The 72,089-nt window shown below is 36.9% G+C and overlaps 3 protein-coding genes across 3 annotated transcripts; 2 read left to right on the forward strand and 1 right to left on the reverse strand.

The window, feature by feature from the left end:
* Nucleotides 1-527: 527 nt before the first annotated feature.
* On the forward strand, nucleotides 528-17,111 carry LOC107813096 (uncharacterized). The gene is made up of 21 exons (XM_016638310.2): nucleotides 528-1,593; nucleotides 2,505-2,576; nucleotides 2,691-2,895; nucleotides 2,984-3,092; nucleotides 4,088-4,180; nucleotides 4,295-4,387; nucleotides 4,522-4,614; nucleotides 4,708-4,800; nucleotides 4,880-4,961; nucleotides 5,059-5,118; nucleotides 5,231-5,283; nucleotides 5,403-5,569; nucleotides 7,809-8,022; nucleotides 8,106-8,163; nucleotides 8,244-8,300; nucleotides 8,468-8,713; nucleotides 15,398-15,462; nucleotides 15,553-15,609; nucleotides 15,699-15,792; nucleotides 16,508-16,648; nucleotides 16,768-17,111. The coding sequence occupies exons 1-21, from the start codon at nucleotides 955-957 to the stop codon at nucleotides 16,894-16,896; spliced, it is 2,820 nt and encodes a 939-aa protein (XP_016493796.1). The 5' UTR covers nucleotides 528-954; the 3' UTR covers nucleotides 16,897-17,111.
* A 3,340-nt stretch (nucleotides 17,112-20,451) lies between these two features.
* On the forward strand, nucleotides 20,452-29,259 carry LOC107774271 (putative pectinesterase 15). Its single transcript, XM_075223585.1, has 5 exons — nucleotides 20,452-20,907; nucleotides 21,008-21,167; nucleotides 21,854-22,060; nucleotides 28,099-28,349; nucleotides 28,862-29,259. The coding sequence occupies exons 1-5, from the start codon at nucleotides 20,459-20,461 to the stop codon at nucleotides 29,013-29,015; spliced, it is 1,221 nt and encodes a 406-aa protein (XP_075079686.1). The 5' UTR covers nucleotides 20,452-20,458; the 3' UTR covers nucleotides 29,016-29,259.
* A 2,239-nt stretch (nucleotides 29,260-31,498) lies between these two features.
* On the reverse strand, nucleotides 31,499-32,879 carry LOC107774270 (UDP-glycosyltransferase 73C6-like). Its single transcript, XM_075223586.1, has 2 exons — nucleotides 32,299-32,879; nucleotides 31,499-32,201 (listed from the first exon to the last, which is right to left on the reverse strand). The coding sequence occupies exons 1-2, from the start codon at nucleotides 32,877-32,879 to the stop codon at nucleotides 31,499-31,501; spliced, it is 1,284 nt and encodes a 427-aa protein (XP_075079687.1).
* Between the last annotated feature and the right edge of the window lie 39,210 nt (nucleotides 32,880-72,089).

Genomic DNA, 72,089 nt, shown 5'->3' on the forward strand with positions numbered 1-72,089 from the left:
TTTCAACTTTCGCCAAATAGCGGCGAAACCTTCTAGGAATATCCAAATGCAAATCCGGGCATACGCCCAAGTCCAAAATCATCATGCGGACCTAACGGAACCATCAAAATTCCGATTCGGGGTCAAACATACAAAAGTCAAACTTGGTCAACTTTTCTAGTTTAAAGCTTCAACAATGAAATTTATTCTTCTAAACTAATTCCGAGTTACCCAAAAATCGGAATCGACGATACACACAAGTCGTAATACATCATACGAAGCTACTCACGCCCTCAAACCTCCTGGCAAAGTGCAAATGCTTAACCGATCGGGTCTTTACAAGAACGAATTAGGAACATTCAATTATGGTAAATGAAAATATTGAGTTATTGCAAAAATTTGGAAGAGGAGAGAGTACTAGGGGCTGGGAGGTGGCCAATTTTTGTTGAAAGTGGGACCAAAATCCACTTGGCAAAGATTTAAAGGAGCATCATATAAGTACTATATGCCACATAATAGTTGGGTCTCATATAAAATAAAATTTCTCAATCAAAAGAGTCCTAAATACAAAAATGACAGAAGTATCTTTTTTTTTTTTTTTTTTTTTGGCATTTTATTCACGTACATAAATGGCGAAAGTGCTTTTGCAAAGTTTCTCCAAACGGAAGTATTTTATTGCAATGTCAGTCAGTCTACACTCCTAGTTAGTTATGGGCGTTTTAAAATTAAAATAATTTTACATTAAATCTTTTAGTTTATTTTTTCAGCTTCATTAATATGGATTCTCATAATCTTCACACTCACACGCTCTCCCCTTAACCACCCCCCCCCCCCCCCCCGAAATAATCACCCTACCCAATGCCCTGAAGAGTTTTAGTTTCACTCTTCTTTTTCCCCAAATTCCGAACAAATCCAATTCATGTTAACAAATCCTCCCTTTTTTTACAAATCCATAGCTCAGTTTTAACGGCACCGATGATCAGTGAATTCGATTCGCCGTCGTTGCCCCGGTCAAAACTCGAACCCGGAACCGGAATTGATATCGAAACCGGTGATCCATGTAACGGTAAACCGGAATCGAACGGTTCGGTTCACGGTGTTCGGTTCGAGGAAGTTGTTCCGGTTAGGGCTCGTGATAGGAACGGTCTCGTCGTGTACAGGAGGAATAAGCGGTTAAAGAGAGCCGCTAATGTTGACGACAGCGGCGGCGGTGGCGGTGGCGGAGTAGAACCGAGTGATGCGTCCAAGTGTAATTCAGGCGGTGGTAAAATTGTACATAAGAATGAAACGGAGGGTATTTCCGGAATTCCGGAGATGGTGGAGATTGAAGTCAAAGAGGAGTCAACGTTGGCGGCAGCAAATCGTGATGTTAGTGTTACAGGTAGTAGTAGGAGGTTTACGAGGTCGGCTTTGAAGCTGAATGTGGAGCCTCTTGATGAGAATTTGGAAGTGTTGGAGGAGGGGGAATTGATCACATGTGGTGAAGTTCATGATAGTAATACTGGTGGATCAAAGAAGAGGATTTCGATTATAGGAAGGCCTACTACGGTTAAGGAGCTTTTCGAGACCGGTTTGCTCGAAGGCTATCCTGTTTTCTATAATGGTGGCAAGAGGGTAATTAATGCTTTCTTAGCTTAAAATGTGGATTATTTAAATTAATTATTCTCCTAGAATTGCCTTAATTGTGGCCTAAATGTGGATTATTTATTTATAGACCTATAGTTGAGAATATTTTTTTCGGAGTTGTTTTGCCTTTCTTAGATTTATACGATCTTTAAGTCTTTAAGAAAATATAAAGAACTTCCAGTATTTTTATTATTTTATTTATTTATTTTAGTTTGTATAATATTGGTTTGAGATGAGTTTATAGTAAGTAACATGGTCAATGAGGATTCATATAGAAGATCCTAACTTGATTGAGGCGTAGTTGTTGTCATTTTCTTATGCATTAACTCTTGCATGAAAATGCCAATACATGATCATTAACTATGTTGTACTCGTATTTGGAATGATTTGAGTCGGGATAGAGCAGAATGGTTACAGATGATTTGGGATAGAGGCTTAGTAGTAGTTGTTATTTGTTACAGACACATACAAGAGACATGCATATTTATTGGCAGAAGAAAGGATGGGAAACACCACATGTGTAGAAATTTTGGTGTTGCCCCAGTGGTCAACCTTGTTTCTTGCTGGGTAGTTACGGGAGAAAAGAATTGGACCCAGTTTATATTATCCAATATGAATATAGAATAAAATATATGTTTAGAATTTTCTGCTTATTATAGCTTGAACATGAATGGGAGACAAATGAGTTGAAAACATTAAAGCAGCATTAGCATTCAACGTGTTACATGGATTTATTACTGCACTACGATACATCATTTAGCTTGTTGTGCAGTTTCTCTTACCAAAAAGCTTATCTAGCTTTTCCTGATCGATTGTTCTTCATCTAGTTTGAACTGAAAGCTCCAATATGGTCTCAGTAGTTTTATCTTATTCTGAAGGCTAAAGTTGTCTTAATTTAGGGAATTCGACTGAGGGGAACAATCAAAGATAATGGAATTCTATGCTCTTGTGATCTGTGCAAGGGAGCCAGGGTGAGTACTTGTTATTTCTATTTCTCTGTTTTGCTCTTTGTTGACGTTGTACTTGTTTGGGTCTTAACATTTCCATTATGAATTTAAGTTCTATACCAATTTTGGCTCCTTTAGGTTGTTCCTCCTGGCAAATTTGAGATCCATGCATGTAAAGCATATAGACGTGCATCACAGTATATCTGCCTGGAAAACGGGAAGAGTCTCCTTGATGTGGTCAAAGAATGTAGGAAAGGTTCTTTGAAGAAATTGGAAGCAACAATTCGGAGCTTCATTGGTCCGATTCCTGTGAAGGAAATTATCATTTGTCGGAATTGCAATGGTGAGCTTTCTTATGTGAAGTTGAACATTGTAACATGTTCTTGAAGTGCAAGTAAATGATCTTTTTCTTGATTTCTTGTGGTGGCCAGGGTCTTTTTCTGCAACTTCAGCTGGAAAAGTTGACCAAATTTGTGATTCATGCATAATCTCTTCAAGATCCGAAGCCACTCCAACTCGGTCAATAATAGTTGAAGCTGGGTATGTTTTGAATGAAAATAAGCGTATGATTGCTTTGATACTTTTGTGTGCTTCACTAGACTCTAATTTTCTTATACACCTTCCGTATCATTTTATGTGTCTTAGTTTGACTAACACGAAGTTTAATATATTGTAAAGAGGATTCAGAATCTTGTGACCTTAAACTAAATTTTGTATAACATACCAAAAATACCCTTTCAATTTTGTTTTCCTGAACATGCCACACCATTCCTATAAGGGAGCGTCCTTAGAGTAATGGGGATGTTGGAACTAAAAACTTAAAACATAAAAAAAGTCATACTTTTGAAACAGATTGAAAAAGAAAGTAAATAGCATAAAATGAATCAGAGAGAGTACTTATTTAGTGCAATTTAGGTTCTCATTCTCAATGGTCCAAGCAAGGCTAGATTTTGTAGGAAGATGATCTATTAAACCTACTTGGTGTGAGGCAGGTACTTCTATTTCCTCATCTGGTTTTCAGGATTTATTTTTATGATGAGTGGAATCAAACCCGTTTTCGCTTTTGGTTATTAAGATCATATATTCCCAGAAAGAGAATGCTTATCATGAACTTAAAATAATGTTATTATTTTGGACGAGTGGCATGGATTTAAGAATATTAATCACACTAACCTAAGGACTCTGTTGTCATCTCATGTTTCTTTACTATTGAGATCTTTTTGATAGTTGACTTTATGATTTTTCTTCATGTAAGCAATAATTGATGTCCTTTGACGAATTGTTATGTGGCAATTTATATTGCTTTTTGGTTTGTATAGTTGTGTATTAGAAACAACCTCTCTACCTCGCAATGTAGGGGTAAAGCTCGTACACACTGCCCTCCCCAGACCCCACTTGTGACATTACACTGATTTTTTGTTGTTGTTTTTATTGGTTTGTATATTGTGTATGTATAGTCAGAAGCTTTCTCAGTAGTCTCTGACTCTCTGTTTTTGCTGTTATGACATTGCTAATCTTGTCTTTTGCAAACTTAGGATTTTTGATCCTCTTCCGAACTCAAATTCCTCCGAAACTTCAACTATGTCAGATACTTCACTAAAAAGAAGTAGAGGAAGAAAAAAGAGAAAGTTGGTATCTTTTCCTGTTGACTAATTCTGCTTTATTTTGCACCCTGCGAACTTTTCAATGCGACGAAATGGTTTAGCAAATATGTAATAATGCTGTTATATTATTGCTGTAAGGGCTGTGGAAATATATTCAAGGAAAAGGTCCATTAGAATATCTTCGGCACATATAATCTCCGGAAGGAAGGATCAGTTGAAGACACCAAACAAGTGTGTTGTATTACTCAATGTTTCTCTATTTGATATTTTCACTTTGTTTTTGGTCTGGAAAATCAATTTTACTTGGTAAATGCATTTGTTTTCCATCTCTCTCTTCTTATGCACTTCTATTCGGAACCATCAAGGTTATCCACTCCAGCTTTTGCTCCACAGTCAAATGGAGCTGCCACGATGTGCAATTCATTCAGAGATAATATGCAGGGCAAGATCTCGAAAAAGTTGGTGAATATTTGTCTAATTAATTGCCACTTTTTTTCTTTCATCTGATATATAACATCTCACTTGTATGGTGCCTGTATTCTTTAATTCAGATTGTCGAAATCCATTGCAGCTTCAAATTCCTCGAAAGTTGGTCCTCTTGGTGTTCCAATGCACTCTAGGACCCAATGGAAAATTACAAAAAAGTTGGTACCATTCCTTTGACATTTGCTTACTCTGAATTTCTGTCAGCACATTTCTTATACTCGACATCATTGCATTTAGGGATCAAAAGATGCATTGGTTGGTTTTTGAGGAAGGTGGACTGCCCGATGGGACTGAAGTAGCTTATTATTCTCGTGGAAAGGTACCGAGCCTTCTCTTTTTTACCCTTTTCCTTAGTAGTTGAGATATAAATATTATACGTGTTTTATAATTGTGATTTTCTCATTTGTCATTGGTAGAAATTGCTCGTTGGTTATAAGCAGGGATCTGGTATATTTTGTTCTTGCTGCAATTGTGAGGTACATTTCTTGTAGCTTGCATAATTTTTCAAAAAAAAAAAAAAAAGGTTCTTCTCATAGAGTTTCATAAACGTCATGTAAGACATACTGATTGGCTTCCTCTCATGGTTAGGTTAGTCCATCACAATTTGAAGCTCATGCAGGTTGGGCGTCTCGCAAAAAACCGTCAGTATCATTCTTCTGTTTAATTTTCTTTCAAGGAATATTTATCTTCTTTAGCTCTTAACCTAGTTTTTCTGATGCATTCCAGTTTAGATATTTGACATTGTACCATGTCTCTGCAGCTATGGATACATATATACTTCCAATGGGGTGTCTCTACATGAATTTGCTTTATCCCTATTGAGAGGTCGTAAGTCTTCTGTCACAGACAGCGATGACTTGTGCACCATATGCGCAGATGGTGGAAAACTGGTGCTTTGTGATGGATGTCCAAGGGCCTTCCATAAAGGTTAAAGTTGTAGGGCCTTAATATTTCCACAAGATACTTTCTTTTGTGCATGTGGTTTTTTTGTCCTTTCTAATTGATGATTAAAACCATCAAGTTCTATTTCATCATCCATGCATTGTCTAGCTCTTTTTTTTTTTTTTTTTTTTTTGTTTTTTAATCTTTTACATTTTGGGTGTGTGGGGTCAGGTTATGACAAGTGCTCATAAATTTGTTGTTGGGCATTAGAGCACCAAGCCCCATCCTCACCCCACATTACACTCCCCCAAAAGAGGGAAAAAAACTTGAGGCATGAGCAAGATAAGCAAAAAGAGATAAAGAAAAGAAACCATATATCTCTAATTGTGGAAGTTACTGTCTAACTTCCAGGATTGTTTAGATTGTAGTAGGCCCACAACTCCTTAGTTTTTGTTCAAGCTTAGCGTACTCATCACATTTTAGGAGGACAGAATGGTAGTAGAGAGGAAATAGTATAAACATATGGTAGAGCAAGATAATATGCCCGAAACAATTTCAACTTTGATCAGGGTTCACATTCTGTGATGCTCTGCACCGGTTCTCATCTGAACTATCTCCTTCAGTTGTGTAGAAGATTTTAGAAGAGTCTGATGACGAATAAGGATTTCTCAAGTGGACCAAAGCCTCGTTTGTTTTTATTAAGAGTAGGATGTTTGAGTTTGAATACATTATCTGATTATTACTGTATTGTTTCTAAATCTGACCATTGGAAAATCATGTTTCCTCGGCATCGAACATATACTCACTCTGCCCTAATTTATGTGATGATGTTTGATTGGGCACGGAGTTTAAGAAATTAGCGAAGACTTGACCAAATATATGTAAAGTACCAAAAGTATCCTTTTAAACAAGTGGTGGTAAGAGTTCCACATAAACGAGTGGCAGTGAGTTCCAAGAAGTCATGTCATTGGGTAAAATCGAGATACTAAGGTTAAGTAGTTTCCAAAAGAGAACAATGTCATTTCTTTTTGGACAATCTAAAATGAAAAGTGTTGCACAAAATGGGAGAGGGATTACTAATATATTTTTATTTAAAGCTAATAAATAAGAAATTCAAATAAACTAATAATTAAATATATATATCCACAAAATATTAGAGAAAATATTAATTTACATGGTGTTGTAAAAACTGTTTGTTTTATAAAGTACACTTTAAAAGCTAACAGGGATGGTGGTGGTCGACGGTCATGGTTTTGAGGTGGTTGTCGTGATGGTGGTGAAGGTTGCTTGTGGTGGTTGTGCGTGGTTGGTGGTTATTGTGTGATGGTGGCCAAAGCTGGCGGTGCATGGCTGATGGTTGTGGCTACCGGTGGAGGTAGTTATGCGAAGCAGGTGGGCTTGAGGTTGGTGGTGGAGGTGGTTGGCCATTCATTATTGCTGGTCGTGGTGGTTGGGGCAGTGGTTGAGGTAGATGGTTGGCTGCTGTGTGGTGAAGGCTGGTAGTGATTATGCAGTGATAATGGATAAAGTAGTGGTAAAAGGTCACATCACATGAATCTTTAAGCGAATAACATTTAATGATTTTAAGTGTACAGAAATAGTTGTAAAAAGAGAAAAAATAAGACACTTAATAGGCTATCTATGGATGATTGAGATTCAGACTATCTTTAAATAAACAAATGAGCCTAAGTATACAGCAGTGAGCCTTTAAGTAGTATGAATTGATTGAAGTGGACCTTTTAGTTTTAGATGAGAGCCGCTTTATGTCTAATGATTCCCAACACATTAAATTTGAAACATTGATGTAATTCAGTACAAACACTTGGGAAGATTATCCTAACGCCTAGTTGATTAACTTGATCTTGAAAATTATTTTTACTTGCCTTGTGTGTTTCTGGTCAAATTTTTTCTCCCAGTTTGCAATGTGGACTGCTTCTGTAAGTTCTTGTTGGTCCTTTTATAAGGAAGAAACAACCATTAAGTCAAAAGCAACTATTACTTCACCTATAAAAATAGAAAAAAATAAAAATAAGGCTCTGCTAGTTGTCCTCTTAATCCTATAGATTTACTTATAATGAGAAATAAGCTGTGCTTTTGCACAATTGGTTCCATGTCTCTATTTACATGAGCAGCACATAACTATGGATTAGTTTTGAGAAAATTCAGATTTGCCTCTATTTTATTTCTTTTTCTTTCACCACTTAGTAATTATGGTTGCTTTGTTGGTAAGTTTCAATATTCCATTTAAGTGGTATTAATATGTGTTTTCAATTGTCTATTGCAGGGTGTGCATCATTGTCAGCTGTTCCCCGTGGTAAATGGTACTGTAAATATTGTGAAAACAAGTTTCAGAGGGAGAAGTTTGTGGAGCACAATGCAAACGCGGTTGCTGCTGGGAGGATTTCTGGTATTGATCCCATAGAGCAAATAACTGAACGTTGCATTCGTACTGTCAAGAACCCAGAAGAGGCAGAAGTTATAGCATGTGTTTTATGCAGGTGTTTGTCTGCTTTGTAAAGTTGTTCAAAGCCTAATGTCTTAGCTTTTGTAGTCTGATTAAGTGTATATTTTTTGTACACAGATGTTATGATTTTAGCAAGTCTGGATTTGGTCCACGCACGGTTATCCTCTGTGACCAGGTATTTCCTCTACATTCTTTGTAACTGCCTTATTCAACCAAGTAAATGGTTAAAATGGTTTACTCACATTTCATATCCAGTGTGAGAAGGAATATCATGTTGGCTGCTTGAAGAAACGCAAGATAGCAGATTTAAAGGTTAGTCCACTTGCGTTTTAGGATTATTTCATGGAAGTCTCTTTTCTTTGTCCAGGAGGCCTGCTCCTTTTTATTCTGTTTCATTACCTTTTTTTCCCTCTCTTTTCCTTTTAAAAAGTATATTATTTGGATTCTCGTGTTAAGATATGGTGCAAATTGCATCGCAGGAGTTGCCTAAAGGAAAATGGTTCTGTTGTGTGGATTGCAAGAGGATCTATTCTGCACTGCAAAAGTTGCTGAACTCGGGAGATGAGAAGCTGTCAGAATCTTGCCTGGGTGCTGTAAGAATGAAGCTAAAGGAAAAAAGTTTGAATTCAGTTGGTGATCTTGATGTGAGATGGAGACTTTTAAGTGGCAAAATTACTTCCCGTGAAACCAGAGTGCTACTAGCAGAAGCTGTTTCAATCTTCCATGTAAGCACTAGCCCTGAATTTTGTTTGTTCAAACTTTCAGTGAGCAGACTTTGGCTATGATGACCATGTCCACTGTGTGGTGTTACTTATTAGTCTCCAACTTATCTGAGACGGGATGGATTGCTGTGTAGAGTTCAGTTGTCTGCTCTTCATTTTGTAACTTTGTTTTTGTGATTTTTACGTGACCAAATTTAAGATTATTTTTGAGAAATGAAAATTGGTGCTTCAAGAAATCTATAATCCTGAGAAACAAACAAACTTGTCATAGTAATATTTCATGGTAAACTTTCATTCTTGGAATTTTACTTGCCGTTTTTGTAGTCCAAGATGATTTAATATTCTCTCGATGTTACTTCGTCGTTTTTTTTGTATGCTCATAGAGGTTTATGATATTTAGTTTTGCAATTATTTGTGGTTAGTTTATTTCAGATTTGCTCTGTTTCCTAAAAAGTGTTTTTCAACTATTTGTAGATTGTTATAAGAAAATTAAATTATGGTGGATGTCTACTCTTCTCCATTATTTCCATAACTCCCAATACTCTAATAATTATGGAGTTATGATTGTAACTCCATAACCTCCTCCATGATGTTCCTCTCAAATGCTTAATGACATATTCAATGACATATTTTTCTTCACTTTTCATGCCTATATAAAGGCCTTGTAATAGATAGGAAAATACACACAATTGAAGAAGAAATAAAAATCTCTTCTCTTTCTATATATACCTCTTAGCTTGTTTTTCCTTGTTCCATATTGTTACTTTGAGTTATATTTCATAAAACGTTATCAGCACGAGACTCCTACCGTCTTAAGAAGATCTTTGAGAAGACTAAGGTATAATTTTTTTCAACTTTGTTTTTCTTTAATTATGACTGATATTATGAAAAGAAAGTTCGTTGCCTTTGAAATTTCGGGTAAGAACTATATGGCATGGGTGTTGGATGCTGAAATCCATTTAGATGCAATGGGTCTTGGAGACGCCATTAAAGATAAAAATAAAGCATCTACCCAAGACTGTGCTAATGCCTTGATTTTCTTGCGCCATCACCTTGATGAAGGGTTGAAAATAGAATATCTCACAGTCAAAGATCCACTTGTTTTGTGGAATGACTTAAAGGAAAGATATGACAACTTAAAGTTGGTCACTCTTCCACAAGCACGATATGATAGAGCTCATTTGAGGCTCCAAGACTTTAAGTTACACTAATTAATATCTACTTCACTAAGACTAGGACACTAATTAATTAGATATTACTTCTTGTTTGTGAAATTTGTGAAACATTGACTTTTTAGTTTTTTTTCTTTTCGGAAATACATATATTTTTAAGAACTACATAAGCAGTATTATTAAGCGCAATAAAAATTACATGATGTTTATTCATTAGATACTACGAATAGGAAAATATAAAAATCAAACTGCTCAATCATCTTTAACCATAGATCCATCACTGATTAAGTTGTTTATTTTTCCATCAGGGTGCTAAAAAAAATCTGCCATTTCCAAGTGGGTGATGTCAAATTCATTATCATAGACAAAATTAGCTTCAGGGCCTTTATTCTTTAGAGATGCTTGATAAAGCTCAACCAAATATTTTGGTATGCGACAAATATTTGCCCAATGCCCTTTTCCACGCAATGATAGCATTTCAGTTTCTGAACCCTTTGCGTTTGGCTTCTCATCTTTCCCTTTCCACTTTTGGAAGTTATTTTTCTTCAGGGAATGATTAACACTAGGAAAATTTCTTCTTGGCCACGACCACGACCACGAACATGGCCACGACCTTTTCCACGCTTAGCATAATGGGAATACACCTCATCCACTTTAGGCAATGGTGTAGACCCAATGGGTCGATTTTCGTGATTTCTCATAAGCAATTCGTTGTTTCGTTCAGCCACAAGTAGAAGAGAAATCAACTAAGAGTACTTCTTGAAACCTTTCTCTCGGTACTGCTGTTGCAAGGCCATATTGGAGGCATGAAATGTTGTGAACGTTTTTCAAGCATATCATAGTCACAAATATTATCTCCACAGAGTTTCAATTTAGAAGTAATTCTGAACATCGCATAATTATGTTCAGAAACAGACTTAAAGTCTTGGAGCCTCAGATGAGCCCAATCATATCGTGCTTGTGTAAGAGTGACCAACTTTAAGTTGTCATATCTTTCCTTTAAGCCATTCCAGAAAACAAGTGGATCTTTGACTTTGAGATATTCTATTTTCAACCCTTCATCAAGGTGATGACGCAAGAAAATCAAGGCCTTAGCACAGTCTGGGGTAGATGCTTTATTTTTGTCTTTAATGGCGTCACCAAGATCCATTGCATCTAAATGGATTTCAGCATCCAATACCCATGCCATATAGTTCTTGCCCGCAATTTCAAGGACAACGAACTTTTTTTTCATAATATCAGTCATAATTAAAAAAAACAAATTTGAGAAAAATTATACCTTAGTCTTCTCAAAGATCTTCTTGAGACGATAGAGTCTCGTGCTGATAACGTTTTATGAAATATAACTCAAAGTAATAATATGGAACAGGGAAAAACAAGCTAAAAGATATAGAGAGAAGAGATTTTTATTTCTTCTTCAATTGTGTGTATTTTCCTATCTATTACAAGGTCTTTGTATAGGCATGAAAATTGAAGGAAAATATGTCATTGAATATGTTATTAAGCATTTGAGAGGAAGATCATAGAGGAGGCTACAGAGTTACAATCATAACTCCATAATTATTAGAGTATTGAGAGTTGTGGAAATAATGAAGAAGAGTAGACATCCACCATAATTTAATTTTCTTATATCATATTGAGACAATAGATGAGAATAATCTCGAATATCTCATCGTTACCAAGAATGTCTCTGGCCAGATGGGTTATTGAGAAGTTCCTATCTTTATCTTGTGGTCTGTATTGGATAAGAATTAGTGCAATTGAAACACATTCTATCGTAAACCAAAAGGTTACTAATTCCAATACTTTTGTACTTTGGCATGATCGATTGGGACATCCCGGATCAATTATGATGAGACGAATTATAGAGAACTCAAATGGGCATCCATTAAAGAATTTAAAGATTATTTTAAATAATAAATTTTCTTGCACTTCTTGTTATCAAGGCAAGTTAATTATTAAACCATCACCAACAAAGGTTGGGATTGAGTCCCCTACATTTTTGGAACGTATACAAGGGGATATTTGTGGACCTATTCACCCACCTAGTGGGTCGTTTAGTTGTTTTATGGTCTTAATAGATCTATCTTCTAGATGGTCTCATGTATGCCTATTGTCATCTCGCAACTTGGCATTTGCAAAATTAATGGCATAAATAATTCGATTACGGGCACAATTTCCTGATAATCCAATTATATCTATTAGACTTGATAATGCCACTGAGTTTTCATCCCAAGTATTTAATAATTATTGCTTATCAATTGAGATAAAAGTGTAACATTCTGTAGCTCATGTTAACACTCAAAATGGCCTTGCAAAAATCTTTGATTAAACGTCTACAATTGATAGCAAAACCGTTACTCATGAAAATGAGGTTACCCACTTCAGTTTGGGATCATGCCGTTTTGCATGCATCAATGCTAATTCGTCTTAGATGGACAATTTATCATAAATATTCTCCGTTGCAATTAGTTTTAGGTCATGAACCTAATATATCCCATTTAAGAATTTTTGGATGCGCAGTATATGTGCGTGTAGCATCGCCATATCGCACCAAGATGTGTCCCCAAAGAAGGTTAGAAGTATATGTTGGGTTTGAATCGCCCTCCATTATTCGCTACCTTGAAACATTAACGGGAGATTTGTTCACTGCTCAATTTGCAGATTGTCGATTCGATGAAGCATTTTTCCCAAAATTAGGGGGAGAAATTAGTGAAACCAAACGGGAAATTTGGTGAAACCAAACGGGAAATTTGGTGAAACCAAACGGGAAATTTGGTGAAAAATACATCATTGTCTCATCTTGTCCTCTATTTGTGAAAAAGAGGTACAAAAGATTATCCATTTGCAAAAAATAGCAAATCAAATGCAGATGCATTTACGGATCTGAAAAGGATAACAAAATCACATATCTCTGCAGAGAATATTCCAATTCGTATTGATGTCCCTGTTGGACAATCTTCTAGTGTCATAGCTAATGAGTCAAAAGCATGCCCAAAACGTGACAGACCATTGGGTTCTAAGGGTAGAAATCCTAGAAAAAGGAAAATAAATGATCAAGATGACACTACGAAAGAGTCTCATAAAGAAACCCATGATTTAATCAATCTTGAGATTCATGAGGAAATCAATGAGCCTGAGACTCAAGAAAATAAGCACCTGAGACTCAAGAAAATAAGGAACTATCAATAAATCTAATCAATATTGAGAGAATTTGAATCGATTGAATATAGCGGTGGATTATGTCTTTGCATACAATGTTGCATCTAGCATTATGCAAGATAATGAGGATTTTGAACCTCAATCTGTTGGAGAATGTCGACAAAGACGTGATTGGCCAAAATGGCAAGAAGCAATCCAATCTGAGTTGGATTCACTTGCGAAACGTGAAGTTTTTGGGCCTGTAGTCCAAAAAACCTAATGGTGTTAAGCCTGTTGGCTATAAATGAGTCTTTGTACCTAAAAGGAATGAGAAAAATGAGGTACAAAGATATAAGGCATGCCTTATTGCACAAGGATTTTCACAAAAGCCTGGTGTCGATTACGAAGAGACGTATTCTCATTAGGTTTGCTGTCCATGAAAAGTTTGACATGCATTTAATGGATGTGGTTACAGCCTATCTTTATGACTTACTTGATGATGAGATATACATGAATATTCCCGAGGAATTTAAAATGCATGACGCACATAATTCAAAGTCCTGAAAAATCCTGATTAAAAAAAATTTGGGAGGGGTTAAAAAAAAAAAAGTCCTGAAAAATATTTTCAATCAAATTGCAAAGATCTTTGTATAGTCTAAAGCAATCAGGAAGAATGTGGTATAACCGCATTAGTGAGTATTTATTAAAGGAAGGTTATATAAATGATGCCATTTGTCCATATGTTTTTTAAGGAAAACAACATCGGAGTTTGTTATACTTGCCGTATATGTTGATGACATAAACCTTATTGGAACTCCTATAGAACTCCAAAAGGCAATTGATTATTTAAAGAAGGAATTTGAGATGAAAGATCTCGGAAAGACAAAATTATGTCTTGGTTTGCAAATTGAACATTTGGAAATGAAATATTTATTCATCAATCTGCCTACATAGAAAAGGTATTGAAATGTTTTTACATGGATGAAGCACATCCATCAAGTACTCCGATGGTTGTTCGATCACTTGATGTGAATAAGGACTCGTTCCGACCTCAAGAAAAGAATGAAGAGCTTCTTGGTGCTGAAGTACCATATCTTAGTGCAATTGGTGCACTAATGTATCTTGCTAACACTACAAGGCCTGACATAACTTTTTCAGTTAATGTCTTAGCAAGATATAGCTTTGCTCCTACAAGGAGACATTGGAATGGAATCAAACATATATTGCGGTATCTAAGAGGGACTACCAATATGAGCTTATTTTATGGCAATGATTGCAATCCCGATCTTGTTGGTTATGCCGATGCTGGGTATTTATCTGACCCGCACAAGGTTCGATCTCAAACAGGCTATATGTTTACATGTGGAGGCACTGCCATATCTTGGTGATCGACTAAGCAATCATTCGTGGCTACTTCTTCTAATCATGCTGAGATAATTGCTATTCATGAAGCAAGTCGAGAATGTGTTTGGTTTAGGTCTATAATACATTTTATTCGAGACAAATGTGGTTTGAAGTGTGACAAACTACCCACAATTTTGTATGAAGACAATGCAGCATGCATATCCCAATTGAAGGGAGGACATAAAAGGAGATAAGACAAAGTACATTTCAGAAGTTATTTTCCACACATGACCTTCAAAAGAATGGTGATATCAATGTGCAACAGATTCGTTCAAGTGATAATATGGCTGATTTGTTCACCAAATCTCTATCGACGTCAACCTTCAAGAAACTAGTGTACAAGATTGGGATGCAAAGGCTCAAGGATGTGAATTGATGCTCTCAGCAGGGGGAGTTAATTCGCGTTGTACTCTTTTTCCCTTACAAAGTTTTGTCCTACTGGGTTTTCCTTGCAAGGTTTTTAACGAGACAACCAAAAGACTTATTTCTAAACATGTGTTATCTTTTTCCTTCACTAGGATTTTTTTTTCCATAGGATTTTTTCCTAATAAGGTTTTAACAAGGCACATCATCTATGGACATCCAAGGGGGAGTGTTATAAGAAATTAAATTATGGTGGATGTCTACTCTTCTCCATCATTTCCATAACTCCCAATACTCTAACAATTATGGAGTTATGATTGTAACTCCATAACCTCCTCCATGATTTTCCTCTCAAATGCTTAATGACATATTCAATGACATATTTTTCTTCACTTTTCATGCCTATATAAAGGCCTTGTAATAGATAGGAAAATACACACAATTTAAGAAGAAATAAAAATCTCTTCTCTCTTTCTCTCTATATCTCTAGTTTTTCCTTGTTCCATATTGTTACTTTGAGTTATATTTCATAAAATAGATTGTATTTTTTTTAATGAGAAATGAGCGGAAAAAGTTTGCATCAATAGCATAACCATTGACTTTTCAGGATTGCTTCGATCCTATTGTTGATTCGGCAACTGGACGTGATTTCATTCCATCTATGGTCTATGGGTAAGCTTTTTTTGGTTGTTATGCAGGGTGAAGTGGATTTTCATTTATTTCGCCATTGCTGTTATCTAAGATATTTGTTCTTCTTTGCAGAAGGAATATTAGGGGCCAAGACTTTGGGGGCATGTACTGTGCTATATTGACTGTAAAGTAAGAAGTGTTGCTGTTTGTTTCATTTGAAACTTGTTTAAGCACATTTTGATTACACAACTTAACATGCTATTTGGTTATTGTTGCAGCTCAATAGTAGTATCAGCTGGGATCCTCCGTATTTTTGGTCCGGATATTGCAGAGCTTCCTCTAGTGGCAACACGTATTGATAGCCAAGGGAAGGTAAAGGCTTTGAAACTGTTCGCCAAAAAAGGCCCCACTTATTTTCTATCAAATTGACTTTCTCTCAACTTTCACTGCTTTAACATTTGTCAAATACTCCTTAAAGTCCATTCAGTATTTGATTGGGTTACATATAGTTGCATTACCGGAAGGCCCAAATTTGAATGTATTGCCTTATTTATACAGATTTAGGCTTTCAAGATCAGTAGTTGCTTAATGTATCAAAAATGGTTGGTTGACTGATTGGGTCATTTCTTTTAGACAATTTTCCTGCTTGATCTTAATACTCCTAGTGGATTGGAAGATGCTCAGCAGCCTCTAAAATTTACTGGCCACAGGGTGGTCGGCAGCATTTTAGTTTTATATTAGTCTTCACTGATCAGGTCTTTTCTCTTCAAGAGGGTCGTGATGGAGTCTAATTTGGTAAACTAAGATTCATTTAGACCCAAACTTGGTGTCACTTAACACCCACTCTACCCCAATCCATATTTTTGCCACGGTGGAGAACATTGATTGGGAACATAATGATCTAGCATCTTCATGTTGACTAGTTTGTGAATTTTGATGATGCTTCTTATGATACTTGCTTATTCCGTGTTTAGGGCCTGCCAAGTAATTAGAGATAGTAAATAGTAAATACATCTTATGAGTGATGTCTTCTGCTATTGTTCTCGAAATGTCTGAGTTTTAGAACATATGCTTTGAATGTTTACAGGGTTACTTTCAGTTGCTGCTCTCGTGCATAGAAAAATTGCTTGCATTTTTAAATGTAAGAAGATTTGTACTACCTTCTGCTGTGGAAGCAATGTCAATATGGACGACGAAATTCGGATTCAAAGAGATACCACCAGACCAGGTATATTTTGCATGTGACCCAGCCTCTGCTGCATCTGTTATTGGTCGTCTTTTTTTTTTGTTTTTTAAATTTTTTTTTGGGAGTTCTAAGTGGTTCGGGTTCCCTTTTTCTTTCTGTAGCTTGTCATCTACAAAAAGACCTGTTGGCAGATGATTACCTTCAAAGGAACATCTATGCTGGAAAAAATGGTTCCTAAATGTCGAATCATTCGGCAGGGGGGAACTGAAACTGATGCACCAGATGAGTAGGTCGCCAAAGAGGATTTTCCATTTATTAACCCATTTTGTAGAGCGATTTCTGATCACATTTTGTAGAGCGATTTCTGATCACATGTATATTAGAATTTTATTTGATCAAACAAGATGAATTTAAATTTACAAATTATGAACTTTAGAGGGTAAAATATTGTGTAAAGAAGGTTCTTATTGCTTAAAGTCAAAGCTGGTTACATGTTTTAAAGTTAGATTCATGTTATTTGGCCGCCACCATTTTAATTCTTTGCATTTGAAAATGTTCAAGTACAGAATATCAACGTGCCATGTTCTTTTTTTTTCTCCACACGGTATCCGGTACCCGCATTGGAGCCTGATTATATCCGAATTTGCATCGGGTGGAGCCCCATTTGGGATAGCGCTCCCTATAAAGGATTTTTTCATATCCAGGGTTCGAACTCGAGACCTCTGGGTAAGGGAAGAGCAGCCACATCCTTTGGTGGTAATATGTCATGTTGTACTTCTACCAATTTTCATGTCAGCAGCACCACGGCCGCCCATTTGAAAATGTTTAAGTTTATCTACATGCAACAAAAATTCACTATTTTCTCAGATGATATAGAAGGAACTAAAGACCTTATATTAAGATATTTATAAAGCTCTAATACAAAGTAAGAGATACCAGTGTGATGTAAAAGTTCTAAAATTCATTTTTACTTGAGATAATGATCAACTGTAATATTGTATTGGTATTGATCGAGCCTACTGCAAGAGAATCAAGAAAGAGGGAAATGCGTACCATTTAAATATATGTATGACAATTGGGGTCAAAATATTCGTCGTTTAGATATAATATTCCCCCTTTTTTACTTAATTACGAGCAAGTTTTACTTTGGTCATTTTCTTTTACAACAACCCAGTATAATCCCACTAGTGGGGTATGGGGTAGAGAGACTGTTTTCAAATAGACCCTCGGCATCCTTCCCTCCAAGAACTCCCCACCTTGCTCTTGGGGTAACTGGAATTCACAACCCCTTGGTTGGAAGTGGAGGTTGTTTACCATCAGAGCAATCCTTCTTATATATTTTCTTTTATATTTTTAAAATTCCTTCTTAAGAAGGAAGAGTGAAGTGAGTTGATGTTTCAATCGGTAGATTTTAGATCATATTACCAGGGTCATTCGGCTACATTAGGTGGAAGAACCAAAAATCATCACTAACGGACAAACGTAGTTACCAAAAATCCATCTCTCAAGTTACATAAACAAAATGGTGGTGGTCACGGTGGAAGTGGTGGTGGACGGTAAGGAGGGATGGTTAAAATGGGTCGGGATGGTGAGGTGGCATGCCACGTACTGTTGCCTCATCAAAGTATTAGTGTCATGTGAATTGAGTTTTCATTTTTGACAGTCCTAATGGAAGAAGAGTATATTTTTGCAAACTTGGCTAATATCGAGGATTTTTGTACAAAAAATATAGCGAATGGTAAAATTGATCATTTTCGTATAATAGGGGTAATTTGACCCTTTCCCCTCTCTGAAAACTAAGAGTGCATTTGGTATTTTGTTATCGGAAAAGGGCAAAAAATACCCCTATCGTTTAACAAATGGTTTAAATTCATGCTCCGTCCATGTTTTGGTTCAAAAATAACATTGTGTGCATTTTTGGACCAAAAGGTGGACGGAGCGTGAATTTAAATCATTTACTATTAAATAATAGAGGTATTTTTAGCCCTTTTTCATTTTTCTATTTTACATCATTAATGAAACTTAGTGTTATTTTGCGTATCCGGGCTCATTTCTTGGTATATATATATATATATATATATATATACCAAGAAATGAGCCCGGATACGCAAAATAACACTAAGTTTCATTAATGATGCACGGAAATTAATTGAATTCAGGTGAATTTTGGTTAATTTTGAAAAAAATGGAAAAAGGAAGAATGGGTCTCTTTTTCAACTTAAATGAGGCTTTTTGGCACATTCTTCCATAATGGAGGTTATCAAGTGAAGCTAGATGTGTTAAAAATATGATGTTAGTTGCGGAACCAGAATTTTCATGAAGGGGTGTCAAAATATAAATAATTAAATACATTAAAAAGTCAAGGGGGTCCACGTATAGTAAATATACATAAAATAAAAAAATTATATAGCAATATAGTGTAATTTTCCGGCGAAGGAGTGTCGCTTGACACCCCTTGGTTCAATGTGGCTCCGCAACTGTGCCTTAATTTCAATTTTTACAATAGGAAATATTTGGTTGAAGAAACGTTCTCTTTTGATGCCATATTAACACAGCCATTATTCCACCGGCCAAATCCAACTTCTACCTTTGAAAAGTTTACTTACCAACAAAAGTTATAGTGAAGTAGTAAATACTCTTTCTTTCTTAACTAAAAATCTTGGGTTCGAGCATGAAGTTGCTTTTGTTAGAAAATATTTTACCCTTTGACATTTTTTGGTGCGAATCCGGATTCGGGCCCTATTATGGGTACCAGACAACAACAACAACAACAACGACCCAGTATAATCCCGCTAGTGGGGTCTGGGGAGGGTAATATGTACGCAGACCTTACCCCTACCCCGAAGGGTAGAGAGGCTGTTTCCAGGAGACCCTCGGCTCAAAAAAGCAATAGGAGATGATATATTAGTACCATAAAAATGCATAATAAAAATAACAACCATATATAAGAGATATGAAATACAGAAATACGAAATACGAAAATACGAAATAGATGGCTGGTATAAGTATAACTAGAAGGTAAAGCCCTGCATCAATAGACGATCAATGACATTCCTAGTCTAACTCCTAACTGGATAGTCTCACTCTATTGTGCTATAGAAATATTCACACTCTCCCCTAACCTACAACCTTAATGCTCGACCTCCATAATTCTCTATCAAGGGCCATGTCCTCAGTAATCCTAAGTCGCGCTATGTCCTGTCTGATCACCTCTCCCCAATACTTCTTAGGTCATTATGGGTACCAGACACCGGATGAGAAATCCAAAGAGAAGAATTCATTTTTTTCCAAATAAACAACATATATAAGTGACACTTTGCATTACACATTCATCATTAACTCACACCAAAATGGGCAATTAAAATGTCATTTCTGATTTCTCCTTTGTACAATTCTTGGCGTGTCAATCATCCAATCTCCACATTTTTCCTTCTTTTGCATCACAAAATGTATGTCACTAGAGACCCTTTCTCCACACTTCTCTTACCTCCTACACACACACACACACACACACACACACACACACACACACACACACACACACACACACACACACACACACATATATATATATATATATATATATATATATATATATATATATATATATATATATATATATATATATATATTTATATTCAACGAGTTTAACTGTATCTCTTATCAAAGTTTCCACAAATATATTAGACTATGTTATCTGAATTCATAATTTCAAATGAACAATATATTTAGCGAGAAGAACTTTAAAATTCAACTCATCAAGTTTAAATAGAGAATTCGTCTCTGACTATATTAACTCTTCAAATCCACCATAGAAAAAAAGCAAAAACATCAACCAAAACAAATCTTACTATGAGTAACACTAGAAGGACCATTCTCTTTTGGTTTATCACCTTAGTCATTGCACTCTTTTCCATCATATTTTCCCTCTATTTCAACCACTCTTCCACAAATAGTTCCATTGAAAACACAAGTGTGGAAAGTAGCCTTGGACTAGCTATTCTACCAAGGGTTTTCATGCAAAGTGTCCTAGAGGATTTCTTTAATATTTTCAAAGAGATTATTATTACTCGTCGCCACCACCACCATCACCATCACCACCACAGAAGGAGGAGGCATAAACCTAAATGTGACAATTCTAAATGGAACTCCAAGCTTGTATCTATATATGGCGTTTCCCGTGTTATTAGCGTTGATTTATATGGTTGTGCAAATTTTAGCAACGTACAAAAGGCCATTGATGCTGCTCCTGATTTTAGCTCTACTAGATCACTTATAATACTCGATTCGGGAACATACAAGTAATCATCTTTAATTTTTCCCTCGATGTTATCTTATGATGTTTCATCTTTCCTTGAGTTGAAAGTCTATTGGAAACAACATCCTACCTTATCAAAGTAGGGGTAAAGTCTACGATACAAATTTGATAATACAAGGCCAAGGTTACCTTAATACTATTATCTCATGGAATGATACTGCTAATTCTACTGGTGGAACTGCCAATAGCTTTACTGTTGCTATTTATGCTTCAAATTTCATAGCATACAATATCAGCTTCCAGGTACAATATTTTTTTAAAGTAAAATAATCAATTTTTAAGTTTTTTTTTTTTTTTTTTTTTTTTTTTTTTGGTGTTATGTAAATTTTATAGAGTTTGAATTATCTATGGTTCGATGTTGTCGATTGGATCTATGTTCTTATTTTTTTTTTGTTTTTTTTATAATGGTGGTATCTGGGCTAGTGGTGCACTGCACCATGACGACTCCAATTGATACAGACAAACCTCACTATAACAGTCACGTCTGTTCTAATATTTTTTGGCTGTTATATATAGTGAAGTGCTGTTATAAAGAATATATATTATATACTCCCTTCATTCCAATTTATGTGAACCTGTTTGACTGGGCATGGAGTTTAAGAAAAAATGAAGACTTTTGAAATTTGTGGTCCTAAACAAGTCAAAAAGAGGCCCAGAGTATTTAATTTGTGTGGTTATAAAAGCTTCTCATTAAGGGTAGAATTGTAAATTTAAGCTAAATTATTACCAAATTTAGAAAGGGGTCATTCTTTTTGGAACGGATCAAAAAGGAAATAGGTTCACATAAATATAACATAACATAAATAGTTGGTTCCAAAAAAAGAACTTGACTGTTATAGTGATGTGCTATTATAAAGGATGACAGTTGTAGAGAGATTTAACCTTGCTAACTCCTATCAGTGTTCTTATTTTTTTTTTTTTTTATTAAGAATACAGCACCTACTCCTTTGCCTGGTGATGTTGGAGCACAGGCATTGGCTATAAGAGTAGGAGGAGATCAAGCTGCATTTTATGGTTGTGGATTTTATGGAGCACAAGATACTCTTAATGATGATAGAGGAAGACATTATTTTAAAGAATGCTTTATTCAAGGATCCATTGATTTTATCTTTGGAAATGGTAGATCACTCTATGAGGTATAATTTTTTTAATTTTGATTATTTAAATCATAGTGTTGTTTTGTTTTATTTTGACCAAAGATTTTTCAATCAAATTATTGATAAAGTAGTCAAGTCCAGAAATACATAAAACTCGCTTATGTTCATGCTCAACTGTCGTATTAATGTAAGATTAATTCTTTTATCCTTAATTAAAGATTTCATATTTAAATCGCGAAAATGAAAAAACTCCTAATAATTAAGGGACCTTTCTCCTTTACTAGGTTGCCAGTGGGTTTCAAATACATAAATGAAACAAAAACAAAAACAAGATTATTGTGGTCCGCTATGAAGGTGATGCTGCGTACAATAAATCCTTTGTAATTCGACTTTTTTCCGAACTCTGTGTATAACGGGAGTTTAGTGCACCGGGCTGCCTTTTGTATCACAACTCACAAGATTATTGTGGTCCTTCGTGAAGGTGAAAATTTTCAGGCTAAACGAAATTTCTAAATAGAATAACACTTGCCTGTGATTTGCTAATATGTTACATACCAAATAAAGTAAAAATTTGATGTTTGTTGCTCGTAATCTCTTTATAAAATCAGACTATGCTGCAACCACAGAGCATACTTAGACAGTACCTTGGCTCTGATACCAATTGTTGCGGAAGCCAAATGTATATAGTGTGAATGAGTCACAACTACTATACCAAAAATTATGACAACCACCAAATAATAAATAAGACAATAAAGCAACAATAAAGAGAACACCAGAATTTACGAGGTTCGGCCAATTTTGCCTACTTCCTCGGACACAACTAATATTTTATTCCACTCCAAAAATACAAGTGAAATAATACTAAAGAGAGAAGATACAAATGCCTTAAGAAGATAAGAAGGCAAATGAGATGTGTATTTAAATCCTAAACATTATGCCTCCTTTTATAGGGTGAAATTCCCACCCACTTCACTCCTCAACCGATGTGGGACAATTTTGACACTCAACAAATCTCCACCTTGGCAAAATTCTACATCTTCAATTTTTTCTCAGTAACAAATTTTGGTTGTGTCTTCATCTTCAATCTTCAGTGTTCAACAATGTTGATCAAATCCAAACAATATTGAAACTTGACCGCAGTCACCACTTTTGTCAGCATATCAGCAGGATTCTATGTAGTATGAATTTTCTTCACCGTGACTCCACCTTCTTCTATGATTTCTCGTATGAAATGATATCGAACATCAATGTGCTTCGTCCTTGCATGATAAACTTGGTTCTTCGTTAATTGAATAGCACTTTGACTATCACAAAAAATTGTGATACTTTTTTGTCCAATACTCCTTTAGCAACCCCTGAAGCCAAATTGCCTCCTTCACAACCTCTGTAATAGCCATGTACTCTGCATCTGTTGTAGACAAAGCAACTGTTGACTGCAAAGTAGACTTCCAACTAACTGGTGCCTTCGCAAAAGTAAACACATAACCAGTAGTTGATCTTCGTTTGTCCAGATCACCCGCAAAATTTGAGTCACAATATCCAACTACAGATTGATTGCATTCTTGCTCAAAAACTAACCTAACATCTACAATATTATGAATATACCGTAGAATCCACTTCACGGCTTGCCAATGCTCCTTTCTTGGATTATGCATATATCTGCTAATAACTCCAACAACTTGTGAAATGTCAGGTTTCGTACAGACCATTGCATACATCAAGCTACCAACAGCATTTGCGTATGGTACCCTGGACATATACTCCTGTTTAGCTTTATCTTTTGGAGACATAGTAGTACTTAGCTTAAAATGGGGAGCAAGTAGAGTACTAACTGGATTAGCCTTCATCTATGCTAAAACGTTGTAGTACTCTCTTCAAATATTCCTTTTGAGATAAACAAAGTTTCTTTGAACGTCTATCTTATTATCTCCATGCCAAGAATTTTCTTTGCCTCACTCAGATCCTTCATCTTGAACTCCTTCTTCAGTTGAATCTTCAACTTATCAATTTCTTCCGAATTCTTGGAAGCTATCAACATATCATCAACATATATGAGAAGATATACAAAGGAACCATCTTCAAGCTTGCACAAATACACACAATGATCGAATTTGCTTCTCTTGTACCTTTGCCGCAACATAAACTTGTCAAATCGCTTGTACCATTGTCTAGAAGATTGTTTCAATCCGTACAACGATTTTTCAAGTTTGCACACCATATTTTCTTTTCTAGCAACTTTGAATCCTTCTGGCTGAGTCATGTAGATTTTCTCCTCCAAGTTTTCATGTAAAAACGCAGTTTTTACATCCATCTGAACTAGTTCCAAATCCAACTGTGCTACCAAAGCCAACATAATTCTAATGGAGGAATGTTTTACAACTGGAGAAAACATTTCATTGTAATCAATTCCCTTCTTTTGAACATATCCTTTGGCCACCAATCTTGCTTTGTAGCGAACATATTCTTGGTTAGGAAATCCTTCTTTCTTTGCAAATACCCATTTGCACCCAATTGCTTTCTTTCCAATCGGGAGATTGGCCAATCTCCATGGATGATTCTGATGAAGGGACTGTATTTCATCATTCATGAAAATCTTCCACTTATCTTCTTCTGAACTTTGGACTGCATTTTTATAAGTGGTAGGAACGTCATCAGCTATAATTGAGGCGGCACAAGCAACCGTCTCTATAAGACGAATAGGTTTTGTTATTGTCCTTTTTGGCCTGCTAGTTGCAATTGATTCAAGTTGTTGTTGAGGTTCCTGAGTTGGAATCTCCCTCTCTACTGGCTCTTCTCCCAGAGGATAATCTTCATTTGTTTCCTCCTCTGCTTCTTGTACAGGAAAAATAAATTTTCCCTCAAACTCCACCTGCTTAGAAGAACCCTCATTTTGTTACCAATCTTCTGTTAACTTATTTACCATAGCAGATTCATCAAATGTAACATCCTTGTTGAATATTACTTTCTTTGTCATAGGACACCATAAGCGATATCCTTTGACTCCAGAAGTAATCCCTATAAAAATAGCCTTCTTTGCCCTTGGATCCAATTTTGACTCTGTCACATGATAATATGCAGTTGAGCCAAATACGTGCAAAGAGTCATAATCTACAACAGGCTTTCCATACCATTTTTCAAATGGTGTCTTGCCATCAATAACAGCAGATAGTAAGCGATTAATGAGGTGAAATGCATATGTAACTGCCTCAGCCCAAAATTCTTTGCCCAAGCCAGCATTGGACAACATACACCGGACCTTTTCCAGCAAGGTCCGGTTAATACGTTCTGCCACTCCATTCTGTTGTGGTGTATGTCTGACAGTGAAGTGTCAGATGATGCCATCATTTTCACAGACCTTATTAAAATGATCATTTTTGTATTCACCTCCATTGTTTGTGCGAATACACTTGGTCCTCCTGCCTATTTGATTCTCCACCGTCATTTTTCATTTGAGAAAAATTCCCAACACTTCATCTTTGCTCTTCATTGTATACACCCACACTCTTCGGGAAAAATCATCAACAAAGGTTACAAAATAGTGCTTCCCACCCAATGAAGGTATTTTGGAAGGACCCCAAACATCAGAGTGTACATAATCCAATATGCCTTTAGTATTATGGATCGCTGTACCAAATTTAACCCTTCTTTGTTTCCCTGTGACACAATGCTCGCAAAACTCCAAGTTTCAAGCCTTTACTCCTTTTAACAATCCTTGATCTGATAGGTTTTTCAAGGATTTTCCTCCAGCATGTCCCAAGCGCATGTGCCATAGCCTGGTTGCTTCTGCCTCTTTTTCGTCACTGGATGTTACTGTCCCTGTCCCAATAACTATACTACCGCAATAACGGTACATGTTATTGTTCTTCCGATTGGCCTTCATTACCACTAGTGCACCGGAGCATACTCTCATCACTCCATTTTCTGCAATGGTTTTGAACCCTTTTGATTCTATGGCTCCCACAGAGATGAGATTTTTCTTCAAACCCGGTACATATCGAACATCTATTAATGTTTTGATCATTCCATCATGGTTCCTTAATCGTATTGAACCAATTCCATATGAGGTAAGAGGGCTGTTATCCGTTGTGTGGACGACTCCATATTCTCCTTCTTGAAAATCCACGAACCAGTCCCTGTTGGGACACATATGATAGCTACAATCCGAGTCCATCAACCATATGTCTGATGATATTGATGGCTCTGTTGTAACTAATGAGAAGTATGAATCATCACCATCAACTACATTTGAATCCATAATGGCATTTTCATTGTTATGTTTGGCCTTATTCTTCAACTTTGGACAATCTTTCTTCTAGTGCCCCTTTTCTCGACAAAAGGCACATTCATCTTTGCTGGGTTTAGATCTTGACTTGGATCTTCCTTTCTTTGTCCTTGTTTGATTTTGAGGACGATCCCTCACAACCAGTGCTTCTCCTTCTCCGCCCTTCTGTTTTTCTCCCTTTCTTTGTTCATAGCTGTACAAAGCCGAATAAACTTCTCTGAGAGAAATTTCGTCATTTCCATGGAGTAGTGTAGTTTCAAGGTGCTCGTACTTATCAGGAAGTGACCCCAACAACATCAAGGCCAAGTCACCATCATCAAAAGTTGCATCCATATTTTGCAAATCTGTGACCAACTTATTAAAACTGGTGATATGTTCATTCATCGTGGTACCAGGAACATAGGTGAAGCGAAACAGTCTCTTCTTCATGTACAATTTATTTTGACTATTTTTCTTCAAAAATTTATCCTTTGCTTTCCATAATTTACTTGCAGAAGTTTCCTTTGTGTATGAATATTTTTGCTCTCTAGAAAGGTAGGATTGAATAGTACCGCAAGCAACACGGTTGATAATTCTCCAATCTTCTTCTCCAATATCATCTGGTCTTTTTTCTTCAATGGCAAGATCTAGCCCTTGTTGAAAAAGGACATCTAGAACCTCGCCTTGCCACATCCCAAAATGTCCTGACCCGTCAACAATTTCTATCGCAGATTTTGCATTTGACACAATTCTTGTCATAAGCGAAGATGCCAATGATGACGTATTGTTGACACTTGATGTAGATTCTTCTTGTTTATTATCTCCCATCTTTGATACAAATATTATTTAATAGCTGACGACACAAATCAAGATATTTCCTTTCTGGCGTGGAAAATCAGACTAAGCTGCAACCACAGAGCATACTCAGACAGAACCTTGACTTAGTTACCAAGATAAATCTTTTCTGATGTGAAAGATCAGACTATACTGCAACCACAGAGCATACTTAGACAGTACCTTGGCTCTGATACTAATTGTTGCGGAAGCCAAATGTATATAGTGTGAATGAGTCACAACTATTATACTAAAAATTATGACAACCACCAAATAATAAATAAGACAATAAAACAACAATAAAAGGAACACCAGAATTTACGAGGTTCGACCAATTTTGCCTACTTCCTCGGACACAACCAATATTTTATTCCACTCCAAAAATACAAGTGAAATAATACTAAAGAGAGAAGATACAAATGCTTTAAGAAGATAAGAAGGCAAATGAGAGGTGTATTTAAATCCTAAACATTAGGCCTCCTTTTATAGGGTGAAATTCCCACCCAATTCACTCCCCAACCGATGTGGGATAATTTTGACACTCAACAAAAACAACATAAGCTAACTAGTTTTTGGACTAGTAATTGAAAAATAGTTGTCTTTGCAGAGTCATTGAAAAATAGTCACTATTTTACGCGGAGATAAACTCTGGACAAAAATAATCTAGCTGAAACACGAAAAGTTCCAGCGTAATATGTTAGATTATGGAGCTCATGCTTATAAACCTACAACATATTATGTTGGAACTCCAACACATTGTGAAATTCAGCATATTATGCTGAAATCTCATATGTAAAAAATTCGAACTCCAGCATATTATGCTGGAATTTTTCCAAAATTTTAAGTTTGTTTTTGTTCAGATTTTATTTTTACATGAAAAAGGGACTAACTTTCAATTATTTTTGAAATTACAGCTAATTTTCAATTAAAATTAGCAATTATAAATCAGGCTATTTCTAATTTTTCCGCAATTCTTTTTTAGGATTGCACAATAAGTTCAATAGCAAAAGAAGGAACACGTGGAGTTGGAGGATCAATCACAGCACAAGGAAAGAATTCAGAGACAGAGAAATCTGGATTTTCATTTGTGAATTGCAGTATTATTGGCACTGGAAAAGTGTGGCTTGGCCGAGCTTGGGGCGCTTTTGCTACTGTTGTCTTCTCCAACACTTATATGTCTGATGTGGTTTCCTCTGATGGCTGGAATGATTGGAGAGATCCTACTAAAGACCAGTAAGTGGAGACTTTAACTTTTCCAATTCTAATTTCACGCTCACTCGGGTTCAGGAAAGGGCCGCACCCGCGAGGGATATGATATAGACAACCTACCCTAATGTAAGTATTAGTAGTTGCTTTCACGATTCGAACCCGTGATTTATAGTCACACGATAACTTTACTGTTTCCCCGAATATACAAAAAATTGATTTAGGATTTATGAAATTATGGTGTGTTTGGTACGATAGTAGTCATTTTCTAGAATTTTTTTGAAAATACTTTTCATTTAGAGATCCAATTGAAATTTCTGATATAACAGTAAATACAAGACTTGAATTATATGAGCCAGACGTTTTGCTTTTACTGTTATTTTCTATAATTTATTTGATGAGTGGATATATAACTTCCGATATAACAGTAAAAGCAAGACTATTAGGTGAATCGACTCATTAATTCCCGTCGAAATAGGATGGATTAATGCAAAATCTTCAATTATCTCTTAATCCTCGTCAATGTATACGTTTTGCAGGACAGTATTCTTTGGGGAGTACGAGTGTTATGGGGCAGGAGCCAACTACACATTTAGGGTACCCTACTCAAAGCAGTTGAAGCAGAATGAGGCAGCACTTTACATGGATGTTTCATTTATAGATGGACAGGAATGGCTTCTTAATATGAAGTAAACACTATATTCACTAACATAGGCTCAAAAATTAAGAGTTTAAAGAAAATTTACTGATTAATGTATTTTAATTTGCTAGTCGGTCCTGATTTGTTTGGAATTGAGGTGTAGCTGTTGTTGTAAATATGTTGCTAGTATATTAAGGGCAACACAATGCACAAAACATCTCGCATTCACGTAGGATCCGGGGAAGGGCCGCACCCCAAAAGATATGATATAGATAGCCTACCCTAATCTTATGAATATATACGAATGCATTTTCTCTTATGTTAGAAATCATAATATATTTGTCCTACATCAGTTGTGTTAAAAATTTCAATATGCAAATCCTTCTGAAATACATCTATCTAGTCTAATTATCCTTCTCACCTATTCGTTAACTTAATTAAAAAAAACTATAATTAATGGGATCTTACCATCTATTCATTGTACTTTGAAATTAGATTAAAATTTTTATAAGTGCCTAACCATTTTATACTATATAACAAATGTAGACATTAACTATAACAACAATTTAAAGCTAGCCCATGCTTAATTCTCCACCTTCCAAAATTCAACATATGCCACCTCTTTACATCAAACACACACTGTAAAATTATTGATAATAATTTCCTTTGGTAAAACATTTGTTATAGAAAGTACTTAGCTTTTATGGAAAAAGAATTTGGGGTATTATCACTTTTAGTCCGCGCCAAAAACTATTTATATTTAGTAGCCGAAAAAGTATATAAAACCTGTATAATTTTTGTATATAACATACAGAATGTGTATATATATAAAAAATATACATATTTTATACATTTGCTATTATTTTTACAGCGGCTATACAACGTCATTTTTTCAAAGAATTTTCCGTCCAAAAAAACACAAACCCGATAAAAATTCGGGGCATTTGCATCTATACCCGCTTTTTGGGTCACGTTTTAACTTGTGCCTGCTTTGCAAAAAAAACTGCAAGCATACCCACGTTTTTGCGTAACTTCAGCATACGAGGTTGAAGTAACAAAGACAATCACGCAAAACTTCAGCATTCTTGTAGACGGGACTGAAGTAGCAAGTGTGCTGAACCAAGTGTGTTGAAGTTTTTGTTTTGTAACTGGCGAACTTCAGCTCTAGAGCTGAAGTTTTTGTTTTTGTAATTGGGGAACTTCAGTTCTAGAGCTGAAGTTTTTGTTTTGTAACTGACGAACTCCAGCTCTAGAGCTAAAGTTTTTGTTTTGTAACTGGGGAACTTCAGCTCTAGAGCTGAAGTTTTGGTTTGTAACTGACGAACTTCAGCTCTCTAGAGCTGAAGTTTTTGTTTGTAACTGGCGAATTTCAGCTTTCTTAGAATTGAACTTCAGCCTACTACATTGTGAATGCTCCATATATCTTCTCAGCTTGTTGGAAGGTTTGTCTCTTATTTAGCTAATTTTAAAGCAAAGATAGATTGTCTTTGTTGGAATATCTGGAGCAACCAAAGAGAAACTGATCTTCAAGAGTGAGGACTAAAACGATGAGGATAGCCCCATCTCCGAGGTGTCAACCTCAAGTAATTTTCTACGGTACTGTTTTTTGTCCATCGACAAGGACATGCATGTACTTTGCTAGATGTTAACCATCACATACCCCTTTTGCAGGATCACTTTCTAATGTTTGCCACAAGAAGTAACAGTACCAAAAAAACTAAATTCTTTAATCTATTGTAACATATGAATTCATTAGGTTGTCAAGCCTCTGCTGGAGGAGAAGACAAGAAAAAAGATGAAAAGCTTTGAATTTTTTTTAATGGAACTATCGGATTGAGGGCGAATATAACTTTGAGGAGGAGAAAGGGGGCTGAAGTTATTTAAAAAGTGGATACAAGTTAAAACTTTTTAAAAAAATGGGTATAGGTTAAATGAGGGCGACCAAATAAGGCGCCCCATGCAATTTTTACTAAAAATTCAAGACTTAGACAAGACAAGTCACACTGAATAAGCCCAATAAAAGGCTCAAATTTGAAAAACAAGGTTTAGCCCAATGCTTCTGTACCCAAAGAAATGTAAATGTAGAAAAATGAACCTAAAAAACCGCCACGCTTAAACAAAAAATACTATACAGATGTATAATATATGTATAATTAGTGTAAATCTATGTGTACCAACTAGAAAAATTAAACAGTAAACCCGTCGAGTCCGAATGTAAGAGAATGACTTATCAACGTTGGGCCCAAGTGTGTTGCTCTGCGCTATATTTCAAACCGATACTCTTTCAAAGAATCCGCTCAAGAAAAATGACACAAATATAAAATTATTTTTGCTTAATAATAGTATCGATATTCATATACTTAAAGGGTCATTTAATTTAAGGTATATGGTAAATAATTCTGGTATAAAATTCAATACATATTAAGTTTGCAACATATAACTCGGGTCTCGTCATTAATAATATAATCTCTGCATAACTAATAGTACATAGTTTCTGATATAAAACTCGGAATAACTAATGTAATGCTATGACCCCCTAATTGTTCACTAGCTGCATGACATCTTGAATCAATAACTTGATATTCAAATAAGAAGATCCCCTTTCTTTCATTGCCTCCTTTGACATTATTGCTAATTCCTTTGCTCTTTTTCTTCTTTCTTCACTTTCTAATCCTTCATTCATTAGTTGATTTATTGCTTTCTTGACTTCCTCTTTCTTAACCAAAACCTTATTCTTCTCTTCAATCCCAACTCGAATTCCAATCTGTAAAACATTCACAATTAACTTCTCATTGTAAAATTGATCAGCGAACATTGGAAAAGTAATCATCGGTATGCCATAAGTAATTCCTTCTAAAGTCGAATTCCATCCACAATGCGTTAAGAATCCTCCGATCGACGGATGAGATAAGATCATAAGTTGTGGTGCCCAACCTTTAATAATTATGCCTCTTCCTTTTACCTTCTCTTCAAAATTTTCATCACTTAGCCATTTCTCAACTTCTGATGAAACATTTAATCCTCTAATTATCCATATAAAAGGCACATTTGATGATTCCAACCCTAATCCAATTTCTTTTATTTGCAAGAATGACATGTGACAAAGGCTACCAAATGAAACATAAACCACAGATTTTGGCTTCATTGAATTAAGCCAAGTCAAATAACTATGCTCCTTATTGATAGAACTCTCGTTACTTCTGTGCATTATCTCATCCATTTTTTGTTGCATAATGATACTGGACCAATACAAAAAACATTTTTCATGATTTTCTTGTATTCATCAATGTACAAGGGCTCCAATTCGTCGAATGTATTAATCAACGTACCTCGTACCTCGTAGCTCCAATACTGGACCATTTAATTTGGTGTACAACACTTTGCACATCATCAGATTGCTTTGTTGTAGTCTCATTAGGTAACTCAGAATTTCTAGTTCCAGTTTCTTGAGAACAAAGGAGAGCAAAACAAGAAATTGTTTGAAAAACATACCTTGGTATCTTGAATTTGTCAGCTATTTCTTGAGTCCAATAAAGACCACCAGTTGAAATGATACAACTTGGTTTTGTTTCCATTTTTTGAATTATTTCTTCTAGTGGTTGTTTTAATGTCTCACAAGCTAAAAAAAATTCTTTGTATAAATTTGTAGAAGGAAGTGAATCCATATTTTCACATCCCTTAGGTAAACCAAGTTCTTCACATGGAAATTGAAGGGAAATGAGTTGGATTTTGAGGTTAAAATTTAAAGATTGAGTGATTAATGATTTGTACCTTTGAGCATTGAGGGGTGTGGTGATAATTGAGACATTAATTCCATATTGGGCTAATAATTTTGCAAAATCAGTTAAAGGTATTATATGGCTTTGGGACATTAGAGGAATCAATAGGAAATGGAGTTGTTTATCTTTGGAAATCATTGTGAATAATAAAGCTTAATTTGCATATAATGGTCTAAGTAATGTTTACTTTAGTAACTCTCATGGGTGACATTTATAGAAAAATGAATTGGATTCTGAATTAGAATGGTTTAATTACTTACCAAAAATTCACGAGATTTATAGAATATGAAATCGAATTCTGATTATAGTAGTATGATCTGTACTATCAATTGAGAAAGGTTATAATTAGCTTACCAAAATCTGATGTTTTAGTTTTTAGATATGTTAATTAGTTACACAAAAGAATGATTTCCAAGGTAAGTACTTAAAGACTTACTAAATTTAATGGGTTTCCACACGAAACCAACTTTCTATTGTGATAAATTAAATGAAGCCTAAGCGGTCACCACATTTTGTTGATGTTGGTTGAGGAGTTTGATGTATTGAGAAGAGTGTCAAGCTAATAGAAGGAAAAAATATTTAAAAAAGAAAAGCAATAAATTATTAGACAAGATTTATATGATTTGACAATTTTTGTCTACTCCACGGCCACATAAAGGATAACTATTTATTAATTGAAGAGAAAAGAGAAGTTGAGAGATGATCTGCAAATGAAAATGCAGACCCTTTTTATAGGCATTTGGATGCCCTGCCGATTTAAGCACTTACGCTATAGGAAAAGAATTCAATCTGCCGACGTAAGCACTTACGTCATAAGAAAAAAAATTCAAAGATGAATTCTTCCGCCTATTATTTTTCTTCTCTCTTTGACTTTTCTTTCTTTTGTTTTGTCTACTTTTCTTTCTTTCACGTGCAACAATAGGTTTTCTCCTATCAATCTCCCCCTCAAACCTATGTTACATCAAGAAAGAAATTTAAAAAGGATTTGCTATTCTCTGTTGGCGCCTTCACGCTATCAGTTTTGAGGGCTAATTGAGGCAGTGCACATCCTCAATTTGTCAACACCTATAACTTTGGTCAACATGTCTGACGGGTTCTTTGATCCTGGTATCTTCTGCAGGGAAAGAGTTCCTTCACTTATCAGCTCTCGGATATGATGATATCTCAATGGGATGTGCTTTGATCTTGCATAAAATACTGGATTCTTTGCAAGATGAGTTGCACTCTGGCTATCGCTGAAAAGCTCACAATTGTCCTGCTCTTTAAGAAAATTCTTGAGCCAAAAAATCTCTTTTTCAGCTTCTGAGATTGCCATGTACTCTACTTCAGTGGTAGATAGAGCAATACTTTTCTGAAGTCTGGACATCTAGCTAATAACAGTACCACCCAAGGTGAACACGTAGCATGTGATACTTTTTCGATTATCCAGATCGCCGCCTAAATTTGCATCAGCAAAATCTTGTAAGATAATATTGTTCTTTTTAAAACAAAGTACCATACCTGAGGTGCCTTTCAAATATCGTAATATCTATTTTATAGCTTTCCAATGCTCCTTTCCTGGATATTACATGTATCTACTGACAACTCCAACTGCATGGGCTATGTCAGGTCTAATACAAACCATATCATACATCAAACTTCCTATTGCTGAGGCATATGAAACTTTGGTCATGTACTTCCTTTCTTCATCTGTCTTTGGTGATTGGTTCTTTGACAGATTAAGATGGCTTCCGAGTGGAGTGTTTCTGGTCTTTGCATCATGAAGACTAAACTTATGTAGTACCTTCTAAATGTATTTTTCTTGAGGCAACTTTAAACTTACGACCTGTTTCTGCTAATCCCCATCCCAAGAATTTGCTTAGTTGGTCCTAAGTCTTTCATTTCAAACTCATCCGCTAGTTTATCACGACCCAAAATTCAACTAGTCGTGATGGAACCTAACCCCAACCCGCTAGGTAGACTAATTAAAAATATCCAATTCCAATGAAATTAAATAAATAATTAAATAGAAAAGATTATATGAATCTTATACTTTCCCCAAGGATTGGTAGTACAAATCATAAGCTTCTAAGAATAGAGTTTACAAAGCTGGTGTGAAATAAATACATCATCCCGTCTGAAAAGTACATAAACAGAGTTTTATGATTCTAAGGCTACCATGAACAAGAGACAGCTACAACCGAAACACAGGTACATCTTCAAATCTAGCTCCCATCGGACACAACAACATCATCAGTCAACATATACACGCAAGGTACAGAAGTGTAGTATGAGTACAACTAACCCCATGTACTCAATAAGTAACAAACCTAACCTTAGATTGAAAGTAGTGACGAGCTGGAATAAAGGTCGGGTCCAACACCAATAACCAACAACAGTTCATAACCACGCAAAGCAAGTAATGAAAGAAGAAACTCAGAGATAAAATGCTCAACTTTCTCATAGTTTTCCGAAAAATAGTTCTGCTTTTCAAGTATATCAGTGAAAAATCCAAATCATTTATCAAAATCATCGAAAATACAAGTACGTTCGAAAATTGTGATTTTTCCCCAAAAATCCTTTCAACAATGAATGAGATATTTCATTTTTCTTTCCGGATAGCAAGTGTAAAATACCTCTCTATGCCCATATATCAATACGTGTGAGAAGTCATGAATGACGTGATACCATACAACATGAGAAAAATACATCTTTATACCTGTACGTCACGTGTGCATGTTAATGCCATGTATCTCAGAGATAAATCATGTTCTCACACTCTCAGAGTACCCAATCTCACTATCTCACACTTTCTCTCATCATGCTCAATCACTCAGTACTGTATATGGCCAATCCGGCCCAGGGAAGATCTATCCCGAAATATATATATCAACTGACCAATAATCACTCAGTATTGAGTAGGGCCCAATCCAGCTCGTGGGGAAGATCCATCCCCAGGTATTTAAATGGTTCGAACAAAATCCATGTCCAGGGAAGATCCATCCCTCAATATAATCTACCGCGCTCACTAGGGGTGTGTGCAGACTCTGGAGGGGTTCCTTCAGCCCAAGCGCTATCATAAATCAGTATAACCGCTGCGGCGCACAACCCAATCCCATATATATAATCAATATAACATGCTGCGACGTGAAGCCCGATCCCATAATATCACTTACACTCAGGCCATCGGCCTCACTCAGTTATCAATATCTCCAGTCTCTCGGGCTCACAATGCCATGAAACTAGCCCAAAATGATGATATGATATGCCAATAAATGATAACAGAGACTGAGATATGATATTCATATGAATGCGTATGACTGAGTATATAAAGCAATGAAAGCAGATAACTCAACAGCAGAAATGACCTTAATGGGCCCCAACAGGATAAGTATGTAGCCTAGACATAGTTTCTAACATGGATCACAGCTCAATAGCTCAAATACGTAGAACTTTTATGGTTACAGATAAGATCAGGTAATTACACAATATCATAGAAATAATGGAGTCTCAATTCATACGGTGCACGCCCATATGCCTGTCACCTAGCATGTGCGTCACCTCAACACCAATCACATAACATGTAATTCAGGATTTTATACCTTAAACACTAAGTTTAGAAGTGTTACTTACCTTGAACAAGCCAATTCCAATACCGAGCAAGCCAAGGGATGCTCCAAAAATGGCATCATGCGCGTACCGACCTCCGAATGGCTCAAAACTAGCCAAAAACAACTCAAATTCATCAAATAAAGCCCAAGAAAACAATTCCAAATGATAAAGATTGAATCCTTAATCAAAACCCAAAACCGTCCAAAAGTCACACCCAAGCCTCGGAACCAGATAAAACTCACAAAATTCGAAAACCCATTCAATTAGGAGTCCAACCATACTAGTTTCACTCAAATCCGACTCAAAATCATTGTTCACAACTCAAAAATTCACATTATGAAACTTTAGCCCCCCCCCCCAATTTCCTCTTTAAATTCATCAACCAATTGCTAAAAATGAAGATGGATTCATAAAATGTAATCAAAACCGAGTGTGGAATACTTACCCCAATCCTTATGATGAAAATTGCTCCAAAAATTGCTCCATTCCGAAGTCCATATTTCAATATGTGATAAAAATGACCAACCGTCGAACTTATAACATTCTGCCCAATGATTCCGCATTAGCGGTCAAGTAGCTGTATCTGCGACCTTCGCTTTTGCGAGAAAACTTAGCTTCTGCAAAATTGGCCTTGCCCAGCAACCACCGCATATGCGGTATCAAATTCCGCTTGTACGAAGACTTTCGCACCTGCACTTCCAATTCCTTACACCTGCTCATCCGCACCTGCGCTCTTTTCTCTGCTTCTATGACCTTCCTCACCGAGCCTCTTCTCACTTCTACGATTTCTCTAACACTTCTGCGACTATCGCACCTACGCAAACCAGCCGCATGTGTGATTACACCAGATCTGCCACCGATAACTTGGCAAAAAATGATCCAAACAAATCTGAACCTCATCCGAAACTCACTCGAGACACTTAGGACCCCGTCCAAGTATACCGACAAGTCCCATAACATAACATGGACCTACTCGAGGCCTCATTATCATACCTAATAACATCAAAATGACGAATCGCACCTCAATTCGAACCTGGAGATCTTTGAACTTCAAACTTCCACAACCGATGCCGAAACCTAACAAATCACGTCCGATTGACCTCAAATTTTACAGAAGTCACATTTGACATTATGGACCTGGTCCAACTTTCAGAATCGGAATCTGACCCCGATATCAAAAAGTCCACTCCCTGTCAAACTTTTCAAAATTTTAACTTTCGCCATTTCTAGCCAAATTCTACTACGGACATCCAAATCATAATCCGGATGTGCTTCTAAGTCCAAAATCACCCAACGGAGCTAACGAGACCATCAAAACTCCAATCCGAGGTCAAATATTAAAAAGTGAAACTTGGTTAACTCTTCCAATTTAAAGCTTCCTAGCTGAGAACCATTCTTCCAAATTGATTCTAAAAAATCCTGAAAGCCAAAACCGACGATTCACATTAGTCATAATACATAGAATAATGTCAAATAGCTTAACGGGATGGAAATGTTCAAAACGACCGGTCGGGTCGTTACATAGTTGTAGCTTAACCATGTTGATCTCATTTATGCTAGATTTCTGCAATTATCATATCATCAACGTACAACAGTAAAATGATATAAGATTCATCAAGATTTTTGACATAACAACAATGGTCCATCTCACATCGTGTGAAACCATTTTTATGCATGAATCCATCAAATTTCTTGTACCATTGTTGGGGAGCTTGTTTCGAACCATACAAACTCTACTTTAACTTACACACAAGGTTTTGCTTTAACAGAAACTTGAAAACCTTCAGGTTGCTTCATGTAGATGTCTTTTTCAAGGTCACCATGCAAGAAAGCAGTTTTTACATCTAGCTACTCCAAATGCAAATTTTCTGCAGCTACGATACTTAGCCCTAACCTGATAGTAGTTAATTTGACTACAGGAGAGAACATCTCGATGTAGTAAATTCCTTCTTTCTACTGAAAGCCTTTTACTACTAATCGTGCTTTGTATCTCTTCTTACCATCATGATCTTCCTTGAATCTGTACACCCACTTGTTCTGCAATGCTTTCTTTCCTTTTAGTAACTCTGTAAGTATCCATGTTTTATTCTTTGGAAGAGAATTCATCTCTTCTCTTATGGCTAGCTTCCACTTATAAGAGTTTATCACCTGCATTTCTTCAACAAAATGCTCTGGTTCTCCAACATCAGTTAGAAGTAAATAGTGAAGAGAGAGAGTTAGCCTATTTGGAGCATTCGTGACTCTTTTAGATCTCCTTAATGTAGATTCAAGAGTAACTGATTCCGAATTTGATTCAAGTCCTGAGTCCAAATTTGGTTTTGCATTTGATTCTATCTCTGGTTCCAGTTCTTGTTCTGATCCAGATTTGGCTTCTGAGTCTTCATCTTCAATTTCAGAATCAGTTGTCATTCCTCTAACCACTTTATTTTCTAAGATTTCATCTAACTCAACTGTTTCAGATGTTTGTTTGCTGGTGCTGGTTGGTTATACTTCAAGTTTGTCCTTGTACATCACATTTTCATTAAATGTGACATTTCTGTGTCTTAGGATCTGTCTATTCTGATCATCCCAAAATCGATAACCAAAATTATAATCACCATAGCCAATAAAGAAACATTTTTGGATTTAGGATCAAGCTTATCTCTATCATTAGAGTTTACATGCACATAAGCAACACAACAAAATTTTTTCAGATGTGAGAGAGTTACCTCATTTCATGTCCCTACCTCCTCAGGAATTTCAAAATTTAGCGGTATAGAGGGTCCCCTATCTATGAGGTAAGCTATCGTGGTAACAGCCTCGACCCAAAAATACTTCAGCAATCCAGAATGTATTCTCATACTTCTGGCTTGTTCATTCTGCATTCTATTCATCCTCTCAGCAATGCCATTTTGTTTAGGTGTTCCAATAACTGTCTTGATCATTCTGATCCCATTCTCATAGCAGAATGCTTTAAACTCTTGACTGTCATACTCTTCTCCATTGTCAGACTTTAGATATTTTAACTTTAGACCAGTCTGATTTTCAACTTTAGCTTTCTATCTTTTAAAGGCAATAAACAATGAAGGTGACGTAATAGCGTGAGCCTCCTAGAGAAGTTACAGGAGCTGGTCCCCACACATTCGTATGCACTAGTTCCAGCTTCTCTTTTGTCTTCCGTAAGTGCATTCTTCGCACAAACCTAATTCAACCATTTTTAGGTTTGACAGCTTTTTTGGATGCCAACAACTTCATTCCCTTCTCACTCATATGCTCGAGCCTCTAGTGCCACAATGGTGCATCACGACCATGATCAACTGTTGCTATAGTATCTCTCTGTCTTGCAGTTGCATACAATGTTCCCTTCATGAAGCCTCGTGACAACCAAATTTCCCTTGGTTATCTTCCATGGTCCGTTACCAAATGTTGTTGTATATCCTTCACTATCAATCTGACCCATAGATATCAGATTTTTCTTGAGGCCACGAACATGTCAGACATTTTGTAATTTTCATAGCGAACCTTGTGAAGTCATTTTATGAACTTAAACTTTCCCAAAAATATCCAGAGGTTCTCCATCTGCTGGATAAACTTTCCCGAATTTTCAACAATATAATTATGCAATAATTCTTTGGATGATGTAGAGTGAAAGGATGCATCTAAGTCCAGAATCCAAGATTCGATTGGACTGTCTGCACAACAAATTAGTGCATCACCGACTTGTTTAACAATTACATTTACTGAATTTTATTTCTTCTTCTTCTTTGGTTATCTACATTGACTACTGTAGTGACCTTTTTTATCGCAATTCCAACAAGTAATGTCTCGATGTTTGTATTTCCCTCTTCTTCTTGACTTTGATCTACCACGACCATGACTTTTTCCTCTTTGATTGCTTCTCCCCCTGCTTTCGATATGAAAAGCAGATCTTGGGAAATGACTTGATTCTCTTCGGCGAATATCTTCGCTTAGAACCAAATATCTAATATTATTCAATTTGAGTTTGGTACTTCCGGATGAACTGCTAACTGCAGTTACCATTGCAGACCAACTCTACAGTAGAGATGTTAGTAGAATCAATGCCCTGATTTCATCATCAAATGTTATATTAACCGAATTCAACTGAGTTGATATTATATTAAACTCATTGATATGTTCTGTGACAGATCCACCTTCTCTCATCTTTAAGTTGAACAATCGACACATGCAATAGACTTTATTTGAAGTAGATGACTTCTTGTACATACTTGATAATGCCTTCATCAGGCTTGCAATGGTCTTCTTGTTAATGATGTTAAACACCACATTTCGTATTAGCTTCAAATGAATCACACCAAGAGCTTGGCGATCTAATAGATCCTAATCTACTTTGGCCATATTATTGGGTTTTACCTCGGCCAGAGGTAAGCGTAATTTTTTTTGGGTACAAATAATCCTCTATTTGTATTTTTCAGAATCCAAAATCTTTGCCATTGAACTTGTCAATCTTAACCTTCCCTTCTTCCAATGCCATTTTTCACAAAAACATTTATGTGAATATTGCATGTGAATAGTAACGACGAATATTATTCCGTATAAGAAAAAATTTCCCAACCGTATAATGTAGACAACAATCACTATTGGTGAATAGTACTATAGTATTAATGAATAATATTAGTAATGATGATCAATGTTGACATCCAATTTTTTCCTATATATTTTAAATATGCATAAATACTTTCAAAATAGTATATATATATGTATATATAAGCATGCACAAGGTTTTTATCATTTTCCTATAATTTTAAATATTTTAAAATGATTTATTTCCTTCCCTTTTACTCATAAAATTTCCAATAATTATCCCTCAAATTATTGTTGTGGTGATTTAGTCATTTAAATTCTATATTTATGCCAAAATATTGTTAAAATATTTTTAGTGCATTTTTATTATTGCATTTTGTATTTTTAAAGCTAAATTGCATATAATTGCAATATTAGCCCTTTTAATGTATAATTACATTTATATGCATAAAATTGATCTTCTATATTTTTAAAATGTTATATATATCTGTTTTTATCATTTTAGTATACAAAATTATTTTCTAGAAATTATCTGTTATTTATTATAAATTATATAAGGATATATTGGCTATTTAAAATATAGCCAGATTGCATTTCAATTTTAGCCTTAATTTTAACCCAACCCCAACCCAATCCCTAATAGAATTACCGAACCAAACCCTAAACCCGCTTACCCGACCCAGAACCAATTAAATCATGGCCGTTGATCTGAGAGATCAACGACCCGTATTAACTCTTGCCTTTTTTAAACTCTAAACGACCCCTAACCCTAACTCATTCTCCCAAACACGCCGCCTCTGTATTCTCTCATCTCCTCTCCTCACCCTTAAACCCTAGCCCTTCAACCGCCGATCTCTCTTCTTCGGTCTTCTCCGGTGACCTCTCATCGTCTCCAAAGCCTCCAATGGCTTCTCTCATGCCATATCTGCCTTCTCTAAGGTCTTCAAGGGCCCAGGGCTATGCCGACTTGCATCTAGGGTTCGTTACTTGTCTGTTCTTGGCTACTCCAGTGTGATTTCGAGTAAAATCACGCTGTATTTGTTACGATCCTTGGGATTCTATACATATTCTTTCATCACTCTATGGGTTTCTTCCGAAACCTAATTTTTGCCTATATCTCCTAGATCTGTATGGATCTAAGATGATTTGAGTTTGTTTCTTTAATGTTTTACACTATCCTTGGAACTCTTTTGCAAGAATCGTTGATTTCAAGTGTTCTTCACCTTCTTCTGAAAAATTAGGGTTTCAGAACTTCTTTTAAAATTTTGTTTAACTGATTCTTTGTGTTTAACCTTCTACTTCTTACATTATTTTAACTGATTCTATGAGTTTATCACATCTTTAACTCGTTTATGTTGAAAGCCCTAATTTTTCTAGGCTTCTTCGTTTGATTTTGTGACTGGCCTAATCTTGTTTGAGTTTCTATGACTATCTCGCCTCGAATATGTTTCTACTGAGTTTTTATGCCTAACTTACATTAGCTCTATGTCTTGGTGTTCATCTTGACTGATCAATACTTGCCTCTTTGCTTGCTATGTTTGGTTACTCCCATCTCACTCTATTCATATGCTAAAATATTGACTCATGACTCTCTCCTTGATTGACTCTCAGCTCCCTGTTTCTTGGATTGATTTGAAAACTTCCCTTTAGACCTTCGACTCCTGTTTAAACTTGATTTATTTACTTATTCATGGGAACCCATGTTACTTTCCTTAAATCAGTAATTTTGAGTCCTTGATTCACTGATTTACTATATGCTGATTTTCGATTATTTCCATATTCTGCAACTTTATTTTGTTTTCTTACCTTATTAGGTTAACCGAGTATTTTACTGATTTTTCACTAACGGTTTCCTTAATTGAACCCTTATGTACTTACCCCTAATTATCTATTTTGTACCTAATGCCCTACTAGATTTCTTTCCTTAAATATTTTCTGCCCATTACTGTTGGTTGATTACCCTTTAATTAAAGGAGTACTTGCATTGATTTGATTCTGATTAGTACTTGGTCCTATAATTACTGTACTACTATGATTCTTACCTTATTTTACCTAATTTCGAACTACTATATATACATACTCTCTCATTAACACAAGGACACACGAACATTGGTTCAAAAACTCTCTCTTTCATACTAAAAAGCTTTCTGCTCTCTTTTATGTCACTTACTAATGTCTATAGTCAGTCGGCTACAAGCCAAGGCTGACTACTGGGTTCTCTTTCACTTTGTATTTACTATCCCCTTACTGGTATGTTCCAACTTTAATTCAAGTCCCAAAAACAATATGCTTCTCCTATTACTTCAAGTTATCATGTTTCTAATATGCTTCTATCTATGGTTTTGTTGTTCAACCTGCAATTAGCATGTATACTTCACTGTCTTCTTTACTGCATGCTATATACCCCCTTAGGATCCCCTTTTAGTATGTCCCAATGTGACTATGTTTCTCTGATCCCTGGCATGCACCTTCCTGTATGAAGTAATTGGCTATCCTAAGCCTATTGGTTCTGTATTAACTCTACAGTTCATGCTATACTTTAAAAGCCTTGACCCCTTTTTAGGCTCCTCTGATTCTTACTATGTGCCCCCATGCTTACCCCAAATCCCCATTACCCCTAAGTGGATGTGTGCACCTATTTAACTCCATGTATTGAAGTGCTTTTTCTGGTTCTATATTTGGTTTGATTGATTGTTAGCCACCTTACCCCTTTTTTAAGATTGTCTTATTTAATAACTCCCTATGTGTTTTCTTACAAAACTATTTCAAGCAAATCTCTTTTAATACTGTTTTCCTACTGGAACCTTTTTCAAACTATGGCAAGAACTCTCACTCTACTCCTAAGTCACTAAGTTCAGCCCCCTCCAATGTGCGTACTGCCTTGGGATCCTCTTGAGAACCCTATGAACTCTGGAACATTGAGCCTGACCCTTCCACACTGCACTTACTCAATTTAGTTACCAAGTCTAGGTGTGAGAACTGCCCGGGATCCTTGAGATCCTTAGGGAACTATGATGCACCTAGACAATGATATTGTCTATGAAACTGGCATTTGAGGCTATTGGAGGTTTTGGAAGTCACTTGGGCCTGCTTCAGGCTCCTTATAGTGTAGCTTTTTCTTTGTTTATCTATTTATGTAATTCATTCATTTGGTTTGTAATAATTTATAAACGAATATTGGGGCAACTAGTGAAAAAGGGTGGGTGGTTACATATTTGTGGGGTAATATGGGTAGAAACCATGCCTATACGCTACTATAGTTGCTATGTTTGCCTTACCATGTTAGACATCATGCCTATAGGTTTCAAGTGGTTCCAGTAATAGAAATCATGTTTATAGGTCTTAAAATCAACTTCACAAGTAGATACCATGCCTATAGGATATGATCCAGTTCAACTTCTGTTATAACGAGTGTTTACATGTGTTTTCATTTGTTATCATGCCTACAAGTTTCTAACATCAGCTCTTAAACAATTAGATGTCATACCTATAGGAAACAACATCAGAAACTCTGCCTAGATGTAGAATTAGTTTAGTTTAAATAAGTCAATCCAGTTCTTGAGTAGTTTACTTTGAAACTAGTCTAATTAGTGGTTTGTTTTCCTGATATGAATTCTTTCAAATATTGCCCTAATCCATCACTAAACAACATGCCTATAGGGACTTAAGAGTCAATTTTAAAATCTGCCCATGTTTCACTATATAAAACATAGTTATCATTATTCCGCGTGTAGGCAAGCCTATAGGGTATTTCCAAATCCTATAACTCTGAAACTGTTTTTGTTACTTGATGTTGTTCTGATTTTTAACAGGCTTAAAAAAATCAGTAGGCAAACTGATAGGGCCATTACTTATGAGTTTTTAAAATAAACTGCCTATCTTCTGTGTCTTGATATTCACTTAGACATCATGTCTTAGGATACTGTTTAACAAAAGGCCCTTATTTATGTTTGAGTTGTGCTGCTTATATGCATTGTTTGTGGAGGTAAACGTGAGCCTCTAATTGCTTCTTTCTGCCTTATGTGCTAAGGTCCTATTTGTTCTTGCCTGTTGTAAGCACGTGATTTTTGCCCTATATGAGAATTACTCCCAAAGAAATTCAAAAATAAAATAATTTTTCTTGGTGTGCAATTTTGTGATATTTTGAATAATTATTTGTATTTGTCTGTGCATGTTTATTTGCTAAATTAATAAAAAATACAAAAATATGTCGCATTTTGCATGTAGGATTTAATTCTACAATTTGTTAGTAATTAAGTTTGTTTACAAAAAATAAAAATTTACAAAAATAGGCATCGTTTGCATTTTTAGCATTTAATGTCCAAATATACAATTTTATGCTTAATTATTACTTAATTGTGCGTTAATTGTTATTTGGAGTTAATTTGCGCTTTTATAACTTAATTTAGTTCTTAATAATAATTTAAGTATTTTTATAATTTAGTTTTAGAGAAATAAAAGAAGAAAAGAGAGCGAAAATATAAAGAAAGTCGGAATTGGGTCTCTTCTTCGATTTCAAGCCACAGGCCCAAAAAATGGCCCAATCTTCCCAAACGACCCAGTCTATTTCGAACTGGGTCGACCTAATCCATAACCCAAATACCCATTATCTTACATTTTACAAAACAAAACAAATAAAAAAAAGGAAGAAGAAAACCCTAAAAATTAATCCCATCCGCCCCCCCTTTCTCTTTCTCTCTTCTCCTTCACCATCTTCTTCTCCAAAACCTTCCAAACCTCCCATGGCTGCCCCTTGCAGCTTCTCCAAGCATCAGCCATGGCAGCTTCTCCTTCACTCGTGTACACACCCCATAGACACACCGAACGACCCCGTCTTCGTCGCCAAGCTCAAAGCTTGAGCTCCCATGGCGATTTGTTTTTCCTTCTCGACGACCAGCATCGTCCCCAGCTGCTTCTTGCTGCCTCTGCGTCGTCCGTGTCCAGCTCGAGCTGCTGCTCCATTTTTCCCATAGCTGCTGAACGCAGCAGCAGTAGACGTCCACTACTCCTTTTCCTCCATTGATGCTGCGTCAACCAGCTGTTTCTTCCATCTTTCGCGACTGCTGCTGCCCGCGTCCGCCATTGACGCAGCCGTTTCTGCTCCCCGCTGCTACTGCTTCATGCTGCTTCTTCGACGGACTGCTGCTGCTGCTCGTCGCAGCAGTTGCTTCTGTTTCACGTTGCTTCATCTTCTTCGTCTCGTCAAAGTTCGAAGGTCTTTCGTTGAGTCGAAGCCCGGACAGATTTGTTTACAATCGAGTTCGTCGTTGATTCATCTCCGGTTAGTTGTTTTTGAGTTTTATTTTTGTCCATATTTCGTTTTTATATTTCTCGAAGTTAAAATCGTTAAATATTTGATTCTTGTTTTGTTCGTTGTTCATCATTGAAATAATTCTCTAGTGTGTTCATGTGTTTTGATTGAATTAATTTTCAGATTTCAAATGGAAAGTTAATTAGTGGTTTTTCATGTTTATTTCATGTTTGTTTTATTGTTTGGGTAAGAATTTGTTGGTTTGATGTTTGTTAGATTCAAATTGAAATTTAATTGATTATTTTTTCAATTTGTTTCATGTTGTTATATATTTTCCAGAAATTATTAATGTTGTTTGAGTCATTTAATCCGTCATGTTTGTTGTTTTAAAAAATAGATTCATTCATGTTCATACTTTGTTTGGTTGATCTTGCAGTTTGATTTCTTGTTTATCATTTATGATTATTTCTTGAATTTGTCTCATAATCTTGTTTAAGTTTAATATAGGAATTGTTGGTTGTAATGTTGTTAGAGTTAATTTTAAGTTCAATATGAGTGAATTTAGAAATCTAAATATACTTGTTAGTTGTTGTTGTTGAATTTGAAAATAGGATTGTTTGTTGCTAAAAATTTTGTTCAATCAAATTTTAGTTGTTCTTTGTTGTTCAATTTGTGTTCATGTGATATTATTGTTGAATTGGTTCAGAAATCATGTTCATGCGATTTTTTGTTTGAATTTGTGTAGAAATTAGTCATATTGGCTATATTTTGGTTCAAGTTTGATTAATTGATTGTTTAGAGCTGATGGATTAGTTTGGTAATTGCAATAAGGTCGGAGGGGTAGTTTGGTAATTAAACATTTTGGAATTCTTTATGTGAAGCATGTGGGACAAAATGTATTGGGGTGGGTTGTGATATAGTTGTTTAATATAAAGGGGGGACAAGACCAAATTTAGTGGGGAGGAATCTTGTATTTGTTTAGTGAAACCATGAGGGACAAAATATAATGGGGTGGGGTTGATATATTTATTTAAGGTAATGGGGGTGAGTGGGAAGATAATGAGTTTGGTAGGAGAAAGTGATTGATTTTAATTGAGTTTGGGAATGTATTATATATAGAGAGGTCTTGACACAAAAGAAGGAACATATAGAGGAACTAATCTGAATATAGAGAAGAACAGAAAGAAAATAAGAGAGAGAAAAAAGGGCTGAACATTTAGGAGAGAGAAAATTCTGAAAAATATTTAAACTTAAAAAATAAAAAAAAAACTAAAAAAAAAATCTTCTGCTTTCTTTCATTGTTTGAAATCAGAATTAATTGTTGTTTCATCAAAGCTTGAAGCTTTTGTTTTTTGGGATTACTGCTCCACTGGTTTGCAAACTCTGTTCCTGGGTTGTTACTGCTGCTGGTCTGTTGTTGCTGTGCTGTATTGTTATTACTGCTGCTGATTCTCATCTTCTTTTGTTTCCAATACCAGGTACACGACTATAATACTAGCTATTGCAAAGCTAATAATGTGGAAGCATGAATACATATGAAGAATGAAATTTTGAAGTTTTAATATCATTTTTATTTCCTTTTATCGATTGTATTTAAACTATTTCATCTATTACTGAATAATAATTGAAATAAGAAAAAATAACATAAGTTAGTCTTTAATGAATCGGTTTGGCAAAACAGGTTAATTCACTAGTTATGAAGGTTTCAAAATTATCAACAGTAGGTTAATCATGAATAAGTAGATAAATTTAGTTAAGGCATGAATTTGAATTAATTTTCGAAAATTAGGCATTAAGGCATTTGAGTTCAGGCAAGATTAGAAACTTCGTTTAAGTCTAAAAGACTTTCTAAAAAGATTTAGTAATTATGGTTAAAATCTAGTTTTAAGTGGTTGTGAATAATTAATCTCAATAGTTTTTTTTATAACAACGCTGAGTTTTTATCTAGCTGTATTTGATTCTTTTGAATATTAGTTGTCAAATTTTTATTTTATTTATAATTTCGAATTTTTTTTAAAAATAAAATTCCTTTTCATCAATATTTGTATTAATCTAGCAATTAGTATGTCATGTTTTCTTAAATAGATAAAATAAAAGCTAGTAATTAATTAGGATTTTCTTCCTTTATTTTAGAGACTAATTTTTATAGAAAAATGTAGTCGCTTTAAGATTTGTCCATTTAAAATAAATGAGATGAGCCTCGCTTAATAAAATGTATAGATTGCGGGGCCCTCAATAAATGTACATTTAATTGCTTAGAATTCGGGAGGAGTCGTTTAGCAAATTTCTCGGCCCTACCCAAAATAATGATACGCTAGTCGCTTTAGGCGCGTATTTAATAATATTATCTTCTTAAACTCTGGTGCGTATTTCATGCAACCCAAATCCAAATCCCAAAACATTGAATAAAAATGTGTTCCGGATTGCGGGAGCATTTCATGTGACGTAATCCAAAGACATATTTTAAACAATGTTCACATTCTTGTAAAAATAATAATAACAATAATAAAAGCGGTAAAAAGATAAAATTTGCACATGAGCTCATAATTGTATAAAAATCAGATATTTAAGCCAGATATAACAGTTGAGCGACCGTGCTAGAACCACGAAACTCGGGAATGCCTAACACCTTCTCCCGGGTTAACAAAATTCCTTATCCGGATTTCTGGTGCGCAGACTGTAATACAGAGTCATTCTTTTCCTCGATTCGGAATTAAAATTGGTGACTTGGGACACCCTAAATCTCCCTAGTGGCGACTCTGAAATAAATAAATAAATCCCTTTTTGATTGTCCTTTAATTGTAAAAAACTCCCTTCACCCCTAGCGGGGGCGGAAAAAGGAGGTGTGACAGCTCTGGCGACTCTGCTGGGGAATAGCGAACCAGAACCACTGGTTCAGGGTTCAAGAATTCGAGCTTAAAATAACTGTTATAGTTGGCTTTATTTATTATCTGATTTTTACATGATATATGCCTAATGTGCTTAATGATGCTTTTACCGCTTTAATATTATCTGAATTGTGTATATAAAACTGCTACGAAACCCTTCTTCTTTCTGAATCTTCTGAATTTATGGTGTACACGTGCGCGTGGCCCACCTTTCTGTTAGAAGTCATACCAAATAAAACGAAGTTGGGATAAGTAACTAGGCCGGGTAGACTTTCGTGCTCCCGGTACGTTGCCCCCACTTCGGCTCAAGCTGTCCACTTAGGTAAGCCAGGGCTAGAACAATATGCCTCAGGTTTTTCACTTAGAATAACTCAGCTTCATGCCGGATCCCTAGTAGGAACGATTATTTGCATCACGTGCATTTGACTTTGGAGGCTCAACACAAGGGTTGGGTCTGTCTAGGACAGGTATACCAAAAAATGAAAATGACCATCCTGATGCATCTTACTTGCTGCTACTTGCGCATTTATTTGATTCGGACTTGTGTGTTGACTGACTTTTGAATATCAGGACTAATAGTTTGAAATTGGAAAAAATAAGCGGTTAGGGAATTGATTGTTTATTTTTGAAAAAAACCAATGCCCAAATATTGTCAAAACTCTGCCAAAATTTCGAGAAAATAAAAAAAATGTTTTATTAGTTTGTTTTATTAAAAAGCAAAGGAAAAATAGAAGAAAAAAAAAAGTCGCTGTTCTGTCTTATTTTTTTTATAAAAAAAATAAAAATAAAATATAAAAAGGAAAATAGTTTGTCTTCCCCTGAAAATGACAATGAAAAAGAGTCTTACTTTTAAAATAGTTTTTTTTATTTTCTGAAAATGCTAAAATGAAAATGAAAAGAGTCGTGCTTTGAAAGTGGTTTTGTTTTTTTTTTGCTGAAAAAGAAGAAAACAAAATCCTGTTTTAAAATAGTTCGGTTAATTGGCCCGAACTACGCGGGTTTGATTCTCACCGGATGTGAGATACGTAGGCAACCCTCATCGGGTCCAACCCCCTTTTTGCTAAAATAGCCAAAAACCAATAAATAAATAAAAAAACGTGTCAAAATTTTAATTTTGTCATAAATAAGTCGGACGGTGTCCAGCCTCCCCTTTTGCTAAAAAATAGCCAAAAAATATGTCAAATTATAATTTTGTCATAAAGAAGTCGGGTGACGCTGTTTTGACAAGACATAGCCGAATGTTCCCGAAAGGGACGCCGGAAGGCTGACTTTGTATAAACAACCACCTTTTGGGTCATGTTTAGGATTTTTAGTCCAATTAACCCACACAGCCTTAAAAAATCTTCGTCCCCGAGGCGCTGAAGGGCCGTGTTTGCAACACCAGGTTTTTATTGTAATTTAAAAAAAAAACAAAGAGTCAACGGTCATGTAAATACCGTTTGGATATTTGGTCAAAATAAGCCGAGCCAGCTTCGGCCGCGTCTTAAACCGTTCTTGCCGAAATATCCTTATAGTATCTTTCAGTTGTCGAAAGGCTATTTTCGTAAAAGAACAGACAAGTTTGTAAAGTGTCAAAATAATCCTCCCCGGCCTCAAAATTCATGTGAGATTTGGAAGGGGCCACATTTGCAAAAATAGCCATTTGGTTGCATTTGTCAAATGGGGAAAGGAAGCTGGCCTTTTTGTTTCGAGGTTATAAATCTTTAATTAGAATATGTGGGTTGTTTGATTTCCCAGTTTATTTTAATATGAAAATTGAAAAAAAAATGATTAGTATTGTTTATCTTTTATTGGTCCGAACTACGCAAGGTCTGATTCATGCGGGGTCATGATACATAGGCAATCTCCATAAGATTCGACCACAACAAAAAATGAAAAAAAAGGAAAAGAAAAGAAAAAATAAAATAAAAAATCGAAAAAAATAGAAAGAAAGAAAAAAATCGAAAAAAAAACAAAAAGGAAAAAAAATGTTGTTAATAATGGGGACCGACGGAGTCCATTCTAACCTGTTTCGCTGTGTATCACAAAGAAAGTTAAGGTGGTTGGTTTGTGGTAAGCCGGAAATACAAGACCCAGAAGCACACTTTGCAGGGATCAGGCTTGATAACAGAAGCACTCGAATCCTATTGGGACTTGTTGACTAAGGTTGATGATATTGAAGTTGGCAATGGTCTCGACAATATTAATGCAAAGCTCAGTGGCTAAGATGCCAATTTTGATAAAGTGGGAGGACGCTCCGTTCCTTGGTTAGCAAGAGAGAAGCTTGTGGTGGCTTATTTTGTTGTCATTTCTGTTGTCCGGATTATTCTTAGGGTTGTAATTCGAATATTGTCTTGTGTCAAACCTTCTTATCTTTCCAGTTTTTCATATCAGTTTGTTTAAGTTTTGTCGAGGCTGTGTTAGGATTTTATTCTGGTTGTTTTGTTTGTTTTATTATTCAAACCATTTCACCGGTAGTCTAATACAAAAGCCGGTCTTTTATTGTTTCCAGTCATCTTTTTGTTTAGTCCTTTTATCATTTTTGTTCAGCGCCGATTCTCGTGACATGACATGTGCACACAGTTTGGGCCTAGTCTTTAAAGTTAATCATAAAATCCTGGAGAGGTGATCAGAACATTTAAAGGAAATAAGGACGGTTTGAAATTATTCGGAGCTCGAGTCATGTGGAACTGGGGCAAGTAAAACATAAAGAAAACCGTTAAAGGCAAGATTCGCCAAATTGACATAAGGGTCTTCATGATAATGAGAAGTGAGAGTGTCGCCCAACGGTGCTTTAGAAATGACAAATGAAAAAGCAAACGTGTGAATATAATTGTCAAGTCCAGCACCATCGGAAGAGACTATAAATCTATGTTCAATTGTGTTGTTTGCACTTGGCATGTTTTAAAGACTGGAATGACGAAGGCATTTTGTTCTGCTACCTAAACACTTTATCCTTCGTTACCCCTTTTGAGCCTTATTTATTTTCTTTCATACCCCTCGTTCGGAATCAATAGCAACGACTAGGAAATACGAGCCTAGAAGGTAAAGAAAAAAAACGAAAAAAAGGAAAAGAAAAGAAAAATAATAACAAAAAAACAAAGGAAAGTCAAATGAAAACAGAGGAATTGGGAACTACGTTTGACCTGATTCCTCAAAGAGGATACGTAGGCGCTTCACAGCTCGGTCATAGGGTGCATAGTATGCATAGTGTGCATGGTGTGCATAGTGTAATAAAAAGTAAAAAAATAAAAATAAATAATAATAATAAATAAATAATCCCCAAGCAATGAACTGGGGCAAGGGTTGCGCTTGTGGTAAACAAATATGGTTCCGAAGGTTGTAATTTTAAAACCCAAATTTATTTTGTTTTTATTGAGCCTTTAATACCCTTTCTTTCTAGCCCTATCCAAAAACCCACATTACAGTCCAAAGAAAGACCTTCTGATCAGTCTTCAGAAGATGCCAAGTTAGACAAATGAGAGTCTTACCGGCGAATATAACATTCTGTTCCACAACAGAAAGGACTCTAATCTCCAGCGGAAAGAGTCATACCGGCAACACTCCAAATCCCCAGCTGGAAAGTGATACAAATGAGAGAGTCTTATCGGTGAAAATCTTTACGGACACCATAAGGCGATGAAAGCTGAGAGAAAAACCAAAATGAAAGAGGCTTGATAATGAAAACCCTTCGGGCACTACAAGTCGAATAAGATTGAGAATCAGATGGGAATCGTCAAGGGAAGATCTTGAAAGACGATTGACAACAGAGGATAGGCCACATATGCATGTCATGACCATTAGAGTCGGTGTCTGTGTTTGATAGGTTTTTATTTATAGTTTCTTTTGTTAAAAAGTCATCTTTTTCCTTTTGTCTGTTATTCTGTTCCTTTTTATCTTTCTCCTTTCATAGAAAATTCCCCAGTAGAGTCTGTTTGGTCAAAACCAGTAGGAAATGACTTCAAAATAGGCCATCAGCTTTCCAATCATGCAAGATGAGATCTGGCTAGTACATCCAAGCGGTATAGTCAGCAAGGATCAAGCCCAAGGCCAATGTCAAGAAAGATATCCCCAGCAAAAGGGAATTGACAAAAGGATTGACGAGTGTCAAGAGGGATACCCTTGCCGAAATCAAAGGTTATAAACCTCAAGGCCAAGGCCTATGGACAAATTAAGGAGAGCCATGAGCATGATTTGGGAAATTCATGCGAGACTAAAAGGTCGGGGAAAGGCCAATTTCCGAGCTGTGCCACAAAAGAATAGGGATATCCCCAGCGGAAAGGGATTATCCCCAGCAAATAATATCATCCCCAACAAGTTGTGGAATGCAGGGCAAGGAAGGAGAAAGGGAAAACCATCCCAGTAGGAGTATCACAACCAACCACCACGTTTTAAACTAACAAATGTTGTTTGATTTGAAACAGGTAAAGGAAATGGCATTGATGACAGAAATGCATGCCATAAGGGAGACTGTCAAACTGGGGCAGAAAATTTTCCTTTCATTTGGAAATTTTTTTGGAAGTCAGGTACCCATTCGAGGAAGAATAAAGATAACACCAGTCTCAAGGGAAGTGGTGTTTGAACCAGTGTTGCCCCAACATAATAAGTTTCAATGGAGGAAGTTATCCCTAGCAGACAAAACAAAGGGATGACACTTGTGCTCAGAAAAGCAAAGAGCCATTATCATCCCCAGCAGCTTCCAGAAGAATGAAGCATCGATTTGTAGGGATAAAATTCCCCAGCAGCGTTATCCTCAACAACGTTATCCCAAGAAGATAACACTTTTATCCCCAGAAGAATTTTAAAAAAAATACAGAAATAAAAAAGAAAAAAAAATGAATTTGAAAGAGGGGAAGAAAGGAGACTCCCCTAGTGGTATTATCCCCAGCAATCAGGCGTCCACCTGGAGAACAAGGAAGAGCAATTGAAATAGCAATCAGGCATCCACCTGGAGAACAAGGAAGAACAATGGAAGTATTAGCAATCAGGCGTCCACCTGGAGAACAAGGAAGAGCGATGGAAGTATTAGCAGTCAGGCGTCCACCTGGAGAACAAGGAAATACAATTGAAGTATCAGCAATCAGGAGCCCACCTGGAGAATAAGGGAATACAATTGAAGTATCGGTAATCAGGAGCCCACCTGGAGAATAAGGGAATACAATTCAAATTTTAAGTAGTCAGGAGCCCCCCTGAAGAACAGAATGACGTTTTATTGGTTGAAGTCAGGAGCCCCCCTGAAGAACAGAATGGCGATTTACTGGTTGAAGTCAGGAGCCCCCTGAAGAACAGAATGACGATTTATTGGTTAAAGTCAGGAGCCCTCCTGAAGAAAGGAAAGGCGTTTTATTTTTAAAAGTTGTTAAAATCTTGCCAGCCAAAGAAAGGAATGACATTTTGAAAAGTTGTTGAAGTCAGGAGCCCCCCTGAAGAACAGAATGGCGATTTATTGGTTGAAGTCAGGAGCCCCCCTGAAGAACAGAATGTCGATTGATTGGTTGAAGTCAGGAGCCCCCCTGAAGAACAGAATGACGGTTTATTGGTTAAAGTCAGGAGCCCGCCTGAAGAAAGGAAATGCGTTTTATTTTTAAAAGTTGTTAAAATCTTGCCAGCCAAAGAAAGAAATGACATTTTGAAAAGTTGTTGAAGTTCAGGAGCCCCCTGAAGAACAGAATGGCGATGTATTGGTTGAAGTCAGGAGCCCCCCTGAAGAACAGAATGACGATTGATTGGTTGAAGTTAGGAGCCCCCCTGAAGAACAGAATGGCGATTTATTGGTTGAAGTCAGGAGCCCGCCTGAAGAAAGGAAAGGCATTTTATCTTTAAAAGTTGATTAAAATCTTGCCAGCCAAAGAAAGGAATGACATTTTTGAAAAGTTGTTGAAGTCAGGAGCCCCCCTGAAGAACAAAATGACGATTTATTGGATGAAGTTAGGAGCCCCCCTGAAGAACAGAATGACGATTGATTGGTTGAAGTCAGGACCCCCCCTGAAGAACAAAATGGCGATTTATTGGTTGAAGTCAGGAGCCCGCCTGAAGAAAGGAAAGACGTTTTATTTTTAAAAGTTGTTAAAATCTTGCCAGCCAAAGAAAGGAATGGCATTTTTGAAAAGTTGTTGAAGTCAGGAGCCCCCCTGAAGAACAGAATGGCGATTTATTGGTTGAAGTCAGGAGCCCTCCTGAAGAACAGAATGGCGATTATTGGTTGAAGTCAGGAGACCCCCTGAAGAACAGAATGGCGATTTATTGGTTGAAGTCAGGAGCCCGCCTGAAGAACAGAATGGCGATTTATTGGTTGAAGTCAGGAGCCCCCTGAAGAACAGAATGGCGATTTATTGGTTGAAGTCAGGAGCCCGCCTGAAGAAAGGAAAGGCATTTTATTTTAGAAGTTGTTGTTGAAGTCAGGAGCCCGCCTGAAGAGAGGAAAGGCATTTTAATGGCGATTTATTGGTTGAAGTCAGGAGCCCCCCTGAAGAACAGAATGGCGATTTATTGGTTGAAGTCAGGAGCCCCCCTGAAGAATAGAATGGCGATTTATTGGTTGAAGTCAGGAGCCCCCATGAAGAACAGAATGGCGATTTATTGGTTGAAGTCAGAAGCTCGCCTGAAGAAAGGAAAGGCGTTTTTAAAAAAGGGTTGTTGAAATCTCGCCATCCAAAGAAAGGAATGGCATTTTTTGAAAAGTTGTTGAAGTCAGGAGCCCCCCTGAAGAACAGAATGGCGATTTATCGGTTGAAGTCAGGAGCCCCCCTGAAGAACAGAATGGCGATGTATTGGTTGAGGTCAGGATCCCCCCTGAAGAATAGAATGGCGATTTATTGGTTGAAGTTAGGAGCCCACCTGAAGAGAGGAATGGCGTTTATTTTTAAAGTTTTTGTTGAAGTTGGGAGCCCGCCCATAGAACAGAGGCATACATTTCAGTCTTTTCATTTCAAGTGTTGAAGTTGGGAGCCCGCCCATAGAACAGAGGCATACATTTCAGTATTTTCATTTCAAGTGTTGAAGTTGGGAGCCCGCCCATAGAACAGAGGCATACATTTCAGTATTACATTTCAAGCGTTGAAGTTGGGAGCCCGCCCATAGAACAGAGGCATACATTTCACTCTTTACATTTCAGTTGTTGAAGTTGGGAGCCCGCCCATAGAACAGAGACATACATTTCCGTCTTTTCATTTCAAGTGTTGAAGTTGGGAGCCAGCCCATAGAACAGAGGCATACATTCAGTCTTTATATTTCGAGCATTGAAGTTGGGAGCCCGCCCAGATAACAGAGGCATACATTTTAGTCTTTACATTTCAAGCGTTGAAGTTGGGAGCCCGCCCAGATAACAGAGACATACATTTTAGTTTTTCATTTCAAGTATTGAAGTTGGGAGCCCGCCCATACAACAGAGGCATACATTTCAAGATCAAGTCAGAGGACAATAAAACAGAGGGTTACAACAGGAATCCCCAGCAGGAAACAATAAAAATCCCCAACACTGGGAAGCAGAAGGTTGCAATAAGAGGTCCCAGCAAAAACTCAAGTGCATGTGTCGAAAGGAAGAAAAGCATCGGAAGAAAAGCACCGTAAGAAATGCAAGCAGACAAGAAAGCAAGGCAACAAGAACAAATTGCAGCCTAGCCTAGCTTCTTGTTTTCTTTTAAGTACGGTGTAACAAGGAGATCGGTAAGTAGTAGTAATAGCATGCAACAACAGTAACAATGCAGTCCCACGGTAGTCCCAGCTACCAAAATTTTCCGAACTACATTGACCTGATTCCTGTTTAGCCCAGGATTTGTAGGAAACCTTTGAAGCAAAGGTTCAGTCAAATCTTTTTCAAAAACAAAATGCTTCACACGGAGTACTCAGATGGGCAAAAATCGCTCGCTTTATCTTTGCACGAAAACTCTTCGTGTCTTCGGGCAAAGAGGGGCAACTGTGAGCACCTGATTTTTGTCCTATATGAGAATTACTCCCAAAAAAATTCAAAAATAAAATAATTTTTCTTGGTGTGCAATTTTGTGATATTTTGAATAATTATTTGTATTTGTCTGTGCATGTTTATTTGCTAAATTAATAAAAAATACAAAAATATGTCGCATTTTGCATGTAGGATTTAATTCTACAATTTGTTAGTAATTAAGTTTGTTTACAAAAAATAAAAATTTACAAAAATAGGCTTCGTTTGCATTTGTAGCATTTAATGTCCAAATATACAATTTTATGCTTAATTATTATTTAATTGTGCGTTAATTATTATTTGGAGTTAATTTGTGCTTTTATAACTTAATTTAGTTCTTAATAATAATTTAAGTATTTTTATAATTTAGTTTTAGAGAAATAAAAGAAGAAAAGAGAGCGAAAATATAAAGAAAGTCGGAATTGGGCCTCTTCTTCGATTTCAAGCCACAGGCCCAAAAAATGGCCCAATCTTCCCAAACGACCCAGTCCATTTCGAACTGGGTCGACCCAGTCCATAAACCAACATCCTATTATCTTACATTTTACAAAACAAAACAAATAAAAAAAAAAGGAAGAAGAAAACCCTAAAAATTAATCCCATCCGCCCCCCTCCTTTCTCTTTCTCTCTTCTCCTTCACCATCTTCTTCTCCAAAACCTTCCAAACCTCCCATGGCTGCCCCTTGCAGCTTCTCCAAGCATCAGCCATGGCAACTTCTCCTTCACTCGTGTACACACCCCATAGACACACCGAACGACCCCGTCTTCGTCGCCAAGCTCAAAGCTTGAGCTCCCATGGCGATTTGTTTTTCCTTCTCGACGACCAGCGTTGTCCCTAGCTGCTTCTTGCTGCCTCTGCGTCGTCCGTGTCCAGCTCGAGCTGCTGCTCCATTTTTCCCATAGCTGCTGAACGCAGCAGCAGTAGACGACCATTGCTCTTTACCTCCATTGATGCTGCGTCAACCAACTGTTTCTTCCATCTTTCATGACTGCTGCTGCCCGTGTCGCAGCTGCTGCCCGCGTCCGCCATTGACGCAGCCGTTTCTGCTCCCCGCTGCTACTGCTTCACACTGCTTCTTCGACGGACTGCTGCTGCTGCTCGTCGCAGCAGTTGCTTCTATTTCACGTTGCTTCATCTTCTTCGTCTCGTCAAAGTTCGAAGGTCTTTCGTTGAGTCGAAGCCCGGACAGATTTGTTTACAATCGAGTTCGTCGTTGATTCATCTCCGGTTAGTTGTTTTTGAGTTTTATTTTTGTCCATATTTCGTTTTTATATTTCTCGAAGTTAAAATCGTTAAATATTTGATTCTTGTTTTGTTCGTTGTTCATCGTTGAAATAATTCTCTAGTGTGTTCATGTGTTTTGATTGAATTAATTTTCAGATTTCAAATGGAAAGTTAATTAGTGGTTTTTCATGTTTATTTCATGTTTGTTTTATTGTTTGGGTAAGAATTTGTTGGTTTGATGTTTGTTAGATTCAAATTGAAATTTAATTGATTATTTCTTCAATTTGTTTCATGTTGTTATATATAATCCAGAAATTATTAATGTTGTTTGAGTCATTTAATCCGTCATGTTTGTTGTTTTAAAAAATAGATTCATTCATGTTCATACTTTGTTTGGTTGATCTTGAATCCGAAATTTGTATAGTTTGATTTCTTGTTTATCATTTATGATTATTTCTTGAATTTGTCTCATAATCTTGTTTAAGTTTAATATAAGAATTGTTGGTTGTAATGTTGTTAGAGTTAATTTTAAGTTCAATATGAGTGAATTTAGAAATCTAAATATACTTGTTTGTTGTTGTTGTTGAATCTGAAAATAGGATTGTTTATTGCTAAAAATATTGTTCAATCAAATTTTAGTTGTTCTTTGTTGTTCAATTTGTGTTCATGTGATATTATTGTTGAATTGGTTCAGAAATCATGTTCATGCGATTTGTTGTTTGAATTTGTGTAGAAATTAGTCATATTGGCTATATTTTGGTTCAAGTTTGATTAATTGATTGTTTAGAACTGATGGATTAGTTTGGTAATTGCAATAAGGTCGGAGGGGTAGTTTGGTAATTAAACATTTTGGAATTCTTTATGTGAAGCATGAGGGACAAAATGTATTGGGGTGAGTTGTGATATAGTTGTTTAATATAAAGGGGGGACAAGACAAAATTTAGTGGGGAGGAATCTTGTATTTGTTTAGTGAAAGCATGGGGGACAAAATATAATGGGGTGAGGTTGATATATTTATTTAAGGTAATGGGGGTGAGTGGGAAGATAATGGGTTTGGTAGGAGAAAGTGATTGATTTTAATTGAGTTTGGGAATGTGTTATATATAGAGAGGTCTTGACACAAAAGAAGGAACAGATAGAGGAACTAATCTGAATATAGAGAAGAACAGAAAGAAAATAAGAGAGAGAAAAAAAGGGCTGAACATTTAGGAGAGAGAAAATTCTGAAAAATATTTAAACTTAAAAAATAAAAATAAAACTAAAAAAAAATCTTCTGCTTTCTTTCATTGTTTGAAATCAGAATTAATTGTTGTTTCATCAAAGCTTGAAGCTTTTGTTTTTTGGGATTACTGCTCCACTGGTTTGCAAACTCTGTTCCTGGGTTGTTACTGCTGCTGGACTGTTGTTGCTGTGCTGTATTGTTATTACTGCTGCTGATTCTCATCATCTTTTGTTTCCAATACCAGGTACACGACTGTAATACTAGCTATTGCAAAGCTACTAATGTGGAAGCATGAATACATATAAAGAATGAAATTTTAAAGTTTTAATATCATTTTTATTTCCTTTTATCGATTGTATTTAAACTATTTCATCTATTACTGAATAATAATTGAAATAAGAAAAAATAACATAAGTTAGTCTTTAATGAATCGGTTTGGCAAAACAGGTTAATTCACTAGTTATGAAGGTTTAAAAATTATCAACAGTAGGTTAATCATGAATAAGTAGATAAATTTAGTTAAGGCATGAATTTGAATTAATTTTCGAAAATTAGGCATTAAGGCATTTGAGTTCAGGCAAGATTAGAAACTTCGTTTAAGTCTAAAAGACTTTCTAAAAAGATTTAGTAATTATGGTTAAAATCTAGTTTTAAGTGGTTGTGAATAATTAATCTCAATAGTTTTTTTTATAACAACGCTGAGTTTTTATCTAGCTGTATTTTATTCTTTTGAATATTAGTTGTCAAATTTTTATTTTATTTATAATTTTGAATTTTTTTTAAATAAAATTCCTTTTCATCAATATTTGTATTAATCTAGCAATTAGTATGTCATGTTTTCTTAAATAAATAAAATAAAAGCTAGTAATTAATTAGGATTTTCTTCCTTTATTTTAGATACTAATTTTTATAGAAAAATGTAGTCGCTTTAAGATTTGTCCATTTAAAATAAATGAGATGAGCCTCGCTTAATAAAATGTATAGATTGCGGGGCCCTCAATAAATGTACATTTAATTGCTTAGAATTCGGGAGGAGTCGTTTAGCAAATTTCTCAGCCCTACCCAAAATAATGATACGCTAGTCGCTTTAGGCGCGTATTTAATAATATTATCTTCTTAAACTCGGGTGCGTATTTCATGCAACCCAAATCCAAATCCCAAAACATTGAATAAAAATGTGTTCCGGATTGCGGGAGCATTTCATGTGACGTAATCCAAAGACATGTTTTAAACAATGTTCACATTCTTGTAAAAATAATAATAACAATAATAAAAGCTATAAAAAGATAAAATTTGCACATGAGCTCATAATTGTATAAAAATCAGATATTTAAGCCAGATATGACAGTTGAGCGACCGTGCTAGAACCACGGAACTCGGGAATGCCTAACACCTTCTCCCGGGTTAACAGAATTCCTTATCCGGATTTCTGGTGCGCAGACTGTAATACAGAGTCATTCTTTTCCTCGATTCGGGATTAAAATTGGTGACTTGGGACACCCTAAATCTCCCAAGTGGCAACTCTGAAATAAATAAATAAATCCCGTTTCGATTGTCCTTTAATTGGAAAAAACTCCCTTCACCCCTAGCAGGGGCGGAAAAAGGAGGTGTGACACCTGTCACCTTAGTATTTTCTCCTTTAAACCTTAGGGGTATGTCTAGAATTACCTATAGGTAGAAGTCCTAAATTTCTTCCAGGACCATTAAGAAGGGACGGGTAACGGCACGCAATAGAGGTCGCTAACCAACACTCGCATTAATAACCACTAAGGGGGTAGGAAGGGTAGATATGGGATATGATGACTATGCGCTAATATCACATGTAGCTCCTTATTGAGGAGTGTTTACTGGATATTGTGTGGGGTGATCCTATAGGCTAACCAACCTAGGACTTCCCCTTTTTCCAAAATTCCTTTTGTTTAAACTTTGTTTTATATGTATACAACTTGTTCAAAATCTTTGCCTTGTTATACAATGTCCAACGTGCTTTACTTGCAAACTATTTGATTCAACTATTTATTTGTTAATTGTCACGACCCCAACCCCGGCCGTGATGGTGCCCAACACAATGCTAGGCAAGCCCGACCAACTAACATCTCACAATCTCTTTCTTTATAATTCAATACCAATTTTTGATATTTAATACCAATTTAATATAAAAAAAGAAGTATGAATTTAACAGATGAAATGTGCGGAAACCATATTCACGAAAAATCTCTGTAAAACAGTCCACTGATCCGGTTGTCACGACCCAAACTGAAGGGCCATGACTAGCACCCGACCACACTTGCCGAGCACCAACGTACATTTCATCTAACCTTCATTATTATCTTTTAAGGCTGACGAGATCAATATAAATGGTATACCTAGATCATGGACAACCAGCAATAAAATATGACGGCATGAACATACATAGCAGGGGATGACCAGACAATCAAGAAACTACGTATAAGGTATGAGCTACCATGCTACTATGAAAGACTATACAACAAAAACTAGCCGACAAGGCATACCAAACTATACATGAGCCGACACCTGTCTATGAGCCTCTAAAAGAACATAAGTGTTGCAACATAGCCGGAACATGGCCCCGACATACCCATAATGTCTATAACAAAAATTGCATACCAAGACCAAGGCAAGTCCGGAAAAGGGATCTCGCCAATCACCGCTGAACTGGACAGTCTACTGTGGTGGGGGAGCTGCACCTGCCTGTCTATCAGGACCTGCAGCACGACATGCAGCGTCCACAAATAAAAGGACGTCAGTACGAATAAAGTACTGAGTATGTAAGGCAAGGAACCATAAATACGATCAGTAATGTAAGCAAGGATAGAGAATATACAACCTGTAACATCTTAGTACCTCTGAGGGCTACTTACATGAAATGCATGATACATATGTATAAATACATAAACCTTTAAAGCATTTGCCTCTGTGGGCATCATTATCATCATATCGTACCCGGCCATAATAGGCTCGGTAGAATCGTACCCGGCCACGTGGAGCTCGGTAAAACCCAACTGATCAGTGGTTGCACAATAGGTGCCGTACCCGGCCAACTATAGCGTGGCTCGGTAGAGTAAAATAGATACATATATATAATGCATGCTCGACTCATGGAATCACATTCTAAACCTTTCAGAGTGACGTAAGGTCGGTATCCTCTGTACACGTTATTAGGACTAACTCTTCACTATGAACCTTATAAGAATTAGGAAGTACCAACAACATTGATAACATAAGAATAAGAGAAGCAACATTAACATCACTCGTTCCATAAGAGGGAAAACAATGTAAGTACTGCTAGCTTCTAAGAGTAGAGTATCTTGGAAGCTCGTTCATTACATTATGTACAATCGGAGTCGTGCAAAAGAAGGAAAGGGATAGCCTCACATACCTTGTATATACTGCCCCAATCTCAAGCTATGCAATTGTCAAAACTCCTTAGTCTACAATAAGAGAAACGATACTATCGTTATCATTTAAGCGTCATAACTATTATGTATCGACCACAACCTATTTTACGATGAAACGGACAGCACCTCCCCTATATATATGACCTCACACCATTCAAAACAGTCACCAAACAGCCCAAACAACATCAATAATAAACATATTGAGCCTCCCAAAATAGTCCACACATAGCCTAATCACTCCATACATACCACGACCACCGTAGTCGTGTCAAACAACCTGGAAATGTTACGAATAACTATCAGCCCATAAACCTACATATATATGGTGTTTTTCCACACCCTTCCTCCTCCAAAACTCCACAAGATAGTAGTAAAATACGCAGCCCAACAACAACGCAAAACAGTCCACAAAACAATAACATTACTACCAAGCCTTTCTATATATATCTCACAAGTTCTAGCTTCAATGGCTTAGCCGCAACTTGGATAATCTTAAATACATATAGAGTAAGAGGTTCCTTACCTTTATACAGAAAGAACAACTCCAATTTGACCTTAAATTTCCATGAAATATCCCTCCAATGCTGCCACAACAACAACAAAGCGAAACTAGCGATCAATTAGTGTTTTTCGGCACTAGAATCACTTTAGAAGGCCTGAAATCACCTAGGATTGATATTAAGAACATGAGGGAGTATTTACAGAACATAAACCCTTTAAAACCACCTCCCACACGAGCTGGAACGACACAAAAATGAGCAACAACAAGAAGAACAAGAGACTTACTAGCGCCACAGAATTCCCGACACTTGATTTGTGTTGTTTGCCCTTTTTTTAGGTCTTGAATCTTGAGAGAACCTTGAGAGGATGTTCCTAGGGTTATAAGGTCTGAAAATAGTGAAAAGAAATGACTTTAAACGGGTTGGAGGCATCCTATATAGGTCCAAATATCTTAAACCGACTTTGTGGGCCCCATAGAGAGGTGCTTGGCGCGGTCTCGCGAAAACGCGAATATCTCTCTACTCCGAGATCGTATCGATGAATGGTTTAATGAGTTGGAAACTAGACTCATAGATATTTAATTTGGTTGGTAGATAACCCCGTAATTCCTTGTAAATTATGAGAAAAGATTAGAAACATTTGACCTAATGTTTAAGTAAAATTATGAACCTAAGTTGCGACAACTTTTGTCGACTTTTGTTTCATAACTCGTTTGACTTAAAGACTTATGATACGGATATTATATGATTTAAATACCTTCATAAATGACCTCTTGAGTGTATTAAGCACCGCTAGATTACCTGAAAATTCGAGTTACAACATCCTTGATTCGTTTAACTTCTAATACTGGTTAATCACCCTTATACACTCTTGTATCACTTAAGACCAATAGGATTGAGTTCTTATCATCTCAAAGATAATTCCTTATTGGATTTATGTTAACTAATATATGGCATGAACTAACACATGTGGATATGGGTTGTAACACCCTCCCCCCCTTAGGAACATTCGTCCTCGAATGTAAGGGTTTATGGGGAGTTTAAATCATCGTGGATTCCAATGGAAATTTCCGATCAATTTTCCCCTATAAAATGGTCACTAGCAAAACTTGCAAGTAATTAATCCCAACATATGGCTTCACAAGGCTACACAAAGCATTATGCGTATTTACATTATCTACATATCACCATTTTGTATTAAGGTATTAAGGAGGAGTATTCTCAAATTATTGCTTACCTCATAGAGCCGTTTCACCTTCCAATGTATTCTGTCTTCCACCAGCATCCTTGTTATCTTTATTCTGGAATAAGTAAGGGTATTTAGACTTCATCTCCTCTTCTGCTTCCCATGTCATTTCTTCCATATTTTTGTTCCTCCACAATACTTTGACGGAAGCTACATCTTTTGTTCTCAGCTTGCAGACTTGCCAATCTAATATCGCCACTGGCACTTCTTCATATGATAGGTCCTCTGTAACTTGTACATCTTGATAGGGACGACTCGAGAAGGGTCTCCAATACATTTTCTCAATATAGATACATGGAATACCGGGTGGACAAATTCCAATTCGGATGGCAATTCTAACTCATAAGCAACCTGTCCAATCCGTCGAAGAATTTTATACGGCCCGATATACCTTGGACTCAGCTTACCTTTCTTCCCAAAACGCATAATACCCTTCATTGATGAGATCCTCAGGAAAACCCAATCACCAACCTCAAACTCTAGATCACGACGTCGGACATCAGAATAAGATTTTTGCCTGCTTTGTGCCGTCCTCAATCGCTCCTGTATCACTTTCACCTTCTTAATAGCTTGGTGAATCAAATTTGGCCCATATAATTCTGTTTCACCGACTTCGAACCATCCAACTGGTGATCTACATCTCCTCCCGTATAGTGCCTCGTATGGGGCCATTTTAATACTGGAATGGTAGCTATTGTTATAGGCGAATTCTATGAGTGGAAGATGATCATCCCAATTCCCCTTAAAATCTAGAACACATGCTCGTAGCATATCTTCCAGTGTCTGAATGGTACGTTCAGCCTGTCCGTCAGTCTGCGGATGAAATGCAGTGCTGAGATTTACCTGTGTGCCTAAACCCTTCTGGAAAGACCTCCAAAAGTTAGCCGTAAATTGAGCTCCTCGGTCTGATATAATAGATATGGGCACACCATGAAGCCTAACAATCTCCTTGATATACAACTTTGCATAATCTTCAGCCGTGTAAGTTGTCTTCACTGGCAGAAAATGGGCACATTTTGTAAGTCGATCAATTATCACCCAGATGGAGTCAAACTTATGATAAGAGCGAGGTAATCCAATAATGAAGTCCATATTAATCACCTCCCACTTCCAGGTCGGAATCTCTATATTTTGAAGCAATCCACCGGGTTTCTGATGTTCTATCTTTACTTGGTTGACAATTGGGACACTGGGATACAAATTCTGCAATAGACTTCTTCATATTATCCCACCAATACTGCTCCTTGACATCATGATACATCTTTGTCGAGCCGGGATGGATGGAATATCGGGATTGATGAATCTCATTCATAATCTTCTCTCGCAACCCTGCCACATTAGGCACACACAATCGGCTCTGGTATCTCAGTGCCCCATCTTTTCCGATCCCAAAAGCCATACTTTTACACTGTTGAATGCTTTCTCTTAATCGTACTAGATAGGATCTTCATATTGTCGTGCTTTTACCTCGGCTACCAAAGATGATTCTGATGTATTCTGTACAGTAACACCTCCGTCATCAGAGTCTAACAATCTGATTCTCATATTGGCTAGCTGATGAAGCTCTTTAATAAACCCCCATCTACCTGCCTCAATATGTACTAAGCTTCCCATTGATTTACGGCTGAGAGCATCTGCCACAACATTGGCTTTACCGGGATGATACAATATCTCGACGTCGTAGTCTTTCAATAATTCAAGCCACCTACGCTGCCTCAAATTCAACTCTTTCTGCTTGAAGATGTATTGTAAACTCTTGTGATCTGTGTAGATGTCAACATGGACGCCGTATAAGTAGTGCCGCCATATCTTCAAAGCATATATTACTGCAGCCAATTCCAAATCATGGGTTGGATAATTCTTTTCATGCTTCTTCAATTGTCTTGATGCATAAGCAATCACATTCCCACGCTGCATCAATACGCACCCCAAACCTATACCTGAGGCATCACAATATACCACATAATCTTCTGTTCCTTCAGGAAGAGTGAGCACTGGTGCAGATGTCAATCGATTCTTCAACTCCTGAAAACTACGTTCACAAGTGTCAGACCACTGGAATTTGGTAGCTTTTTGTGTTAACTTAGTCAATGGTGATGATATAGAGGAAAATCCTTCTACAAACCGCCTATAATATCCTACTAGTCCTAGGAAGCTGCGGACTTCTGATGGTGTTGTAGGTCTCGGCCAATTCTTTACTGCATCGATCTTCTGAGTGTCGACACTAATACCCTCATCAGATATCACATGGCCAAGGAATGCTACTGAGTTCAGCCAGAATTCACATTTGGAGAGCTTAGCATATAACTTATGATCCTGAAGCGTCTGTAATACTATCCGCAAGTGGCCCGCATGTTCCGCCTCCGAACGAGAATACACTAGAATGTCATCAATGAATACAATCACGAACACATCAAGATAGGGCCTGAATATAGTATTCATGAGATCCATAAAAGCTGCTGGGGCATTTGTTAGCCCGAACGACATCACCAAGAACTCAAAGTGCCCATATCTTGTCCGGAAGGCCGTCTTTGGAATATCCTTCTCCCTAACCCTCACCTGATGATACCCTGAACGTAAATCAATCTTAGAGAAATACTTGGCACCCTGGAGTTGGTCAAACAGGTCATCAATTCTTGGAAGTGGATACTTGTTCTTTATAGTAGACTTATTCAACTGTCGATAGTCGATACACATCCGTAACGACCCGTCTTTCTTCCGCACGAATAGGACTGGTGCACCCCAAGGTGAAGTGCTAGGCCTAATAAAGCCCTTATCCAGCAAGTCCTTCAACTGCACCTTCAACTCTCGCAACTCTGCCAGGGCCATTCTGTATGGAGGAATAGAGATCGGTTGAGTGTCAGGCAACACATCAATGCTAAACTCAATCTCCCTTTTAGGAAGAAGGCCTGGGAGTTCATCTGGGAAAACATCTGGGAATTCGTTGACCACAGGGATTGATTTTAAAGTAGGCGGTTTCGCCTCCGCATCCCTAACGTGAACGAGATGATAAATGTAATCTTTTGAGATCATTTTCCTTGCCTTAAGATAGGAAATAAACATACCTTTCGGTATAGCAATGTTCCCTTTCCATTCAATGACGGGTTCACCCAGAAATTGGAACCTAACCATCTTCGTACGACAGTCAACATTTGCATAGCATGAGGCCAACCAGTCCATTCCTATTATCACATCAAAATCAACCATTTCTAACTCAAATAAATTTTCCGAGGTTTGACGACTACAAATCATCACAGTGCAACCTCTATATACCCTTCTAGCAATCACAGAATCTCCTATCGGAGTAGATACCACGAGGGGTTTACTTATCAATTCAGGTTCAATGCCAAACTTATTAGCCACAAAGGGTGTAACATATGATAATGTAGATCCCGGATCAATCAGCGCATATACATCATAAGAAAACACAGATATAATACCTGTAACAACATCTGGAGACGACTCGAGATCCTGTCGACCTACTAGAGCATAGGTTCGATTTTGAGCACCACTCGAACTCGGCACTGCACATCTACCCCTACCACGACCTGTCGACTGCTGAAAACCCCGTGCTGGAGGTCGAACTGATGAGGAAGAACCAGACACAGATCCAGTCGGCTGAGCCATACCATCACCTCCTCTATTAGGACAATCCCGCATCATATGGCCAGGCTGCCCGCACGAATAGCATGCATCAGAACCTCGACGACACATTCCAAAGTGGGCCTTGCCGCACTGATCACAATATGGTGTTGGGGGTCTCATCTGACTAGTATCCCTATGATGTTGCGAGCCAGATGCCCGCGAACTCTGACCTGGACTAGAATAGGATCGATCATATCGAGGCCTCTGAAACTGTGGAGGAGCACTAGCTACAGGTGGCGCCGAACTCCTCGAAAACTGTGGCCTGATGCGGCCTCTGAAGTCATCAGAATACCCTGCAAATATCGCCCTCTTATGCTGGCCCCTATCCTGCTCCCTAACTGCCCTCTGCTGGCGCTTACGATCCTCTAGGGTCTGGGCATAAGCTTGAATACGGGAAATATCCATGCCCTCCACCAAGGAGGCTGTCGTACACTCATTTATCAGATGTGGTCCCAACCCATTCACGAACATATGCACCCTATCACTCATCTCGGCCACCATATGGGGAGCATACCTTGCCAAAGAATCAAACTGCATACTGTACTCTCGCACACTCAAATTACCTTGTCTAAGGTTCAAGAACTTATCAGCTCTAGCTCGCCGTATCTCAACTGGCAAGTAGTGACGAAGAAAGGCCTCAGAAAATTCCTTCCACACAGCTGGAGGAGGGTTCGGACCCCTGGATCTCTCCCAACTATCATACCACAGAACCGCTAAATCTCGTAGCCGATAAGAAGCCAACTCTACTGCCTCTGTATCACTAACATGCATAACCCGAAGTGTACGATGAACCTGGTCAATAAAAGTCTGTGGGTCCTCCTTGGGGTCTGATCCGGTAAACACTGGAGGGTCTAAATTAATAAAATCACGAACTCTTGTACTAACTGGTTTCTCAGCAGCACCTGTATTCTGCCTCTGAGCCTGAGCAGCTACCAAGCTAGTCAATAACTGCAAAGCACTCCGCATATCCTGGTCTGGAGTGCCAGACGGAGGAACTGGAGGCGCTGGGTGCCTTCTAATATCCTCTGGAGGAGATGGAGTAGATGAGGTATGAGAGGGCATCTCACTTTGAGCCTCACTTTGTCCTGCTCTGACTTGGGGAACCTGACTGGTACCCTCTCCCACTGCTGTATCAAGCCGTCTACTAATCGTTTGCTTTCTAGTCGAAGGCATCACTGAAAAAACAAGGTGAATATTAGAGACAAACACTTACGACTCAACTCTACGCACGATCTAGATTCAGGAAGAAGGTAACAACCCTAGATGTCATGTAGCCTCCTGATTATAAATGTGGCGCGCTACACATCCATAATCAAGACTCTACTAGACACGGCTCATAGACAACACCTAGGATAGACTGGCTCTGATACCAAGTTTGTCACGACCCAAACTGAAGGGCCATGACTAGCACCCGACCACACTTGCCGAGCACCAACGTACATTTCATCTAACCTTCATTATTATCTTTTAAGGCTGACGAGATCAATATAAATGGTATACCTAGATCATGGACAACCAACAATAAAATATGACGGCATGAACATACATAGCAGGGGATGACCAGACAATCAAGAAACTACGTATAAGGTATGAGCTACCACGCTACTATGAAAGACTATACAACAAAAACTAGCCGACAAGGCATACCAAACTATACATGAGCCGACACCTGTCTATGAGCCTCTAAAAGAACATAAGTGTTGCAACATAGCCGGAACATGGCCCCGACATACCCATAATGTCTATAACAAAAATTGCATACCAAGACCAAGGCAAGTCCGGAGAAGGGATCTCGCCAATCACCGCTGAACTGGACAGTCTACTGTGGTGGGGGAGCTGCACCTGCCTGTCTATCAAGACCTGCAGCACGACATGCAGTGTCCACAAATAAAAGGACGTCAGTACGAATAAAGTACTGAGTATGTAAGGCAAGGAACCATAAATACGATCAGTAATGTAAGCAAGGATAGAGAATATACAACCTGTAACATCTTAGTACCTCTGAGGTCTACTTACATGAAATGCATGATACATATGTATAAATACATAAACCTTTAAAGCATTCGCCTCTGTGGGCATCATTATCATCATATCGTACCCGGCCATAATAGGCTCGGTAGAATCGTACCCGGCCACGTGGAGCTCGGTAAAACCCAACTGATCAGTGGTTGCACAATAGGTGCCGTACCCGGCCAACTATAGCGTGGCTCGGTAGAGTAAAATAGATACATATATATAATGCATGCTCGACTCATGGAATCACATTCTAAACCCTTCAGAGTGACGTAAGGTCGGTATCCTCTGTACATGTTATTAGGACTAACTCTTCACTATGAACCTTATAAGAATTAGGAAGTACCAACAACATTGATAACATAAGAATAAGAGAAGCAACATTAACATCAATCGTTCCATAAGAGGGAAAACAATGTAAGTACTGCTAGCTTCTAAGAGTAGAGTATCTTGGAAGCTCGTTCATTACATTATGTACAATCGGAGTCGTGCAAAAGAAGGAAAGGGATAGCCTCACATACCTTGTATATACTGCCCCAATCTCAAGCTATGCAATTGTCAAAACTCCTTAGTCTACAATAAGAGAAACGATACTATCGTTATCATTTAAGCGTCATAACTATTATGTATCGACCACAACCTATTTTACGATGAAACGGACAGCACCTCCCCTATATATATAACCTCACACCATTCAAAACAGTCACCAAACAGCCCAAACAACATCAATAATAAACATATTGAGCCTCCCAAAATAGTCCACACATAGCCTAATCACTCCATACATACCACGACCACCGTAGTCGTGTCAAACAACCTGGAAATGTTACGAATAACTATCAGCCCATAAACCTACATATATATGGTGTTTTTCCACACCCTTCCTCCTCCAAAACTCCACAAGATAGTAGTAAAATACGCAGCCCAACAACAACGCAAAACAGTCCACAAAACAATAACATTACTACCAAGCCTTTCTATATATATCTCACAAGTTCTAGCTTCAATGGCTTAGCCGCAACTTGGATAATCTTAAATACATATAGAGTAAGAGGTTCCTTACCTTTATACAGAAAGAACAACTCCAATTTGACCTTAAATTTCCATGAAATATCCCTCCAATGCTGCCACAACAACAACAAAGCGAAACTAGCGATCAATTAGTGTTTTTCGGCACTAGAATCACTTTAGAAGGCCTGAAATCACCTAGGATTGATATTAAGAACATGAGGGAGTATTTACAGAACATAAACCCTTTAAAACCACCTCCCACACGAGCTTGGAACGACACAAAAATGAGCAACAACAAGAAGAACAAGAGACTTACTAGCGCCACGGAATTCCCGACACTTGATTTGTGTTGTTTGCCCTTTTTTGGGTCTTGAATCTTGAGAGAACCTTGAGAGGATGTTACTAGGGTTCTAAGGTCTGAAAATAGTGAAAAGAAATGACTTAAAACGGGTTGGAGTCATCCTATATAGGTCCAAATATCTTAAACCGACTTTGTGGGCCCCATAGAGAGGTGCTTGGCGCGGTCTCGCGAAAACGCGAATATCTCTCTACTCCGAGATCGTATCGATGAATGGTTTAATGAGTTGGAAACTAGACTCATAGATCTTTAATTTGGTTGGTAGATAACCCCGTAATTCCTTGCAAATTATGAGAAAAGATTAGAAACATTTGACCTAATGTTTAAGTAAAATTATGAACCTAAGTTGCGACAACTTTTGTCGACTTTTGTTTCATTACTCGTTTGACTTAAAGACTTATGATACGGATATTATATGATTTAAATACCTTCATAAATGACCTATTGAGTGTATTAAGCACCGCTAGATTACCTGAAAATTCAAGTTACAACATCCTTGATTCGTTTAACTTCTAATAC

Source organism: Nicotiana tabacum, chromosome 10 (assembly GCF_000715075.1).
Source record: "Nicotiana tabacum cultivar K326 chromosome 10, ASM71507v2, whole genome shotgun sequence".
In the NCBI taxonomy this organism is placed as follows: domain Eukaryota; kingdom Viridiplantae; phylum Streptophyta; class Magnoliopsida; order Solanales; family Solanaceae; genus Nicotiana; species Nicotiana tabacum.

Bases quoted from the DNA above. Each gene is read 5' to 3' on its own strand.
- LOC107813096 (XM_016638310.2), top strand. From the start codon at position 955: ATGATCAGTGAATTCGATTCGCCGTCGTTGCCCCGGTCAAAACTCGAA. The intron at 1,594-2,504 runs GTAATTAATGCT...GTCTTAATTTAG, and splicing joins TCTATAATGGTGGCAAGAGG to GGAATTCGACTGAGGGGAAC. The intron at 4,181-4,294 runs GTTGGTATCTTT...TATTGCTGTAAG, and splicing joins AGAGGAAGAAAAAAGAGAAA to GGCTGTGGAAATATATTCAA.
- LOC107774271 (XM_075223585.1), top strand. From the start codon at position 20,459: ATGAGTAACACTAGAAGGACCATTCTCTTTTGGTTTATCACCTTAGTC. The intron at 20,908-21,007 runs GTAATCATCTTT...TTATCAAAGTAG, and splicing joins CTCGATTCGGGAACATACAA to GGGTAAAGTCTACGATACAA. The intron at 21,168-21,853 runs GTACAATATTTT...TTTTTTATTAAG, and splicing joins CATACAATATCAGCTTCCAG to AATACAGCACCTACTCCTTT.
- LOC107774270 (XM_075223586.1), bottom strand. From the start codon at position 32,879: ATGATTTCCAAAGATAAACAACTCCATTTCCTATTGATTCCTCTAATG. The intron at 32,202-32,298 runs GTACGAGGTACG...GTATTGGTCCAG, and splicing joins TCCAGTATTGGAGCTACGAG to TATCATTATGCAACAAAAAA.